At 40.2% G+C, this 52,861-nt stretch overlaps 5 protein-coding genes across 10 annotated transcripts in view; 4 read left to right on the top strand and 1 right to left on the bottom strand.

The window, feature by feature from the left end:
• Positions 1-18,240, top strand: part of nexmifb (neurite extension and migration factor b) — a 51,811-nt gene extending 33,571 nt beyond the window's left edge. For 3 of the 4 annotated variants that reach the window (XM_065958753.1, XM_020647870.2, XM_065958752.1), the window contains exons 2-3: positions 5,197-5,324; positions 10,722-18,240. In XM_065958753.1, coding sequence (XP_065814825.1) covers positions 5,246-5,324; positions 10,722-14,944 — 4,302 coding nt within the window. In that variant the 5' untranslated portion in view covers positions 5,197-5,245 and the 3' untranslated portion in view covers positions 14,945-18,240. The remainder of the gene's footprint in view (positions 1-5,196; positions 5,325-10,721) is intronic. The other variant, XR_010666859.1, reaches the window with a different exon arrangement.
• A 3,510-nt stretch (positions 18,241-21,750) lies between these two features.
• rlim (ring finger protein, LIM domain interacting) lies at positions 21,751-28,130 on the top strand. 2 transcript variants are annotated; one of them, XM_020647890.3, is made up of 4 exons: positions 21,751-21,926; positions 22,872-23,096; positions 24,227-24,331; positions 24,417-28,130. In XM_020647890.3, exons 2-4 carry the CDS (start codon positions 22,928-22,930, stop codon positions 26,129-26,131), a joined length of 1,989 nt encoding a protein of 662 aa, XP_020503546.2. In that variant the 5' UTR covers positions 21,751-21,926; positions 22,872-22,927; the 3' UTR covers positions 26,132-28,130. The 2 variants fall into 2 exon arrangements, with proteins under 2 accessions (XP_020503546.2, XP_020503545.2); XM_020647889.3 differs by having other exon boundaries at positions 22,869-23,096.
• A 579-nt stretch (positions 28,131-28,709) lies between these two features.
• Positions 28,710-30,655, top strand: glod5 (glyoxalase domain containing 5). Its single transcript, XM_020647919.3, has 4 exons — positions 28,710-28,906; positions 29,292-29,447; positions 29,796-29,951; positions 30,122-30,655. The coding sequence occupies exons 1-4, from the start codon at positions 28,850-28,852 to the stop codon at positions 30,254-30,256; spliced, it is 504 nt and encodes a 167-aa protein (XP_020503575.1). The 5' UTR covers positions 28,710-28,849; the 3' UTR covers positions 30,257-30,655.
• A 2,884-nt stretch (positions 30,656-33,539) lies between these two features.
• On the bottom strand, positions 33,540-37,612 carry irg1l (immunoresponsive gene 1, like). 2 transcript variants are annotated; one of them, XM_065959012.1, is made up of 6 exons: positions 37,448-37,612; positions 36,926-36,983; positions 36,628-36,815; positions 36,175-36,267; positions 35,532-35,737; positions 33,540-35,108 (listed from the first exon to the last, which is right to left on the bottom strand). In XM_065959012.1, the coding sequence occupies exons 1-6, from the start codon at positions 37,463-37,465 to the stop codon at positions 34,181-34,183; spliced, it is 1,491 nt and encodes a 496-aa protein (XP_065815084.1). In that variant the 5' UTR covers positions 37,466-37,612; the 3' UTR covers positions 33,540-34,180. The 2 variants fall into 2 exon arrangements, with proteins under 2 accessions (XP_065815084.1, XP_065815085.1); XM_065959013.1 differs by having other exon boundaries at positions 33,550-35,108; positions 36,926-36,980; positions 37,448-37,606.
• A 171-nt stretch (positions 37,613-37,783) lies between these two features.
• si:ch211-153b23.3 (uncharacterized) lies at positions 37,784-42,986 on the top strand. Its single transcript, XM_029280060.2, has 11 exons — positions 37,784-37,899; positions 38,863-39,048; positions 39,133-40,638; positions 40,721-40,813; positions 40,898-41,002; positions 41,121-41,230; positions 41,328-41,519; positions 41,663-41,825; positions 41,940-42,105; positions 42,289-42,383; positions 42,476-42,986. The coding sequence occupies exons 2-11, from the start codon at positions 38,892-38,894 to the stop codon at positions 42,559-42,561; spliced, it is 2,673 nt and encodes an 890-aa protein (XP_029135893.2). The 5' UTR covers positions 37,784-37,899; positions 38,863-38,891; the 3' UTR covers positions 42,562-42,986.
• The last annotated feature ends 9,875 nt before the right edge of the window (positions 42,987-52,861 follow it).

The raw sequence follows: 52,861 nt of genomic DNA, 5'->3' as shown, positions 1-52,861 counted from the left end.
GAAACACGGAATGAAGTCTTTAAAAAGAGTGGTGAAAATGTTAATTGTGACATTTTCATCTAATATGGGTTAAAATATAAATGACCACAGATGAGATCATTATAATCCACTCATCTCTGAAGCAAAGATAGCGCTCACTGCCTATTGTGTCAGTCGTAAAAAAAAAAAAAAAAAAAAACGATTTCATGGAGAACAAAGAAGGGTTGGCTGTAGAGTAAATGATGGACTCAGGTAACAGTGGTTCCGATTGTGCGGATCTGGCTCTGCAGGTTGTGCAGTGCAGATAAAAATCAAGCTCCATAATCCAGATTCATAGTAAATCTCCACCTATCTGATGCTCACAGGGCTCTTCAGCAGCCCATGATTGACGATCATTATCTGAAGATAGTATATCTCTGCTATCCCTGTGGCTCTGTCAGGGATTTTAGGTGAGAATGTTTGATCAAATACAGCAGTAAACAGCTGACGGAGGAGATGCACAGCAGCAGAAACACGTGTAGAAGGATATACATTGATGGAAACACTTAAGAGGCAGAAACCTTGAACAGAACCAGACTTGTGTTGAACAGCCATCTGCCGAGACTGTGTTTGGGTTTAGAGAGGATAGCAGGAGATGAAGGAAGAAGGAGAAGGATAGAGACAAACAGAGCAACAGCAGCAGCAGCAGCAGCGAATAAGACAGATTTATAGCTACAGTGCCGGTAATGATGCTAACAGTGCGGTATAAGCAGGAACAACAAAGGTAATAAATAGACTGATCACTTAAATAGCTTTAGCAACTATAATGATAATGAAATAGGGATGACTGATATTGGTAAATAGCAGTTGAAGTGGGGCAGCTCATTCACTTTAATATTTATGATAATGAGATAAAGAGATTGTGAGATGGAACAGCATCAAGACTCCAAATAGATAGTTTTTGTGTCTGATGGACATACAAATTAGCAGTAGCTTCTAACGTGGTCATCGTAACAGTTTTTTAAGGTGGTAATAAGGCAGTCTTTACCCCACAGTTTGTTTCACTGTCCCCAATAATACGAAAATAATGAAGTTAATCTTCTTTTGGGTTTTATCCCAATATTTCATGTAACTGTTATTTTATGTATATTGTGCTTTTGTTTGTATTCTAAACAACCGATTCTAACTACATATCTCTGAGAACATACTTGTGATCTGTAGGATGTTCAAGCAAAACATTAGTCAGACGTATAGGTGAATCCCAGTGCTTGATTTGTTATCCTTTGACAGTTCTGCCCTGTGAATGCTGGGGACCCACTTAAAGCAACACATAGTTTCGCACCCTCTCTGGTCAAGAGTTTTCTTAAATTAAGGAGTGTTTTTCCAACAAACCAGCAACTTACAAGGTGTATTTTTCATTATTACCACCATACCGTGGAGAAAAACTGATTAAAAAAGTGGCGCTCCATGTACAGTACATATTATCTGAGCATGCTTTGGGCAGTTAATTGTACCTTGCAATGAATGGGATTTCAATTTCAACCATATCTGTTTGCCTTCTGTGGGTACGCACCGTGAGGATGTGTCCGTCCCTCACAGAATCAAAGCACTGACATCAATTGTGAGGAGGTCAGTTGACCTTCGACAGGACAATGATCATGTTTGTGAGGAGGATACAGAGAGAGAGAGAAAAAGGGGGCGGGGGGGATGAGAGAGTAGAAACACAGATGAAACAGAGGCTTCTGCTAGTACACAGACAACAGCTGCACAATGAAGAATCTACAGTCCATCATTATCCATCGTTTAATAACAGAAAGGTAACTGTTATCTAATGGCAGGGCTGAAGACACAGTTAAAGGTGAATGATGGCTTTTTAAGACAGTAGAAGCCTGTCTGTGTGGAGTGCTCTTTCAAAATCAAAGAACCAGACTTCTGCAGCTTGTGGCTGTGTGTTTAACAATTCTGCCCTCTTTACAATAAAAGCACAAACTAAATTCAGAGGCTAAACCTGTCAAATAAAAATAATACTCAACAAAGCAGTCTTTTTCTGTTAAAGGAGCCTTGACTCGCTTTTTAAGTAAAAGTGTTTTGATCGAATATTTCATGCAGCATTCCGAAGTTCTGGCCTTTAAAATGGGCAAAAATGTCCTATCTGTTGTATGCCTGTTATTACAGTGTGTAGTTTGAATGTTTTTTTTTTTTGTGTTCTTGTGCCTGTTTTGTATTCGTGTTGCTCTGTTCTCGCGCCACAGAGTGCTGCAGGCTCAAAGGTATTACCACGAGTTGTGTGTGATGCACGTTACTTCGGCCTGTGTGCAGCAAGCCAGTGAACCTGCTCTGAAACTGTATACCTGTGCTGAGTAGAGGAGTCGCCATTTCAGCGCTGTCTGTTTGGATCAGTGTTCCCGGTGGCGCTCTGCCCTCTCTGAGAGCGCCACTGTTGGGGATCTATTTCTTGGCCCCTGACTCTGTCCCTCTGCGGAGACAATGGGCCCTTTGTACCTGCGTATACTGCTGCTGTGGGACCTGGCTTCCTATTTTCAGCAATTATACACGATCCCACTCCAGCCATGGCTCTTGATGCCGCTTCATTGGGGAGAAATGCAATCGAAAGGAGGTGAACCACAGAGAAACGGGGACTTGGAAATAGGCTTGCAGGAATTAGATTGTGGTGCTGATAAGTTCCATATAGAGCGAGTAAACATGTTCTTATCTTGTTATCCAGCTTGCACATTAACACATGCTGTTGGGAGGAGGGAAAGGGGAGCTTGAAAGTGTAATTCTAATCATTCTGTTTGGCTTTTTCCTATTCTCTGCTCTTGTCTTCATTTCTGTTTCTGAACGCTGACGCACATGCTAGAACAATGGAGGGGTCAGCGGCACTAGATACTCTCTTACACACAATGTTTCAGAAATAAGTGCACAGTGATTACGTGCCCTAATGTGAGGTGTTTAAAGAGTGGTTTCCTGAAGCAGAGTTAAATGATGGTGCCCTCTGTGAAGTATTAATGATGTGGCTGGATGAATCAGGTCAGCACAGACCTGTTGACGGCAGCTGCGGCACTCTTAAAGCTTGCACCCAGACATCAGGCTTAACCGCTTGGCAAATTGGACATGCTTGTTGGCTGTAGTTCCAATTTATGTGCACTCTCTATTGCAGTTAGTCTGTCTTCATTATTGAAATGGCCTCTCGTCAGGTCCTGACAGAATTGCGAAGATGGTAAGGAGGGGGGTGGGGGGGGGGTTCATACAGGAGAATCATGAATAATGTGGAAAATAAACACATTGGAGGCTTTGGCAGGAGGGGTGTTGGGAGTGTGGTAAAATGCCTGGCTTTCAATTTCTCTCTCTCTCTCTCTCTCTCTCTCTCCCTGTTCTTCTTTCTCTCCCTCTTTCTCTCTCACACGTGTGATTGTATGAGCAGCTTCTGCAGTGGATGCTGATGCTGTGAATCCTCAGCCTTGGGGCTTTGTCCAGCACACATACAATTGGGCTTAAACACGCAAACAGACGCGACCCTGCAACACATCCATATGCAGCTCTAGGCGCTGAGGTCTGACAGGACCTCTGCAGCCTGACCAGCATTCCAACTGTGTGTTTTGTCCCCGCCATTCTGTAGACTCACTGCTTAGTGGCTGGAGCCTCTGTCTAGTATAATGCTTCTGCCTCCCCGTTTTCTGGGTGCATTGATATATCTGTGCTCAGCTTGTTCAGCCAGTTCAGGATGGGATATCCAATTTCACATCTAGTTTTTTTTTTCTTTTTTCAAAGAGGATGTTTTTATTGCCAGATGTAGAATTTCAGTTTCTTAGTATGTCAAATTGATACATGATGACCTGAAAAACATCTTTTAGCTCAGTAAATGCCACGCGCACTTTAGGAGTAAGTGGGCTTTTCTGTGAGGAGTGGAACACGGTCTGGCTGGGTCTACCTACAGGGTCCTTGTACCTGCTGCACGCATGAGCCGATGTGATGGCTCATGAGATAATTACCCACTGAGCCGGTGTGAATGCAACTGTAAGCTGAAGCAGGGGTTCCCTTCAGGTAGCTCTGTTTTCCTAAGGTCAGTGAACAGCTAATGACATTTAGAAGCAATAGTATGAAAGAGGAGGCAGTTGTTTGCAGTCAGCCGCACACTACCTTTGTCTTATTGTCTGCCGTCTGTCTTAATCTCCCAGCAGCCGTTTTCACACCACGAGGAGATCATGTTATTAGATCCCCTCCCCTGGCTCATTTGTCATCCTGCAGCACTGCTCCTACAGAGGAGGACTGCAGGAGCTGTAAAGAGAAAACAATATAAACAGGCAGGAGGCCACAGAACCAAATGTTCATCATTTACAGGCCCAGAGTCTCGTGAATCGTGATTATTCTTCAAGGAATCAGGCAAAGTTAATGTGCCTTTTTTTTTCTCTTACCACACCTGTTTTCAAGAGGCTGACAAACTTCAACCTCTCCTCTCTCTCTTTACTTTAATGTATTTTCTTGTGCTACCACTGCATCCTGCTACACAAGCACTCTGTCATCTCCCAACCTCCACCATCACTCGCTACAGTTAAAAAAGTAATGTCACTTTCCCGAGTTTACTAACCCCCTCAGTCGCAACTCTTTCAACTGTCGTCTTCGAGCCAGGTTTTTTTTTTGTTTTGTTCCTGCAGCAGAGGCACATAGAAACGTAGGATTGGCTAATTACAATAAACAAATATGCTCAGAGCCGCCTATGCAAGGCTCGCATAGGTTAACAACTCTGCCATAAATTTTAAATGAAGCTTAAAATAGGATAGTGTTGCATACAGTTTCCATAGTGATCTCGGATGTGATTCTTTGTGTACTTTCTTGGCTGGTAAAGTTTGAATTAATCTTAGACACGAATCAGAAACAAAGAGAAGAAATGAGTGGTTGTTTGGTGCAGCCCCAGAGCCCCTTTTTATGTTGCTCTCGTGTTTGCAGCTTTTTCTATAATAAAAGCAATTTAATATTTTCCTTTTTGACTCCGAGGAAAACGCAGTGCGTCGAAACGTTAGTGCTTTGCACCTTAAGATTCTGCCCCTGTGTGAAGGAGTCCATTGAACTATTTTTGACATGTTCTTTTCTTTGTTGTAATGAAACCTAGTGTGCCAGTGTTAATCTTGTTCTGATTTGACCCATGGAAGTCACCCTTTAAAGATTTTATTTGTACTAACGGCTCTTTTTTTTGTCTTTTTCTGTCCTGCTTCTCTCTCTTCCTCTCTCTTTCAACAGGTGGGACAGTCAAAATGATGCGTAGGAGGTGAAGCGTTGAGCCGTATTGATGGATGTGTTAACAGAAAGCAGTCTCACATTGATTGTGAAGACTTCAGAACCAGAAAATGCAAGTGCAGAGAAAACAGGTGACTACTTTCTTTTTTTTTAAAGTTTTTTAGCTTGTTAATGTAATATTCCCTTCTTTTAAACGTGAAATGCACATATGCACACATATCATTTGTACTTTGCTTTGAATATTTAGAGATACCTGGTTGTTGATCTGAAAGCAGCAAGTTTTAATTTTCCCAAGAACAATCAAGCATTTATACGAATAAATGAAAGTAAAATGACAACTGTTCTCTCAGATATGAAACATTTCAAAAAAATAATTAGTATAAGCACATGCCATGAAACTAGTTTCTCAAATTAGCCTTCAACCCTCAGTTTTAAAGCTCTTTGACGAGATTTATGGAATGTGAAACACACAATGTCTTTTCCCTGGAATGAAAAGTGGAAAAGACTCATGAAATTAAGCTTTTAATGCAGTTGTTATCCTCTCTCCTGATGCTTCCTTAACTCAGTTTTATAACATCTACCCTTTCTTGTAAAATATAGAAATGTAGGAGTCAGTGCAATCATTCTTTTATTTACACTAGAGGGAGTATGCCTAACGCATCTTTTTCTTCTTCTGATGTATCTGTACATTGGATTTTTGTGTTTGGTTGTAACAGCAGCCTTTTTGTGATTTCCAACAGTCTGAACATTGCATTGATTGTAAGATTTCAGTGCTCTTGATTCTAAATTTGATCGTAGTTAAAGCAGGTATGTCTGCAGTGCTGTCCCTTTCATGTACACCTCATGTACATTACTTCTTTAGAACAACTGCATTTAAAATAGACAATTTCAGCCACAAATACAGACCTCTTAAACATACCTCTTAAACATCCCTGATCTTTAGACGAGATGTATCTTATTGTTTCAGCTCTGGACAGGCTCAGCGGGGTCTCACTGAACTGAATCATACAGATTATCCCTTGCACTTACCTGTTCCTTCAGAGGAAAAGTGGAAAAGGGAGAGTGTGGAGAATAAGTGTAGGAAAAAGAGCGATAGAGAAAAGGGTGAAAGCGTCTCCATTGAGCAGGAATAGGGCAGCTCTCTGAGGAGGATAGCCATGAATCATGCTGCAGTTACTCACCACTTATTATGAACATCCTGTACTAGCTGGATTGATTTCCCCCCACCATTCACAAAATGTCATATAGTGAAGATGGAGCAATAGGTAGCAAGTGGCTTCTGTGTCTGGCCTACCAGCTGGATGAGTTGACACCCCATGTGGCTGAGCCACAGAACGGCTAGCTCTGCATTTAACAAATGTGAAAGCCTTCTTATAGAGGGGATCAGGAGCAGGCAAGTTTGAAGGGAAGGAGATAGCGCACAGAAAAGGGGAGACAAGGAGATGGAAAGGGGGGATGGGAGAGAGAAATTATTTCAGAAAGCCATTAGAGGAAGGAAAAGGCCATGTCAGCTTTTTTCCTTTGAATTGTACTTAATAATGTGATATTCAAGCTATTTTATTCCCTCAGCCACAAGGACGGAGAGATTCTTTTGATTCATGTTCAACCGACTGTGGGGCTATTTTAAATGGTTATAAAACAGTCTTCAATGAAATACTGATGCCTCTATATAACACAGAGAAATAAACAAGACTGTCAGTTACAACATTGATTCCCAACCCTAGGGGTCCGAGCCCCGCCTGGGGGGCACAAGAGATTTCAGGGGGATACAAGACTTGTGCTCTGAGTTTGTCAAATTGCATTTGCACATATTAACTAAAATCACGACTACACACTTACTGGATAATTTATACAAAGGTATTTTGGTAGAAACAAGTGTGAATGTGTATTTTGTAGGGATTTTAACAAACGTTATTTTAATCTTGTGTTTATTTTTGACAGCAGTGTATCAATTTTCGTTTTGTGTGGGTTCAGCTTCTCTTAGATACATGTCGGAGGAGGGGGGGGGGTGTCAGGGGAAAAAGGTTGGGAACCAATGAGCTATAAGAGTCAACATTTATTTTAAGTTTTTCCTGTTGCCTGTCACTTGGTCAACAAAACAACTTACAGCATGCAGACAAAGAAAGCCTTTGTCAACATCATTTTCTGGAAAGTTTTGAGTTATAATTAAGCTGTTTCAAAGGAAGCAGAAGATTTGTCTTCTGAGAATACTATACTTCCACTGGATAAGCACTCATATAATCATTTTGTATTGTCCACAAAACAAAACAACATTTCTCATGGCTGTTTTAATATCGGGGACAGATGCTAGTTATATTGAAATATTGTTTAAAAAATATTGCTTTTATCCCAAATACAGTGACTGATAGTGGGTAGTAAACAAAAAGAAAGAAGCGTGCAGAGTTTGTGTTCCTGTGCATGTGTGTGTGTGTGTGTGTGTGTGTGTGTGTGTGTGTGTGTGTGTGTGTGTGTGTGTGTGTGTGTGTGTGTGTGTGTGTGTGGCATCTGACACATTAATAGATAAGGCCACAGACGCCAACTTGTCTCTCTCTCTCGCTCCTCGTGTCCATGACCATGTCCCTCAGCATGGGCTTGTCTCCCTGTGGAGCCGCCTGGCACAAAGCAGCTCGAGCTGCTCAGGTGGACGAATCCCTGAATGTCATGGCTCGAAAGATACACCAGACTCCAAGAGCTCTGAGCGCTAACTGGTCTGGTCTGGTCTGGTCTAGTTTGGCGGTGGTGGGGCTGTCTAGCATGGCAGGGCTTGGCAGGGCTGAGATCAGAAGATCACCACCTCCTGCCAGCAGCCGGGGTCCATCCATATGCTCGCTGGTGACAGTCCATGCCAGCTTGCATGAGTTGTGTCACATCCAGCATCGGTTTCTATTCAAGAACAATGCTGAAAAAAAAAAAACTACAACTGTGTGATGATGTCAGAGTGTTTTTATCAGTGTAGAAGCTGCTCTTTCTGTTAGCTACGTATTGAATCCTGGCAGCAGTAAGTATTTTTGATGTTTATCTTGTTTACATTTGCCAGCTCAGTAGCAGTAGTAACATTACGCTGGCTTATCTGTGAATATCTGTCTGCTGATCCCATTCTGACCTCTAATGTCAAACTTGATTTGTCATCTACAATCATCACTAAGAGACCCCATGTGTGTGAGTGTGTGTGTCTGTGTTTGTGTACCTGTCTGACTGACTGATCTGTGGCACATTCTGAACAGCTGAAGAGCTAATGGTCCAGCTGGAGACAGATGGCCTCTCGATAACACTATACCCCCAAGCCAATACTCACACTCTATCACTCTCATACACACACGCGCTCACATGCATCCATGCATGCACACACTCTCTCTCTCTCTCTCCTACATGCACATACAGACATTGGGGTAGGATAGATTGTTAATCCATTATAAACCCTGAGGAAACATATTTTTCAATATGAGTTTAATGTTTCACAGTCATTTTGTACAATCTTTTGGCAATATTAGGTGGCCGCTTAGGTTTCACGCATGCAGGAGAGGATAAAGGAAGTTAATTTCTCCCCCTGTTTTTATAATTTCCCTCTATCTGAGGCTTGGCTTCTATGCTGGGCTAATGAAAGAGATAAGTCATCTTTTCTTTATATTTTCCTTATCTTCAAGTCCTGCAAAATTACTTGTTAGATTTGAGGCATTGGCACTGTTTACATTCAATTCCAAATGAAACCATCCTCTCTCTCTCTTTTGGAGAAATGTGTTCTTCGTCCCTCTGGTCGGAGGTACAGGCTGCCCAGGGCTAAGAGCAACATATGCAAACTTCCGTATGTTCCTTGTGAAATGAATGCACTTAATTTTCTTTAAACCATGAGTGCACTTTCAAGCAGCACTATAGCACTTTATTTATATTGCTACCGCTCCAGTGAAATATTTAACAAACAGTGGAATTTGTTATTTTTCTTGGTTGTATCCCATCATGTTTGTGTTGCACTGTCCTATGTTGCTTTTATCTGTTGTGAAAATAAAAAGCAGGTTTTTGTGATGCATCGCTCAGCCCTAGCAGGGTCCAACAAATGGCAGAGGCTACGAGTTGACCTCGAGCTCAATGTGCTAAGGACTGTAGCTTCTGTATATGGGGCACCTGCTCTACCAACTGAGCTTTTTAACAATTCCCCATTTAAAGGATATTAGTCTAGACTCCACATATTCATGCGTCAGTATCAGTATCATACTTCTGTTTGAGGTCATTTTAGCTCAAAGACAGAAGAAAAACAATAGCAAACACCTCACTGTGATCCTCCTGCAGCCACAGACAAGATGCTACTCCTGTATAACAGTTTGTGTGAGTCCAGAGGGGCATATTTCAATTGTATGCTTGTAGTAAGCATTGCGGTTGCTCCTGAGTGTCTGCGGGCCACAGAGCCAAAGACACCTGCTCTCAGAAATGTCATTACCTTTTTAAATCACTCTCAAATTATACCAACATTCAAAGGTTTTACTCAGCATCAATGCTGCTATATTGAACAATGTTATTTAAGCAGTCTTCCTCTCAAGCATGTATTAATACCTCAATAATGATTAGGTGCATTTACTCTAAAATGGGGGATGTTGCTAGTTAACCTCTGGGAGAACATTAATTGATGTGGTTTGGTTTTTAATTTCATTTTTTTTCAGGTGTGATTTTAAGGAATAAGTGTGAAAGCAGCAGCTTGGGATTGTAGAGGGAGGCAGGTGTAGATGATATTGGTTATACAGTTTCCAACATATGGGCCTGTCGTGTCCCATGTGTACGTACCTGCCTCCGCTGCTGTCATCTAATTATGCAGAGCAAACAAAGCTATCTGCCTGCTGCTACAAGCCCGCTTCTGTGGGTTTTGATTGTTACTCATCAGATGGATGTCTTCAACTGATTAAGATATTGTCACAATCGACCTGGAGAAAATCACCAAACTGAGTTTCACTGTAGTTATTAGTGCTATTGTTAATGTTAAATTTTATGGTATCATTAGTGCTAAGTTGGATCTGCTTCCATATAGATGACATCTTAAAGGGATGGGGAGATCATGCGAGAATACTGCATTCCTTTGATCTCATACATTCAGTAGTAGGAAAAAAGAACGCTCACTTTGGTTTATTTAATAGAGGAAGTGTATTTCTGTCTGCTCTTTGTCACTTTCCATTATGCCACACTGTTTACTTCACATGAAGTAGGTGACCCATTTTGTGAACCACCTTCTTTGTTTTTTATTTGTTCTGATCATTTACAAGAAGCATTTAATGGTTCTGTTATATCTGGCTTCTCTTAACTTAACATTAGAACAGCAAGTGGTGCAGAAAAGAAGTTGTCCTTACATAATTTGCCAATACCCAAACGGTTTGAGGCTGGCATTACTAGATGACATACAGTATCAAACCCTGGGGGGTTAATTGACACTAATTGCATTTCAGACACCCAGAAGAAATGTCAGTGCAACTACAGAACAAAAACAATGTAATTTACCTTCAGATAAGTTGAAAGAGCTAAAATCTTTTCATTTTTTCCCCCTGCAGGGATATGTGAGCAGAGCGGTGATCTGAGTCTGTGCGGCCTTGTTGATGCTGCTCTCCCTCCAGCCTCATCTCCTCCTGCCGCAGAGACTTCACAGCAGGCCTGCCAAACTCACCAGAGGACCACGCCCACATCACCAACACTCTCTGTTCCCCTTGACACTGACTCCTCTTTGAGTCTAACAGCAACCCCTTGCCCCCCCACTGATGATGCGCCGACTGTAGTCCCCCAGCTTCAGCACACCCCCACTCCCACATCACTTCCCACTCAAGCTGTAAGCTCTTGGGACCCAAAAGGAGACACCCAGAAGACGTCTCTTCTGCTGCCTGTTGCACTCCCTCTGTCAACTACAATGATGGAGCCTGGCACGGTGTCTGTCCTGACGGATGAGTGTCTTCTTCAGCCTACACGCACCTGCCTCGGCTGCTTCATCGAGACCCGGGATGCTACTGACCCTAATTCCATCCAGAACCCACCCCTCGACCCAAACACCAACCATGACACAGAGACTGGGTTAAGTGTGAGGATAGGAGATGTGAGCCGAGAAGACTTCTCTGACATCAACAATATCAGCATCCAGTGCCTGAGCCATGCGGGGGAGGCAGTGAGTCATTATGGTGAACAGCTCCTCTCTGACCAGCTACTTAGCTTTCCTCTGCCGAAGGCCCCAGGTGAGGGCAAGAGAGAGGATGAAAACAAAACAACGGAGGACTGCGATGACCCTGAGGATGATGTGACAGCTAAAAACCTGTATGAGGGACTGTTATTGGACAAAGTGAGCGGAGAGGAGGTTCTGCTGGCCAATGCCAGCCAGGACTGGGGCTACTTTGAATCCTTCATCAGCGAGAGTAAAATGGAACTGCTGGACCTGTGTTCTAAGAATGAACTGTCAGTCAACCTCTTCTCTGAGGAAGATGTTGACAATCTCTTTGATGATGAAGACGATGACTCAACTTTGAGTAGTGATGTCTGTTCATTGAAGATTCGTTACGAATCTTTCCAGGACAACATGAGGGAAAAAACAAATGTGCTCCAAGAAGAGACACAGTTTAACTTCTTCCCGAGTGTCCTGGCCAACTGTGCCAAGAAAGAGGAGGGAGCAGGAGTCTTGAGGAGGAGTGTTGAGGATGCTCAGCCCAAAACTAATGAGCTAATACTGGAGACAGGACAGGAAGAAAAGGTGGGGGACTGCAGTGGTAAGAGCCCCCTTGATGGTTCCCAAGGGTCACCCATGTCAACACCCAAAGTCAACTACCTAATGGACTTCAATTCAACAGAGGAGTCAGGTGAATTCAGCGATGACAGCTCCTGCACTGGCTCCTCCTCAGACACCCTGCAGGAGGGCAGATTTAAGAAGGGCCACTCAAAGAGATTGCTCAGCCCATCTAACCCTCTCAACTATGGTTTGCGCTCCAAGAGAAAGGTTCGATACAGTGATGATTACTTATATGATGTTGATTCGCTTGAAAGTGAGAAGAATGCAGAGAAAAAAGAGAAAGTTCCTACGGGTCAAAAAGAGGAAGAGGACGTAGACTGGTGTCCTAAGAAGCGTCGGAAATCATGTCGGAAAGAGCCACCAGTGGTAATCAAGTACATCATCATCAACAGGTTCAAAGGAGAAAGACTCATGTCAGTGAAACTGGGCAGGTTGGAACCTGTGGATGCTGCTGTGAGTTTAAACACAGAAACAGTAAGCAAATATGAGAGACTGGCTCCTCTGAAGGATTTCTGGCATGAGAGGCAAAGAGAGAGACAGGAACAGCTTAAGCTGGCTGCCAGAGATAAACAACAACGCGGCGTTCATCTAAACGGACGCCATCATCGTCCTTTTAACTCTAGTCATCCAAAAAGAAAATACAAGATAGCAAACAGGCTTAAGGTTCAGAGGATTCACACTGTGGAGCAATCAGCAACAGCACAGGGCTCCCCTCTCTCTGATCAGGGCCAGAGAGGTGTCAGTAAAGAAGAGGCCACCCCCACGGTAGCAGGAATAACAGCAGCCCCAGGCCTCCCAGTGACATTAGACACAAACTCCATCATGCACACAGTCACAGCCAAGAGCCGCTCCCAGGAGAGAGAGGAGAGGGAGGGGAGGAGATTGGGAGGAAATAAAACAGTCAGGATAAGGAAATTCAAAAGCGAAGCCAGGCTGAGGAGCAAGAAAATGAAAGAGGCAGAAGGAGAGGAGGGGAGGAGCGTGACAAATGAAACGGATGCCTGTGTCGCTGCGGCACAGATTGAGGACCTTACTGCTGAGTTAGAAGAGGCAGGCATTAGCTCAACCACAGTCAAAGCCCATTTCTCTGACAATACCACCACAGCTCACACATCTGAGGAGAGATTTCCCTTTGTTTCGTCCAACTGCTCTCCTGACAAAGCTCCCTCAGAGGAGGAGGTGGAGGCGGGTGTCCCTGTCATCCCAGGGGGCTACCTGCAGACCCTGTTAGATGCTACAGACTCCTCCAGTGGAGCAACTATCCCTTATTTCCCCCAGCAGTCCTCTAGGCAGCAGTATCCACTGGGGCTATCCCTAGAGGAGAAACAGTTTTCTTCTCTGCAGCTTGCTCAGAGCTGTGTCCTCTCCCCTCCCTCCGAGTCAGAGCTACAACAATCTCCCCAGAACTGCCCCAGCTTCCCCAGTATGTGGCACCCACAGCTATGCCCAAGCCACAGCCAGAGCTTTGGGCCTGAGACCCCTGAGACTCCCATCTTACCCAACAACTTCCCAGCTACAGTGCCCTTGAATGACAACATGCCAGTGTCTAACTACAGCCAGCTGAGCCCTGAGGCTGACAGGCTGCTTTATGATAAGAGCTACCTGACTGAGTCTGGGCTGCAGCCTGGGGCAGATCTGCAAGTGTGTCAGGCTGCCTGTGTGGAAGGCCAGGTGCAATACCAGAGAGGGTCCCTGTGTACAGACAATGGCAGGCTCATCAGCTATGACTCAGTGGGTTCTCTGTCAGCCTCCTCCAGCAATTACAGCTCCCTCAGCCTCAAGTCTTGTGAGCGAGAGGGTGAGGAGGAGGGCCGAGACAACTTCTTAGCTCATTGCAGTCCTAAAGTGGTGATTCAGCAGAGTGTGGATGCCCTTACCCCACTCAGGGAGTCCTCAGACCTGCTGGACATTTCCAACTTCACACCCGACAAGTTTAGACACTCATCACTGTCAGAGCTTTCCCCACCTGAAACCCCAAATCTGTCCCCGCAAGTGGTGGGACGTGAGATGAAGATCTCGGGCAATGTTGGAGAATACCAGGATGTTAATGATATGACTATGGATTGTAATAGGGAGGCAAAGTGGAACTGTGATGTTATGCAGCAACAAGAGCACACAGCAAATACATACACAGCGGAAGACAGCCAGTTTCCACTGCACAACTTTAACAGTCAAGATGTTTTAACTATAGATAAAAAGGAACTGGGAGCTACAGAATTTGATGAACAGACCGGTGAAACTTTGGCTGGTGCAAAGAGCATTAAGTCAAAGAGGAAAGGCAATTGCAAACAAACAGCTGCAGGACAGGGCCCGAAGAAAGTCCGGGCTCCCAGAGCTGCTAAGTCAGAAAAGGTCAAAACCCCCAAACAGAACTCACGTTCCACCAAAAAGATAAAGGCCATGTTGGAGGGTAAGGCAGCAAAGAACCAAGCAGGTGGTTGTGGCACAGGTCTGACTGACAGTAGTAGCATTGGGGAGTGGTCTGGCACTGGCTGGTCAGAGAGCAACAGCCTGGTTGGAGACGACCAGAGAGAATTTGAAGAGCCCTCCAATATTCTGTCCAACATTGTCTCTGGCATGGCTGAGGTCCAAAGGTTCATGATGGCCTCCATTGAGCCACTCTGGAATCCAATGTCTGAGGCCTGCATGCCCTCTGAGGCCAATAGTCTCAACCTAAAGACCCTCAAAATCTTGGCAGGCACAGAGGCTGACCTGAAGAAAAAAGGAGCCGCGCTAACAGGGGCCGGGAGAGGCAGAAAGGCAGGGGGAAAGGGAGGGAAAAACCAGGCCAAATTTAATGCTTCTCATCCCTTATTCCCCCAGCTAGCTCTGGGCTGTAACATGTTTGACAAACCCAACTTTATTAACCCCGGCCCTGCACACAAAAAGCTCTACCGCCACAAGACCAGTGCAAAGTTCCCTCGAATTGAGACACTGAAGGGGAAGCGAGCTGAGAGGGACCCAAATAAGGACTTAGCACTGATGACCTCTTTTGAAAAACTGAGGTAATATTTTGTTATCAGCTGCTGTTGCACCCCCTTCTCACTATTCCCAACTACCTGCTCAGCACCCCTCCCAAGCATACCCACACTGACGCTATGCCAGAGCTGCATGAGTACTTCGCCCCCCCACCCCCCCCCCACCCCCGACTACTCCCACTTCCTTTTACCCCACTGCCCCCAGGAGGAAATTAATATCTGCATGAAAAAACTTCTTGTACTTTGCAAACTACCTATTGAGTGATTGTGTCAAGCTTGATTGAGATTTGAAACGACCATGGCTGCATTTTTCTTGCTTTCGTTGTTTCTGCCTTGTTTGTTCTTCTTATAGTCAGTTTTGTTTTACTTTTGTCTGAAAAAAAAAAAAGATTAAGCCTTGAAAACAGTTCTGTCGCCTTTTTGAGGAACTTTGTTTTTGTATTTTCTCAGCAGAACTAGCTCTCCCCAGATTAATGTATTTATTACCCTTTTCCCTAAAGATGTAGCTATATACACAAAGCATTGAGTGACATCTACACACCCCTCCTCCTCATCTGTTTTTGTATGCAGAATATGGATGTCCTGTTGTTGCTGTCCTTCATACACTGCCTGGCTCATTTCAAGAGGGAAACCTACAAATATTGAGCCCTATTTAAGCTCAAGACATCTTGAACACACAAGATGGGACCATTTTGTATTGATGACATATCAGACGTTGTCTTTTTTTCCCCCTCAAGGTTGGAATGACTGTCCATTTACTTTTATCAAGCATTTCTTTTTCTTCTGGAGTTAAGAGGAACTGGTTATCTAAATTTACATTTTTACGCCTTGCCAATTCATAAAAGCTCCACCCTCAGAGTATTTTTGTCAATGTTGTTGTACAGGGACATGCAATATTTGCAAAAAAAGATGATTATAATCTTAAAATCAATGTGCCAAAAGTAACAATGCTGTGTAAATGACCTCTTATATATGTGTGAATATTGGCTGTTCCTCTTTTCTATCCATTGGAGTATTGGCTGCTCGGGTTGGAGACTCCTCACAGAGATTTGCCACCACAGGAAATCTTTATTTGGGACTTTTCTCTCTTCTCTGATGAAAGGCACCAACAGCTGGCAGTGGTACGCCACCACTCACTAAACCAAATCAGAAAGACTTTGAATTCTCCTTGTTTCCCCCACTTTGTTTGCCAAATTCAATTTACCTCAACATCGCCTGGCACTGAGAAGCAACAAAAGAGAGGCAAAGGGGAGATCTGCTCTGAAGGTTACAGTAGAGGATGAAGATGAAAAACGAGAGGCTCAAATGAGCTTTCTCTGGACCAAGGAAAGGGTAGTGCAGATGTTTTAGGGTAAGCAAGGAATTTATACTGTATGTCAGTCGGGGCTGTTCCCCACTGAATAGTTGTTTTATACTGAATAATCAAGGCAGTTTATTACTCATAGAGATTCTGATGCACACATCAGCCGTGAATGGACAGGACATTTTTGCAGTTAGGCTAAATGTGAATGTGAAAGCAGTTTTCAGTAAAAATCAAATTAGTAATCTTGTAAATGAAGGAAAGCATGTCTTTGCGTTAACTCCACTTGGGAATCTTACTCATATCTTACCTTAAATGGTAATTTAAACAGTAATTATTCTTGACATCCTCATGTAATGTATTACTTAACACTGCCATCTTTTATAAGTTGCACCAATGGTGAATTTTCTTTCTGATTATTTTTATTAATTCTTCTTATTTTTTTACATGATATCAAATTTGTATTTATTTCTTCTGACTGCACTTTTATTTACACATTGACTTTTAGTGTCATCTCAGTTTGGATGGGTTAGTATTTGGTAAAAAAATATCGTCAACTAAAAATCAAGGCCAAGTAAAGGTAAAAAAAACCGTGGTGCTATCTGATCCTGCATATTCCCAGGCTATTAATGTAAATTACTTTGGGCTCATTCACTGCCTCACTCCTTAAAAATCCACCTTGAAATGAAATGAATCATACAATCATGTTTGATAGACTTTAAAATGTTTGGATTATATATACTGAATGAACTTAAGGAGAACACAGAGCCCCTCCTACAACATTTAGTCTTTCAGTTATTAAAGGAAACAATTGGCCAATAGTTTGTTTCTGTTTTGAACATGAATTTGAAGCACAGCTGTTAGATTGCTCAGAAATATGTGGACACATGGAGGCTTGACGTAAAAACAGGCCTTGTCACATTGGATACGGTAATTCTGACGCACAGGTGATGGTAATTAATTGCTTGCATATGGCAAGAATCATAATCAATCTTTCTATCTCTTTTTTTCTCTCCTCTCCGCCATGATCCTTTGTTTCTTTTCTCCAGTGTATCAGGGTTAGGACCAAGACAAGCTGCTGATGGGAAGCTCCACATGGGCTGCAAGCCCATTAAGTCTGCCTTCTCTCATTTCTGCCTATTGTCAAATTGAATGTACTTTCTGAGTTCATAGTTTTTAATTTTCTTCTCTCTTTTTTTTTTTGGTAAAAAAATGTGCCACTGTTGAGCTGCCTCATGTTAATGGTGCTAAGAAAGCAGACAATTGTTTTATTTTATTTTTTTTGATTCTGTTTGTTTACCCAGATTTAAAAAAAGAAATGCAAAGTAGATTAGGTACCTAACCCTCTTTATGAATGTATATTATAATGTTATGTTTGATGTATTCACTTCATGATTCTTTGACATTGATTGGAATTACTTTTGCTCTTTTAATTAAAAGATTACCGAGCTTTATATATACTGTCTAGAGTTGTTACAAGAAGGAATCTTAATGAACTCTTGACACTACAAAATCTTGTATATTTTTTGTGTGCCAATTTGTAACATATTTTGTAAGTGTATATTTTTCTTAGAAAGTGCTGTGAAGTATTTGTGTGTGTGAGTAACCTTTTAAGCGCCTCTGTGGGCAGTGGAAAGGATATAAAATGACGAGTTTCTGGTTTTAAAAACCAAAATATGAAAGTATCAACAGAAAACTAGAACTATTTACATTTTGTTGGGAGTTTTGTAATAAGACCATGATCTTGTTGTGAGAGTGTTGTGTTACTGTGAAAACACAAATAAGCAAAGAAAAAAAAATGAAAACTTGGAAAAAATATAATTTGTGAACAATTTGCTGTTTTATAGATTTTCATGTAAATTATTTGAGTATTATTTTGTTTTTTTTGTTTTGTTGTAACTGTTGCAAAGGTTTTAAATATTTGTGATCAAGCCTGTACGGTGACAATGTAATATTGGTAACTTGCTGAGTTTTGTAATAATGTTTATGGAGTAAATATACAAATTAAAATAAGATTTTGAATGCTGCTTTCTGAAGAGAGCTGGGTTGTGTTTTTACCTCCCACCCTTTGCTGTAGCCGGATACTTCAATAAAAACAACAACAACAAAAACCATCACTATTTACTTTTCACCAAACATACTCAGCCCATTTGAAAGTCTATTTATAAAAGGTTATCACATTCAGGTGCAGAGATGTAACATACCTGTCAAAAACATACTCTCACCCATCTGTTCACCCATTTTTTTGGCACTACTACAATAATAGTAATAGGCCGTGATTATTCAATTTGTTCTCACCACAAAGTGTGTAAGATTAGTGCAAACCATATTCAAGTAAGTCTGCCTTTGTTATATGGAAATATTCTTGGACCAAACACCTTTTTAATTTGTGCACAAGTCTGGCTCTAGCTCATGTTATTTTAATGTCATATCTAATTAGCACACAGGGTCAGGCATCGCTAGAGTGACTGCTCATCCATAACTCTGAGCTAGGCCGCTGTGGTCTGCACTGCAACTCATTCTGGCATGCTTAATTGGAGCTGGAGATACTGTCTCACACCATAAACAGATCGTGTGATGTATGCCTCCAGAATTGTCAGGTGGTATTAGCATTGTGTTTGTTCTTTAGTCACCCATAGCAGACAAGGGAGCAAGCAAATTATAAGACAGAATGTCTAATGCAACGTATCAGGTACACCTGCGGTTATTAAATGAGATCCTAGTTGTGTCACTGTGTGTTTACTGTAAAGACAACCATAGACCTTTTTATTAGCACAGGAGTTTGTTATAATGGTAATTGTTTGTGTGATTGTTGTTTTTGATCATTACTGACAGGACTACAAGGTAACATTATGAAAGAATAAGCATCCCTATTTCTGCACACTTTGTAATGAAGGCTTTGACGTCTGACCACAAGAACAGCTAACTACACAGTTATGGAAATAAATAAGTGTTTTGCTGGCACACTTGTTCTTAAGGAAACCTATCCAAACACTATCTTTCACCGGCTATTCTGATGTGTCAATCAAGTAAAAAGGATTTTTAGTATAGGTAGGCTAAATCCTTTTTGTGCTCAAACAGTAGCTTAAACCCCAAAGGCCCCCTTTAACTGTCTATATTTCATGGTATTTTAAATAATAGGAAATCACATGTTTCTGTCGATCATCCACCTGTCATAGTGAGCTGTGTACGGATCACCTAGCTGTGTAAGCTAAAAGTACATGTAAGTATGCCACCTACTGCCTAGGGGTCATGAGTGCCGTTTGTGGCATACTGCTATACAGTCCCTGCTCCACCTTTTTATTTGGTAACTTTGAGAAAAGGAACTTGTTATAGATTATTAGTAAGCTAAAATACTTCCCCAGGGGGATAATTGGTGGTATATTATTAGCTTGATCCTATTTTACCTTTTTTTGTATTTATTTTTCATGCATTTTAAGGACATCATATGCAACTGAAACAACTTTATAATCACTGCAGAACATTTCTGAATCAAATTTTAATTAACTTTGGAGGAAACAAAACTCCCATTTGGCACCATGTTGTTAATAGAGTAACTTTACATTAGTTTTACAATTAGACAAAATATGACTGAAATGTGTGTAATGCATGATTATTGGACATGTCCCCTGGGTATCAAAGGTGAAGCAGAAGTGGAAGGGAAGTTTCTTTAGGAACACTAACTTAAACTGAACTTAAACACATTTCCCACTAACAAAAATATATTTTCTCGTACTGCCATTCTTGCAGACTATATTGTGCAATGAATGACTACGGTTAGAAATGAAAGTTAAAAACAGCATATATGGCAGTATATTTTGTTATAATCTAAAGAGGAGACTGAACAATATTTGCTAACTAAACTATACTTTAATGTCTACTAACGTTTAATCTTTATTATCTTATAACAGTGACATTTGAAGATTTTTTCATTTGAATTTGCAAGACAATCCTCCACACAGTAGTGGAAAAGTTTTGGGGTAATTTAATACAATTGATAATTATATAATATATGCTACTGAATAAATACATTTTCTTATCAATTCTATTTAAATTTTGATGAACCTTGAAAGTGTTCACCCTCTGACAATGTGTTGTAAGCAGTGTAGTGGCTACTTACCAGATGACTGGGCAGGATGAGCATTTCATCAGTTGGATGGAACTGAAACAGAAGTGGCAATGAATGAAGAGTTGAGACAGTTCTTCAAGCAATACAGAGGCGTACTGTAAAACACAAATCAAACTTTTCACTTTTTCAGTGTCATTGGAAAGACATCAGATGGGCTATAAGTGTGGTTCCCAAAGTGGAGGGGTCGTGAGCCACCAAGAGGAGGCCCCGAGATTCCTTCCAAAATAACGAAAACAATTTAAAATGATTCAAAATGTAATATTTTACCCATTATTATAAATATCTAAACAAAATATTTTCAATTGAAAAAAACCTCATTAAGTGAAAAGGAAATGAAATTAATGTTTAAAATACTTAAAATGTAAGTTTTCATGAAACAAACAATGTAGGTGTCGGCTGCTCTTTACACATAAAGATGAACCCCCCTGTTAAGTTTTCTATGTCCACTCTAAAGTCTATACATGGAGATTGTATACTGCTTCAAGTCTTTATTACAATAAATTGTGATGTCAAATAATGTTATAGTGTTTAGGCTGTTTTATGTATTCTCTTTTGTTGTTTTTTGTCTTACCTGTTTGTATAAGCCTATTGCGTGTGCATGGCGGTGAGCTGTTAATGCCTTAACCACCCCCAGGGACTGTGGGTGTCCCCCATCTCTAGCACCGTAATTTTGGGGGCCGCCGGCCAAAAAGTGTATAATTAATAATAATACATTTTTTATTGCTTATTTACTTGCATTTAATATTATATTGTTTATTTGCTAATATTGTGTGTTTGATAACCTGCTGCTGTAACGCCACAATTTTAGAGTTTGGGATCAATAAAGTAAATCTAATCTAATCTAATCTAATCTAATCTAATGGATTGTGGCATATATAGTGCTAGGTAAATCTCAATGGTATGGAAGCCCATTTCCGCCAGTTAAAAAAATAAAAATGAAAATAATAAAGTCATAATAATGAGATAAGTCAAAATAATGAGATAAAAAATTTGAAATTATGAGACTTTATTATTTTTTTTACTAGCGGAAATGGGCTTCCATACAATGGACTATGAACATTTGGAAGATTTAATTGAAAGCCTTTTACAGCTTACACAATTTACAGAGCGCATGGAAGCATGCCGGTATGTCTCCAGATCTTTGTCCTTTAAAACTTGAATTCTACAGAAGGAAATAGTATTTGCATGTACAACCGCTTCGTGACGCTACAGCGGAACAGAGCAACGAGGTCCAAAACAAACATCCTTTTTCTAAAGCTCTTCTGAGACAACCCGGAGACTTCAATGCCCCGGGTGAAGACTGTCAGGCAGCCTCACTGCACGGTCTAGCCCCGCCTCCTTCGCCACGATTGGAAGATGGTCGCTGGATCCAGTTAGTCTATTTTATCGCAGTGCCTTGGAGTCTGCACTCGGGGTGGAAGTGAGTGCCGCTCAATCCGTTTCCGGGAGATTATTGTAGCCTTCCTAAAAGAAAGAAAATGGAATCCTGAAATCGCAGTTAGCAAAACACTAAAGCGGGTTTCAGACACTTTTAGAGGAACACCTGGGTTGTTTGAATACATTGTTACTGACACCATTGAACAGGTAATGTAACGTGGATGTGGTGACGGACTGTGTATTCCCTCAGATTGTCTTTATTTTCATTATGTTGCTAATTGTAGCTTGTTTGCTCTTGATCTGAACGTCACCGGCTGACGTCGGCTGTGAAGCTCTGCGGTAATGCTAACAAAACCTTCAAAACGTGGCTTATAAATCAAACAATGTACAAGGCAAATATCAAGTTCACACCTTGATCCTGTGCAGTATATGTGCGGAACAAGTAGTCCTGTACAGCTAGTGTAATTAAAGACTGTTAACAACAAGTGAAGAGGTAGCATTAGCTGAGGCTACCGAAGTGTAGTTAGTTAGCATGTTAGCTAAGTCAGGGGACAACACCTGCGGAGTTGTTTAGTTATCAAAGAGATTTTAAGTAAACCATACATACGACATCGTGCTTGAATATATTCTGTTGTTTACTAGCTCTACCACTAACTGGACAGTGTAGCTATCTGTGTTTGAAGTTGTCATAGTTAGCCACCATGGACAATGCTACAAGATAGCTTAGCTTGATGATGCCATTTTGTTTTTTTTTATCTCCACTTTGTTCAACATTCTGCTTTCATCCGAGGCAAAACCGTGATGTTGTCCCGCTTTACGTTTGCCTGCTACACGGTCACGTTTACTGATGGGGGGGGGGGGGGGCTTTTGGACAAATGCGTTGACTGGTGTGATACAAACAATAGCTAAAAGTTTGGTGCTGTTGCGATTGTAGTAAGTTAGCATGCTAACACAAGCTACATGGTGGCAGTGTGTCACTTTGAGATGTTGTTTTATTGAACATGCCATCACGGTCCTCTTTGTTTACAGAGGTGACTCAGTCAACGGGGGTCAAATCAGACATTTCATTCATATTATGAGAAGCAGAATGTATTTGTCATACGTCTTCACTGTTTTTCCTTTTTTTCCTTTTTTTTTTTTTTTCTGCAGCAGCTTGATCTTGCTGAGGATTGGAGAAGATCCGTCGACCTTCCCTCCCTTCTGAATCAATGGAGGGGTCTGACAGTTTAGATCAGAGTGGCAGTGACCAACCAGAGTCGCAGCGCACAAGTCAGCAGGACCGCCTGAGCAGGGAAGAGGCTTTCTATCAGTTTGTCAACAATCTCAGTGATGAAGACTATCGACTCATGAGAGACAACAATCTTTTGGGCACTCCAGGTAAAAAAAAAAGAAAAAAAAAAGCATTTCATCTCATCTTACAAATCTGTATTCTTATGACAGAAATCTGTGATTGTGACACGTTAGCAAATCAGTTATTATTAAATAAAAATGGCTCTGTAACGAGACCCTTTTTAATCCATATATCAAAAGTTAATTACAATGACACCAAAGCACAGTGCAAATACGCAGTTTAAAAATCTCTGTGTGCAACAATATGTTTTAAACAGTTAGCTGACAAAAAGGTGTTTATATAGATTTCAAGAAACTCACAGTAATATCTGTTAAACACCATTTAATCCACAGTGTTTTGGGGCCTACTTTATTCAAAAGTTACAAGGCTTCTAGGTCTCTTGAATAAAGCAGAGATTCAGACCAGGCCTGTATGTTTATGAAAATGCTTTCATGCTTACTCTTTTTACTCACTGAGTGTAAAACCACTATCTGTAATGTCATTTGGCTAGATTAAGTTTTATACCTATTTAATGTATTTAGGACTTAAAGTAAAAGTACTTTTTAGTATTGGTAAAATCGTTTTCCTGCCCCTTCCCAGTGTCTGCTTGCCATAAAGTATTATAATTTATATTAGAATGTAAGCCTAGGAGGCTGTCTAGGCTTTGGATTTGTTTAAATGCACAAAATGCATCAGACTCTGAACTGCTGAAGACGCCCAATCCGTTTCTGTCCCAGGATAGTGGAAGGAGGAATGTAAGTTTGGAGCGTCCTTTAGCGGGCCCCCTGCCAGGAGAGGGCATTGAATGGACTCGCATGCCCTGGTAAGTCTGGAGGTTTTCAGTATTGTCCTGTTGCTGTGTTCGAAGGAAAACAAACAGCTCTATTGGCCAATACAGCACAAACAATTACAACAGTGCTTTTCCTTTCTGACAGATGTACATCAGCTGCAAAACATATGACATCATTTTTGCTTATTCCCTTATTGGTCCTCTGCCACATTCAAAACTTCTGATCTTTTTTTTGAAGTGAAGCTCCTGACTCCCCCCAGCTACATGCACAAGGTCTTTCTTTCAGCTTGCTTTGGTGGACAGACTAGAGAAGAGGAAGTGAAGTTCGTGTCCTTTCGAGAGATGTTGGCTGATTTTTTTTTTTTTAATATAATTGTGTTGTTTCAGGAGAAGCAACAGAAGATGAGCTGTTAAGTAGACTTCAGCAACTCAAAGATGGTCCTGAGCAGCAGAACAACACCCCCACCCCTGAAAATGGAGACGATCCAGTTGGTAAGTGTGTATTATTTCAGATTGTACTGACAAATTCAGTTATGGTTTGTCACTTGTTAATGATTCTTTCTTTTGCTTATTTTAGAACCACCAGAGAACTCTGAGGATCCTGCCAGTGGGGATAGCCTCTTGGACTGGCTGAACACCGTAAGGCGCACCGGCAACACAACAAGAACTGGACATCGTGGAAACCAGTCATGGCGGGCCGTCAGCCAAACAAACCCAAACAGTGGCGATTTCCGCTTCAGCCTGGAGATAAGTGTGAACCGCAACCTGGCTGAACAGCAGGCAGCCGCCGAGGGGGAGCAGGAGTCTCCTGAGGAGTCTCAAGAAGAGTCTCCAGAGGTCCCTCAAGAGGAATCTCCAGAGGTGTCCCTAGAGGAGACACCAGAGGTCCAAGAAGTTGTGGCAAACGCTGAACCCCAAGTCGTCCCCATGGAGACCGAAGTGGTGGAAGAACCAGTTGTTGAGGAGTTGGCTGTTGTAGTAGAACCAGAGCCTGAACTAGAAGAGATTGTTTCACAAGAGGTTTTAGCAGATCCTCCCAGCTCACCTGCTGCAGCTTCCTTGCCAGAACAACCGGCACTTTCCCCTTCTCCACGCAGAGGACAAAGGAGACCCCGCAGCCGCAGTCCAGAGCCACGCAGGACTAGGGCCCGTACAGCAAGGAGCCGCTCCCCTCTTAACTTGGATCAGATGGATGGTCTCCCTAATCCTCGTAATATTCAAAGCTCTCAAGGCCAGGACGCCTTACCCATTAACCTCCCTGTCCCTCAAGTGGAGGGCAGTTCTCGGACTCGACAACATGTGCCCGCCAGGCAAAGCACTGTAGATAGTGATGTTCAGCCATCTAGGGCTAGCCCAGAAACTGTCTTGGAGACACAAAATGTCACATCTCAGGAAGGAGACGCCGCTGGGGGGGAAGGGGGTGTAGCTGGGCGTCGTCCCCCTACTATTATGCTTGACCTCCAGGTGCGTCGTGTGCGTCCAGGCGAGTATCGCCAGAGAGACAGCATTGCCAGTCGTACCCGCTCACGTTCCCAGAACTCTAACAACACATTTCTTTATGAAAGTGAGCGTGGTGGATTTCGTAGGACTTTCTCCCGCTCTGAGCGTGCTGGTGTGCGGACCTATGTCAGCACAATTCGCATCCCTATCAGAAGAATCTCTGATGCAGGTTTGGGAGAGGCAACCTCAATGGCTCTCCAGTCTATGATTCGGCAGATTATGACTGGTTTTGGTGAACTCGGCTACCTCATGGATTCAGACTCTGATTCTTCAGATTCAAATCGAGGAGTAAACACACCGGCTGATCTGGCTGAAGCTGTCAGTAACCCAGAAGTTGCTCCTGCTGCTGATGTTGATGAACCCCCTGTGGCTGCTGGAGTCAGAGCAAGGACAGCTGAGCCAGATGTGGATGAGAGTCTTGCCACCGGTCCACCTGCCTCTAGTGGCAGAGCTCGACCAAGACCACCTAATAGCCTAGAAGAGCCCAGCTCATTACCATTCCTGCGACTCGCCCACTTCTTCCTCTTAAATGATGATGATGAGGACCAGCCCCAAGGGCTGACCAAAGAGCAGATTGACAACCTCTCCATGCGCAATTTTGGTGAGAGCGATGCCTTGAAGACTTGCAGTGTCTGCATAACAGAGTATGCAGAAGGTAACAAGCTACGCAAGCTTCCCTGCTCTCATGAGTACCATGTGCACTGCATTGATCGTTGGCTGTCAGAAAACTCCACTTGCCCAATCTGCCGCAGGGCAGTCCTAGTTTCAGCCAACCGAGAGAGCGTGGTGTAGCTCATATAAGACTGCAGGCCTTTTGTCACAACCTAAGTAATGTAGTATCCCAAGTGTATAGCAGGGGTTTGAGAAAAAAATGATCTCCACTGTTCACCCTTCATACCATTTGTGAGTTTTATTATAATGAAGTCACAGGATTGATTTTGGGGTGCTCCAAACAGTTTCATAAGGACATTATCAATCTCTAACAATACATTTATTATTTCAGTACATAGTAAGACACAAGCATGCATACTGTTTGAATCAACTCATAGTGACCAAGCAGTTTGAGGCATTGTGTTTAATTATACTCTGTTAGACCGGTAACTCTTTTAAAATCCCCCAGATTAGAAATGCTGCACACCTTCAGGTAGTTCTGGCACATGTGCTTTTTGGTATTGGCTCCCTAAATGGAGTCTGATATACCAGAAGTTGGGCATTGGTACAGTTCTTAGTAACACCAGTATTAGCTGTAAATAAGCTTGTAAAAATAATTTTGATTCACAGTCTGTATCATTAAACTGGTTTGGGATTGTAAATTATGTCATATGAAGATAGAATAGTGTTGGAAATTACTGTCCGTCAGAGCATCCCAAAATTTGGTGTTAGATAAGTTGTATCAGTTTACACACCGCAATAATTGATTGATTCTGATGTCCAAAGGATGTAGAATTTAAAAAGGCTCGGCATTTACATTGTGACTAAAAGAAACTGATATTTTGGTGTGGCATATTCCATGAGCTCTGAGTTTTTGTTTGAAATAAAATGTACAGGTATACTGGAAAGATGAATCCCACTAGGGAACTTTTGCAAAATGAAAATTTGTTTTAGAATCATATAACAGCTCTTTTTCTTGATAAATGAAATATGATTTAGTATTAATACCAGGAATTAGGGATATCTCTATAATGGTTGCAGACATTGGATTTATAACAGGTCCTTGGCATGTGAATTTTCCCACCTGAAAAAGACTATACTAACAGGCATGAATTCAGAAATTTGAAAACAGTTGTTTTTGCTTTTCCCACTTGTAAAAGAACATTTACTTTTTCATGTAAAACAATGAGCTCACAATCACTTTGTCTTTTAATCTATTTGTACTGCTTCTTTGTTTTACTAGGTACATATTGGTTCTCTTATATAACTGATTTATGAATTCAGTTCCCTAAGCTTGTAATGCAGAGAGTAAAATGACCCTTTGTGACCTAAAATGAAATGTTGACTTGCTTCTCAAGAATTCTCTTGTCGGCCCACCCTAATGGACAAATGACAACTTAAGTTATCAACCCAGAGTTCCAGGTGTCAGACATTTACCAAATTTCACGCCATCCTCCCGTCATAGAACGGCTCGAGTGGGAAGTTAAGATGCTCGCCTTTTGTAACCCCCCCCCCTCCTGCCTCGAGCAGATGCTCCATATCAGTGTGCAATACATGCTAAGTGAAACTAGGGAAATACAAAACAAGATATAAATATATGTTATTGTTAAAACTGTTCTTAAAGACTCAAATCTTAAAATGAAGATGTATTACCTTTTTAAAATATGTTTAAGTTTATTTTATTTAGAAGTTCTGTAGGTTTTAATAGCACTGTTGATGAACAGGAACACTGGCTGAAGGACGAAAGGGCATCACTACCAATGCCCTCCTGTCATGTTTCTTATCACTGTCTGATGTCTTTGCCACAATTATGACCTCCCTTTGTGGGACATAACAGTTTGAATGCAAGACATTATCATTGTTGAATACCATAATAAACATGTATATGAAATGTATGTTCCCTTTAAGGCCATGCTTAAGTCTCGGCCTTCTTCTGTGACCCACCCAGTGCAGTATGTTAACTGGGTGTTAAATGAAACTAACCGCTGAATTAAACAAGTTGTTGTGCTTCAAAATGCAGATATGTATTCTGTACAGTCACTGTGCTGTTGGGTTATTTTTTCTACATCCAGGTGCACACATAACGAATTATTACTTCTATCTTATATATTAAAATAGTATTATTATGCCTTTATCCCAAGTTTGCGTTGATCTGACTGTTTATTGATTTTTTTTTTCTGTCCACATAATGACGTATTCAAATGTTTTACGTATAACAAAGTCTTATTTAAGTGCATGATGACCTGATGGTGTGAAATGCAAGCTCGGGTGGTTTCCCTTTCAATCAGTGATGATGCTAATAAACATCCCACCCATATAGTTTTATAAGATATCACGTTATTATACATAACATGTACTTCATTTATGATGATGAATTGGTAGCACCCCTGCTGGTAAGAAATAGACATATTGATTCCCAGTGATCAGATAAATAACCTCTATTATTATTTACCCACCATAGACATGTTCTTGTGCTGGAACAAAAAATATAGACACTGTTTTAATACACGTCGCCATCCACTAGCTAGTTCTTAAATGCATAAACCATGTGTTTCCTTCTTGTCTTACACATTGCAGTGTATTACATAAAAAGGGAATAACAAGTTAATGAACCACGGACTAGTATCCAAACACACAGGCAGTAGCGGTGTATTGGATTTTATTTACGCCCAAGCAAGTCGGGGATTATTTCATGTTCACCAAAGTTTAATGTAATATGTAATGTATCCTTCTGTGCCACCTTGATCTTTGTTTGATGTACATGCCTGTGTGCGTGTGTATAGTATTGCAGTGAGGTCTGTTCAAAGGCTACGGAGCTGGACAAACAAGGAAGTGCCGACGTGACAGACGACGGTGAGGATGGCGCTGCGTGCAGTTGGGACTCGTTTGCGGCAGGTTCACGTTAACCGCTTCAAGGTAAAGTCAGTCTATATATAAGTAACTTAAATGTCTGAAGCCTTTAGAGTCAGCGTTTCTTTCAGAATAACTTAAGAGTTACCTCGAGTAAAGACGTACTGTTACAATCACTTCCAACACGGCCTAGTGTCAGATCTAACAGGCTAAAAGTACAGCAGAAACACCGAAGGAAATACGCCAGCTCGTTGCTCGGCTACAATAAAAGTTTTACTTGCGGCACAATTTCAAGAGTTTCACCTTTTTAAGGCTCTCATGCCAACTTTTCAACACATGGTGGCGCTGTTGACTCTGAATGAAATTACAATGTCTGCGTTTCATGTCGCTGTCAGCAGGTTTCAGGCTGTTATTTTTTATTACTACAATGTATTTGTCTTTTCATTTGTAGGTTGTCTCCATCCAAACACTTGTGGATGTGAAATTGAAAAGAACCTGTCCGGTTGAAATAAGTCACCTGGACCACTTGGTTCTGACTGTGAAAAGTGTGCCAGACACGGTCAACTTTTATACCTCTGTCCTTGGCATGGAGGTCATCACTTTCAAGGTATGCAAGGTGCATTGTACATTATATTAATAATAATAGGCTAATTATTATTATTATTAAAAGGCTATTATTATTGTTGTTGTTGTTTTTGTTAAAAGTATAAAGGCTAGATTTAGTGCTAATAATAATCACTTTGTTTACTACTTATAGTTTGTTAAATATTTGTATTACCCATTTATGTTATATTATTTTCAAAGGGCCCAGGAGTAATTGAATACTGCGGTGCCTTTAGTTACAGAGACCATCCACTAGATGGCAGGCTTTCATTGTATATCAGATGATCGCACCACATGTGGAAGCTTTTAGTCACATTTTAACACCCACACATGCTCTCTCTGCATTCTCCAGGGAAACCGTAAGGCTTTGGGTTTTGGGCAGCAGAAGTTTAACCTTCATCAGCTGGGTCAGGAGTTTGAACCAAAAGCCAAGTATCCAACCTCAGGCTCTGCAGACCTTTGCCTCATCACCAAAACCCCTTTGGCTACAGTAGCTGAACATCTGAAGGTCCTTTACCCACTTCCTACACCTATTTTGTCTTTAATTTCAATGTCAGTTCAAAACTTGTAAGGCACTGATCTTTAAAGAACCTATTGACCTCTATGAACTCTGTATGTCTCATTTTGTTGCCAGAGCAATGCTGAGTGTGGGTTTTTGTCATCTGGGCTCCTCTGCAGGTCTGTGGAGTCGAAATAGAGGAGGGTCCAGTGGAAAGGACCGGGGCTGTGGGAACCATCACCTCTTTATACTTAAGAGATCCAGACCACAATCTCATTGAAGTGTCAAACTATACCAATTCATCATCAGACTGATCTTATCAAGACTTCTTTAGCCTTGTTTTTGGCAACAGTTGCTCTTGTTTTGTCCGGTGGTCCCATTCCACAATGTAATAATGTGTTCAGACCATATTAACTGTAAGCACTCGCATTATTTTCATCCTGGGACTGATAACATCAGTTGGCTGGACAGAGAAGCTCTTTCTGTGCAGTTTTGCTGACCAGTGGTTGCTATTTCAGTAATGCATGAACAGGCTTTTGTAGCACCCTACATTCAGGATGGAACGTGAAAAATACACACTTTAAGATGTCAAGCCAACTTCATAGTTACTAGTGAAGTACCTTGTCTTTTGTTTTTTTAAGGTAAACTGAACACTTACACAATCAGTGTTTATTAAGTCTCTATTTTATGAATAAAGACTTTCAATAACTCTAGAGTATTTTATTTAATGCCTTCATTTATTTGTATTATTGCCTAAGCTGTTATTTGTTAAAGTTTCTTTTAGCTCCATGGAAGTTATTTTATAGAATATTAGGCTAACACCCATAGATAATAAAATTATATTTTTCCTTTCCTATTTATAATATAATTCCTCTCCAGACACACCTTTTCCACATTGAGGTAATTGTTTTGTACAATATGCTGTATACAGCACACAGAAGCAAGTCAGATAAGACTTAATCTGTACTTCCATCACTAAATGCAAGGAAATACAACTCAACTCTCTAATGTGATTCGATCAAACATTCCTGTATTTAGTTCTACCTTCACAAATGGTACGTTTAGTTCTGATTGACACTCTCAAAGCATTATTAATTTAACTTTTTTTAAGACAGTTTTTTTTGCTCATTCAAAATAAATACATTGCAAAAGTTTGAATTTATGGCAATAAATGAAGAAAAACATTTCATATAAGCAATGCTTCTTACTCAGCATGCATTTTACCCTTTGGATAGAGGTGTATGTGTAACAGACATGCTCTCTCACCATGTTAGTGCAGTCAGCTAGCTATCAGCTACCCAACAGATGGACATAGAAACTGTGAGGTAAAGATAACATGCACTCTTTAATATTGGTTTATCCCATTTCATTATTGAAAATTGAGCGTGTTATTGCACATCACATGTTTTTCTCAAATAATGCATGCAGGTCTATTTCTTATAACTTCCTGTTCTAAACACATAGCTACAAACATTCCTGAGCATTGCCTATCACTATACCATAATGAAGATGTCAAAACAAGATGTTTTAGTGCCTTCAGTCTAAAATTATCAATATTCATTTTTTCAGAGGAGCAAAAATGAGCCGTAGATGCTTTTTACCATCCTCTGTGAATTCCCACCAACTCAACATCAAAGCTTAGGTATGCCATTGTTTGTCATGTGCTCATACGTCAGTGTAAAGATTCCACTATCAGTCTCTGTTTGCTGACTGTAATCCTTAACACTGGAACTTACCCATAGATAACAGCCTGCATTGTAGTATTGGAAAGTCCATCTATGTCACAGCAGTATATGGAGGGCTCTAGCTGTATTAAGTTTCACTACCATTGTGATTTTCTATTCACTGGTGAAAAGGGTTAGGGTTAGGTAGGTAGAAAACGGTACACAGTACAAAAGTCTGCTCCTTATTATACACTTTTACATCATGGGGATATTTTTAGCTGCTTTTGTCTGTTTTGCTGTGTTTACCATCATCTTTCCTTTCAAGAAACACCTCAATGCAGGAACTGCAGGAAAAAAAGTCCAGAAATGGCAATGACGTGTGTTGACTAATTGTGTTACCAATCTGTTTCTTTCTATTTGAAAGAGATTGATTCGTCTTTGAGAAAGATTTAAATGGATTTCTACTCAATGACAAAATTATTTTTCTTTTTTTTCTCATTTTATTCTTAAGGTTCAGACTTTTAGATTGACAGAAAATTGTACTAACAATCCTTAAAATGATCCCGAAGAGGTGCACTGATTGACCGGCTGGTCACAGAAATGGGAACCCAGACAGATTTGAATCCTCTTTGGCCCTGATCAGTGACTGCCTGGTCTTCTCAAATATATATGATTATGTGCCAATCTTAGATTTACACGAGCTGCACAGTTCATGCCATGCTGACAGTGAATAGAAACACAGTGAGGTGCCCATCAGCAGAGCAATGCATTGACTTACTGGAGGATGAACATAACCTTACTTGTGCAAACAAGATGATCACAAGTGTGCACAAGATAATATTCTTTGGTTTTTGGGACATCACTGGCTCTGTAATCGACAGTTCCTGTCCATCAGATAATTTTCCCACTTACCACATATTGTTTATTGGATAAAACATCATCAGGCATTATCAGCGTAATTGCCCTGGTACTTTTTAAAGACTGTCTAAACACTTTGTTTATTATATATGACATAGGTAAATGTGAACCAGAGTAACAACTTTAAAATTATATTCGTCTCATGAACCCCCCCCCCCCCCCCCCCCAAAATGTATTCAGATGATCCCTTATTGTGATTAAACACAACACTTATGTTGACTTAGTTTTCTCTATTGTATTTATTCAGAACTGTTTCCATTGGCAATAAGCAATAATTGAAACTTGATCTGCATTAAAACTACTTTTTCTTATCAATTGACAACCCTTAAATCTAGATGTGCTCCAGGTTACTCTTAATCAGCGACATAAAAGTAAAAAATCACCCCAAACAGGGATCTTACGCCCTGCTCTTGTAATTTAACAGACCTAAAGTAGCTGCAACCGGACCTGTAGATCTTTGTGTACATCTTCTCCATTTAAATCTCTGGCCATTGATGTTTATCTTGATTTTTTAAAGTGAAACAGCTTATTGTTTTTATCCCAAACTTTGCAGGACTGTCTGTTGACTTTGTTTCTCTATTTCCAGAGAGACCCAGACTGCTTTAATAACATATTAAATGGTACCTTCTTAGAAACTTTATTAACTGTTCTTTTAAAATGCACTTCTTTTTTGATTGAAAAACAAACTCTGTCCTACTTCAAACTTGCGGAGTCTGGTTTCTGATGCTACATTAAGCAGAACAGTTACATGTTACAGGCCCCGACAGCTGTCTTTTTCCTCCTGGGCAGACTCTTACCAAACATTAACTTAAGACCACAGGCTGGAATGAGGAAAGGAGCTTCCTTTTCCCAGCAGTGCTTCACATCCACATTGCCACCTCTTGTTTACCCCTCTCCAAATTCTCACTTGAGAGCATAAGCATCTCATTGAAGCGTTGTATGCATAACAGTTACTATTTAACTTATTTTGCCCTGGAAATGTCGTGCTTGTCTCATCTTAAGGACACACCAAAGTTTGTCCTTCATGGAAAACTGTCTGCAAACCTCCACTCAGTTTTACACACACGCAGTTATCAGCAGAGATCAATCTAATGATAGAATAACGCTGTCCTTTGTGATTTTATTTGTCACTTGTTCAAAAAATATATATCCAGGGAAACCTTGCAGTGCAACACGTTATGTTGCTGTCATTTTAAGCATGTTGAAGCACTTGTTTAAGCACACACAGGAAAGGATGGGAGTTATTGCAAATACAGTGGAAAAACAGTGTTTTTAAGTAGTTTTATTCAAACAAACCAAAAATACAATAAGAAATTCTACATATGAGTAACAAAATAAAGGTTAACATTATTCAGAAACAAAAAAAAATACAAATTTAAAAACCTTTTAATAATCCATATCTTGGAGCAGAGGAAACAGTCTAATGTTTATAATTATGACAACAGCAATGTGTCTGACGTTCAGATTTAACTCTCCTTCATTTTCCTTCACAGGTTGTCATTTTACAATTCTTAAATTAAATCAAATATAATAATTAAGTAAGTCAATTCAGCACTACATAGATTCATTAAATAATTTGAATTACATTAGATTTTTACATTTTTACATTTACAATAATGCATTTTTTGTTGTTGCTTTGGTGTGTGTCTGCAGGGTTCATTGCAGCTGTGAGAGAAGGGCCCTGCAGTCCCCGAGTCTGTCCAGTTCCTCCACCTCTTCAATCAGCCTCTCCACCTTCTCTGATGGAAGAACCGAACCTGCGTTGTTTCTGAACTTCTTCCTCAGGCTTTCATTGGTCAGAGGGTTGCGCCAGTGACCATAGAAGGTGTCACAACGTCCCTTCAGAACGTCTCCACCAACAAGTGTCACTTGTACTTCGCCATACATGCGGTTAAAGTTAGCTGGGTTGTCTTGGGGATGCACCATGCGAACACGGCTCAGCAAAGCGTGAAGGTCAGGGCGACTGATGGCAGAGGGTGTGAAGGACTCAACAGTCACCTCTCCATCCAGGAGCGCAGTGCAGGCATTGAACTGGAAGGAGTGGCGTGCCTCATGTTCAGAGTCAGGGAAAGGCCTATTGATGTACTTTGATTTGGGAACTCTGAGCAGGATATCTTGGACCTGAGCTGGAGAAATAGTGCCAGGACCAAACCCAACAAGGAGCTTATGGACTGAGGCTGCAGCATCCGCCACCCAGTGCATCCCCAAATGGGCGGGAAAGCGCTTGAAACCCATGTCCTGCTCCTCTAATAGGAACATTAGGCCATCATTATTGGGGGACTCTAACGACTGCGGCTCATAATCTTCATAAAAGGCGTTGAAGCCAGCAACCCCAGAGACAGCATCCAGGACCAGAGGACTTGCCTCAAGACCTCTAGAGGCCAAAAGAGCAGCCTCCAGCCCTAAACGTGATGCATTACCTATGTGAAGGGGTTTGGACTGAGTGGCAGCATTAGCCATTGGCGCGCCTGATAGAGAAGCGGCTATTGCCAGGGCATGACTGCATTGAAAGTGATCCAAAGATAGGAGGTTTGCGCAGGCAGCTGCACTTCCCATGGTCCCCACCACACTGGGAGGGTGAAACCTGGTGGTTGAAGAAACAGAAAGGCTTTGGTCAGGGTGTTATGGAAAATTTCCCGCTTGTAAATAAATGAGGATATTTCAGCATCAGAAAAACAAGCAAATAACGTGGCAGGTCATTTTACCTGTGATTGCTAATTGCCACATACACCTTTCACAGCTCATTGACACCACTAAGCAGCTGCACATTACACTGCAGCAGCCTCCTTTTAAACTTCTGTACACTGCAGAGATCATCAGGGTCAAACATAGGATTCTTTAGACCCTGTGAACTGTGGACACTAGTTCTATTTATAGAATATAAATGTAACTATCCACTGAGGAACTGGTTTTATATCAGTCAAGTTATAACCCGATGAGACCAAATTAAGTGTAAAAAAACCTACAGCAATATTATAAGCCATTTATTACCAATATGGGTGCTCACCTTTTTGGGATGTTGTGGGCCTCATTAGAGAACCTCATCAGTCGGCCCTGGATCTCAATGCCGACGTTGAATGCCAGCAGGAAGTCCAGACCGCTAGGTTTGCTGTTAGCAGGCATCATGTCGCTTAGTGCTAACACAGCAGGAAGGACGGCTCCTGAGGGGTGAGTGGCAGGGTGCCATGTATCATCAAAGTCCATGGAGTGAGTCTGCAGAATAAAAAAAAACACATATTTTCAATGACCAACTTGTAGAGACCAACACATAGTTCATTTGATATATAAAAAAAACTTTCATTTGACTTTTAATAGAATTTCAATGAATCCAGTAAGAACATGCCCTTTCATTAAATAAAACAGGATCTCGCTACACCCATCTAATGTTTTTGTGACATGGAAAATTCCTCTTCCCCTTTTTCTATATACCAGGCTGAAAAAGCAGCTTGCAAAAATGAGTCAAGAAATGTTTGCAGACTTATTGCTGAATATATCTGCGGAAGAGTAATGTGAGGTCAATTCACTATTTTCATCCACGTCTCCTGTGCAGTCAGCTGCCCAGACAGTACCAAAGCTGAGAACAAAATATCTTTATTCATGGGTGTACTGGGGACTATCATGACCAATCTTTTCCACTAAAACAAACTCACCGCCACTCCGTTAACAAAAGCTGCCAGTGTCGGCGAGAGCCTCGTCCCCCTGCGTCCATACACAGAGCTGATGTCATCAGGAGCGTACATGTGCTGGAAGGGACCAAGACAGAGACAGGTAAACAACAAGGCCTTGTCAGATGATGGTTTACATGACAGTCACATGTTTTTTTTGTTAATATAAAATATACTTTAATTTAAAAAATCTTTGGAATATCACCTTTTAGTTGAAAAAGACACATATTTTGAGGTTACCAAACAAATTAAAAAAACGTGCCTGTTCCCGAGTAAGGCTCTTCATGATGAAACTTAGAATTAAAATAACTACATTTTTTTCACCTATCTCATCACTCTGCACACAGCTGAGTTACTCATGAGTAAATGTAAGGTCAAGCAATTGCTTTCATCAGTCTAATTGCATCATATCAGATAAGACCTTTCCTTGCGCCTCACCTGGCAGTGCTGCAGGGCCAGCTCAAACACGTCTGTTGTGCTGCCAAGCAGGCCAACTCCAATGCTGTCCAGCACCATCCTTTTGCTGCGGTGGAGAAGCAGAGAGGACAGGTGCTGGGGCTTCACTTCACTGATGAACTTCCCAAAGCTGGCTGTGACTGTTTCCTCTGGGGCTGGACGCTTTAAAACTGCAGGGGGAAAAAGAAAGTAAGGAGTGATTGAAGAAGAAATCTTCAGAGAGAAACATGTCTCCTTTGTTTTAGAAAATGATTGAGTTAAGTTGCAAAGTTTAGTGTACCTTCTGCTGCAGACTGATGCAGACTTCTGAGAGTGAATACTGGTCTGATGGATTTCTGCTGGACAAAAAGTGCAGAATATGTTCAAAACTGTAAAAACACATAGTGTTCTATATCACATTACTACATATTAGTTTTTTTTTTATGGAATCACAAATCCACTTCAGGTTTTTAACACACAGTGCTAGACTTGTGTGTTTTTGTCAGTCTCATGTATCATTAATCTACTCTGTACTTCTTTTGAAAGAGCTTTTGTGCTGCTGAGGAGACGCTGTAACAGGTGGTACAGTGTGTGTCATGTGTCGAACATTTGCTAAGACAAGAGAGTGCTTTAATATCCCCCACCATTAACTCACAAAAAACAGAAACTTTATTATAGTTTAAAAAAAAAAAAATAGAAATCAAGGCATGACAAGCTATTTACCTGTGTAAAAAAATAGCAAGATGTATGTCCTTGCAAATCATTTAATATTATTTTATTCACATTTTAATTTTAACTAAAAACCAAAAAGTGAAATCTTTACCTGTATTTTGGAGATCATGGCTTCAATCTCTTGTTTCTCCTCTTGTTTCTCTTTCTTCTTGATGCAGCTGGCTTGCAGTCAACAGCTTCTGATGGATGCTGATACTTTTCAGGTGAGAGTGTACCTGCCTTATATAGTCCAGGACTCAAAAAGGCTCCCAAGACTAACCTGGGAGGAACAAGGAACCAGAAATAACCTCAACCAAAAAATGTATCAGCTGAAGTTGAGGAATTTCCATGATGGTTATTGTCTTCATTGTCATAAACTACATCACCATCCTCAGAGGAGGAGGGGGAAAAGGAGCAGTGATGTCACCTCTTAGGTTGAAGGTAAATGGGGAAATGTTATTTCCCAACTCCTCCTACAACATCTACTCAAGCCTTATTTATGTGAAACCTTCAACCCTGCTTTAGAACATCTCAACACTTCACCTGTATGAGCATCTTCACCAGGTAAGACTTTTAGCTTTGATATTAGTTAGCAATAAGACTTTATTACATGTACATTTTGAATTGTTACAGTAAAAATGTATTTTGAACAGTTGTTTTCACATCTTTTGGAGTTGACTGATTATTTTAATGTAGTCATCAAATACTCACTTAGGCTTAAATATTCCTGTCATTACAGCAGCAAAGTTAAAAACAGCCTCCCTTTGTCTCTCTTCTTACGACTGTCATGCAGCTACAGTAGGTCAGCCCACTAATGACTGGGCAGGGCCACAGACTCTCAGCTTACTGTAAATGTTCAGGAAAGAGACAGACAAAAGCCTGAATATATTTGAACCCGTGAAGTGTTGAAACAAAACAAAACGTTTCGGAAATAAAAATATCTGTAGTGTACATGTGATATATTACAAACATAGCCTACTAGGTGTTTATATACAACAAGGATTAGGGCCATGTTAAAAAAAATATAATTGTTTTAAATTTCAAGATTAAACTCGTAAATTTACGAGAATAAAGTCGCAAATTTCCGACTTTAATCTCGTAAATGTACAACTTTAATTTCGAAATAAAAAATAAAAAAATTTATGTGGCCCCAATCCTCCGTCGTACTTATACATTCAAGACTAAATAAAAAAATAAGAAATTTCGCCATTTTATATGTATATGTATATGTGCTTTTTGAGTTACATATAAACCATAAATACACAGCTCAATCAGCAGCGTCGGTTCAGCAGACTCCCCTCTGCATGACTCATTTGAACGTCTTTTCATTCATACATTCATTTGGGCTTCTTGTAAACCTCGGGTGCGTGGCTCCATCTTCTTCACCATCTTCTACACTCTTATCTTCTTTTGGCGCGGTGGTAATATTTGAATTAATCATAGACTGCTACCGCTAAAGACACTGAAGTGAATCCTCTTAACACATTATCATAACAGTTGTTTGAGTGATTTGTTTATGTGTTTTAGTGAAACTGAAGTTTGACACAAAAGACACAATGGCAACACCAGATGGTTTCCCAGCCAGTTTCTATGGAGAACCAGGAGTGTTGGGAATGTTGTCCAATGGGATCAGTGCATTCCTCGTACTTCTGCAAAACTTCAATACAGCGCATACAGGCAATGAACCAGTAGGAGTAGAGAACATACTTGCAGGTAAAACTTGTATCCAAAAATCAGCAAAATATTACATATAATAAAAATGTCTTAATGATTTGAATTCCATTTCTGATCCATTAGGTGTTCATCTCATCCTGATTGGTGGCATTTGTCAACTGGTGGCTGGACTGCTCTCCTTTAGAAAATATGACCACTTGAGTGGAACCGCCTTCATTGGCTACGCTGCTCTTTGGGGCAGTTATGGAGCCACCAGAATCTACTTTGGTGCATTTACCAAAACTACAACAATATCATCCATGATGATTAACAATTTGTCCCTGTCCAATGACACAATGTTCAACATGTATTCTAATACCACCACAGAGATCCCTCTTAGCCATTTAAGCCAGTCTATTAAAGAGTCAGCCATCGCGGGTCTGGTCCCATATATCCTCCTTTCATCTGTCCTTGCCTTCTGCTCTGCCACTGTCAACTACATTATGCCTTTTGTTTTTGGTGCCATCACTTTCACCTTGGTTTTTGAAGCAATCAGTCTGGTATCTAGCTCTTGGGCTCTTGTGGTATCTGGTGTTTTGGAGTTGCTCATTTTGCTTTTTGCCATCTATGGTTCAGCTGCACTACTCCTAAAAGGTCTGACTCAACGTCTTATACTCAGAGGCTTCGGAACCCCCCTCTTTAACGTTCTCCTGCTTGGGACCCCTAGTTCAGCAAGTGCAAAGAGCATTGGCCAAGAGATGAAGAAAAACACCAAATATGCCGAGCCCATGGCTTTGGGTTTCTTCTGTGACACTGTTTCCGCATTCATTTTTGCTTTCTACAGCTTCGGTTACATGAAGTCCTTTGGTGTGGGAGCTGCGTGGGTCTCAATCATCTCAGTCGCTCAGCTGTTCTCCAGCTACTACGCTCATCTACGCCAAGACTGCTACCACACCACTAAGTTTGGTCTACATGCCACATACTGGCTGATCAAGGCTTGGGATGAGTTTGTGGTATCTGTTCTGCTTGATGGGGACAGCAAAGTAGTCTCAGGGAGGGAAACGATGGTGGGAAATTGGTTCTTTGTGATGGCAGGTTTGGTGCTTTGCATGGGAAGTCTGACCACAGATGTCTTTGAGCTGATCCACAACATGTTGTTTGTCCTGCTCACAGTCTCGACAATCCCCCAGATCCCCCTCGAGGGATACTATATCTTCTTTGGCGTAGCTTCCTCTTTGTTCACTGCAGCCTCCCTGTATGGTACCTTCTCCCGTCTTATCAACACCATAGCAGAGAAGTCTCTGATCCCTGTAGGACCACAGCCTGTCTCCACTGACCGGTTCAAGAAGGCATTGGGTTGCATCAAAGCCAAGACGAGGGACCTCAATGTTCTCCCCAAAGAAGACCAGGCTTCAGATGCCTTATTTTACATTTTAAATGGGGTTGCAGCTCTATCAGCTCTTCATGCAAGTTCATCGAGAAATAATCCTACTTTTCTCCACCTGACCGTACCCTGGGTCCTCATCTCTGGAGCCATCATGCAAGTCTACGTCAGCCGGCTGCAGGTCACAGGAGGGGGCCGCTTTGGTTCAGTCATCTCATCAATATATGTGGCTGTATGGGCAACCTGGACCTGGTTTAGGTTTGCAGGTATGTTGATACTAATCTTATTAAATTGAGACTTTTACAGACTTAAATACACAAAAATCTGATCAGAGTTTTTCTCCTTTAGGTAACCTGCTTCAGCATTCCCCAGAAACAGCCTATGCATTTACAGCCGGAGCCATCGCTCTGCTGGTCATTAATGCTTTCCTCGTGCTGATTGGTAAGATAGACAACAGCATTATTTTGAACAAAATATTCGATCAATAAGTTTGTAAACTTCTTCAATTCTTCTTTCTTGAGACAGCTGCCTATAGGAACCTGGTTTTGCTGTTTCTAACAGCGGTGATGGAGATCGTCCTGGTGTGTTTCCTGCTTTCTACACTGCAACGACTACCATATGAGCTAGAGAGTAGGTTTAGACAATGATCCACATTTTTCATTTATTGAATCTAAACTCTGACTCAATGTAAATAAACATGAGATCTTTACAATTTCAATTTAACATGTACCAAATCTCTTCTTCACAGTGGCCATGCTTGCACTATTTTCAATTATTTGTATATATGGAGCTCTGGCTTCACTGCTGAACTGCATCTTCTCCCAGAGACTGCTGCCTATGGGTCCTCTGCTAATCAAGGTAGCATTTTTAGAGACTTCTCTTGCACTCCTGTCCCAATTCTATATTCATCTGTTATTTCTTTGAATAACTTTCCTCCCTCTGTGCCCTTACTCAGGAGGATGTGAAGCAGGTTTTTTCCGCAGAGCTGCCCTGTCCTGTGGCTAACTCTCGACTCACTAGCGGTCTCTTGAAGATTGCTGGCCTCCTGGAAGAGGGAGGAGTGTGTGGTATTCCAACTGACACTGTGTATGCACTTGCTGCCTCTTGCAAGAATCCTCAAGCTATAGAAAAAATCTACAACATTAAAGTAAGAATAAATAATAATAAAATAATAAACCAGTAGATGATATTATTTAAAAATGTGAAAGGACATCAATCATTAAATCCACTTTCACCATTGTGTTTATGTGATGTGAGAGTCATCAACCTGCTATCCATTAAATGATCCAGGACAGACCAGCAGAGAAGCCCATCTGTATTTGCATCTCTAATGTGGAGCAGCTGGTGGCAGCCAAGCCTCCCTTCAGTCCTCTGCTGTGGCAGTTTATGAGGAATGTTTATCCAGGAGGCATCAGCTGCATCGTCAGTAAAGGAGACTGGCTCTTCAGACTGGGTAAACTGTTCTCAGCTGTATACATGCTGAGATACTTAGTTCAATTAAAGTATTTCATTTTATTTTAAGTATTTATCCATGATCAGTAGTGACCTTTTGATTCCTCTTGTGCAGGAGTTGGACCAGCTTATGACCGAGTAGGCACCCAAGATAGCATCATGATCCGTGTCCCTGATCACACTGTGACTGGTCACCTGTGTGACATCACCGGACCCCTTGCTATTACCTCAGCCAATCCCAGCGGAGAGCCTGACAGCACTCACCACAGCATGGTCATCAGGTGGGTGCCTTTAAAAAAAAAAAAAAAATCCTCTTAACCTTCTACTACACAACACCACAAAACAAATTAGGCAGGAGAGAGGTTTACAAACTGTCACTGTGCAGCAGAATGAACTGACTAAACGTTATTGTGTTTTTGACACATGCATCATTTTACTAATACACCCTCTTTTTTTGGCCACAGTCGACTGGGACACAAGATCCAGGGGATTCTGTGTGATGGAGATTCAAATGAAGTTGTTGCTTCCACTGTGGTCAACTGCCTGAAGATTGATGAAGGTAGAACACCACAATATTTAGAATAAATCTTCTCTTTTTTGTATGTTTTAAAAGGTAAATTGTTACTCAAGCTTGTCATCTTCTTTCCACAGGGACCATCACCATTGTGAGGGAAGGCTGTGTCCCTGCAGTAAAAGTGCGACAGATCTTTGACAGAGTGAAAGCCACTATGCTTTAAAAAACAGCTTTTCCAGCTCCTCCATTTCCTATTAATAATCTCACAGAAGCTCTATGAACAATATGAGAAAGACAGAGTGAAAGGTAGAATGAGATGGTTGTAAATATCCATAACTGTGGATGTCTTCTCAAGTGTAATACAAATTAAACATTTGTTTCTTAGTTGCTTAGCTGTATCATTCAGGCAAAAAAATAAAAATCAACTGTATGAACTTTGATGTTTAGTTTTGTTTATATGAAATAATATTTGAATATCCTCATGGACTGTTATTGCATATACATGTAAAAAACCAAGACATTGTATGCAGACATGAATTTCAGATTATTTCTTCAACCAAAGGATGTACATTTCTCACCCTGTATATGTATTTAAACTGTACATTATCTGTTGAAGAAAATCTAAAATAAAAAATATATTTTTTTACAGATGTTGTGTAACCTTTGTGTCCTTTAAGGGAATCCCAGTTTATAAGTAGAGAAATGCTCTGTCAGTTAAAAACATGCTTTAATATGACCTAACCCTAACTGTAACAGTAAATATAAAAACACTTTAATGAATATAATGCACAGTTTAGGATGTGTGAAGCTGTACTTTATTATAGCTGCTGTTACCTGTGATGAACTGCTCAACAACAACTACATTACTCTCCCAAGGACCAATTCATAATTAAGGTTATGGGGCGACTTTGGCTCAATGGTGGAGTCGGTCCTTTAACAGAAATGTGGTGGTTTGATCCTCAGCTCCTGCATTCACATGACGAAGTGTACTTGGCCAAGACACTAAACCCTAAATTGTTCCTGTTGCTATGTCAGCAGCATATGAATGTGTATGAATAGAGTTAATACTGAGGGACACTTTACAGCAACCTCTGACATCAGAGTGTGAATGGGTAAGTGTGACGAGTGGTATAAAAAGCCCTTTGAGTAGTCAGAGGACTAGAAAAGCGCTTTACAATCTCATGCACATTTACCATTTCACTCAAGACACTTAACAAAAAGTGTAGGTCTAGACTGTATGTGTTACATTACTTACAAAGACCCAACATTAAGCCACCATGAGCCATATTTAGAGAGTGTACAGTAGATACCGCAATGCAGGGCAGCATTCTGGCAGCGTAGTTCCAGAGGGGTTAAACAGCACTACAGTATATACTATAAAAGTACCATAAAAGTTAACATGATCTCTTTGTGTTCGCAGATGTACTATGCTGACCTCAATCATCTTTTGCCCTCAATAAATGATAAAGCTTTATTCCTTATAATGTGAATCAACAGTCAGGTATGCGTTACAATCCTGGGAGAGGTTAGAATCTTGATGTTTTGATGTGGGTGTGAATAACAGAAATTCTCAAAATAGTAAGTCTTTCAAAAAGGAAGCTTGGGGCGCTGGTTGCTCAGTGGTTAGTGGGCGCTCAATGTATGGAGGCTATGGTCTTCCAAGTGGGCGGCCCAGGTTCAAATCCAGTGGCTCCATGTCATTACCCACTCTCTCTCTCCTTGATTTCCAGCTCCATCCACTGTCCTATCTCTCTATTAAAGGCACAAAAAGCCCAAAAATAAATGTTTAAAAAAGAAGCTTAATTTTCAGGAAAATATGTTGGATTCAGGATCACAGTGCTAAAGATAATATTGTATAATTCTCTCGCACCCTCTGGATGCAGACATGTGCAAACTTGGTGGGTGGTTTGCAAACAAAGCTAAGAAGCTTAATCCCCAGGAATTTATTTACACGGAAACAATCTATATGTCCCTTTGAAAAGCCTTAAGAAATATATGCTTAAAAAAAAATACTTTTTTTAAATTTAAGGCTAAAACTCAATATCTTTCTTCCAGCATAGCAGAAAATGTTTCAACTTTATGATGGAGCACAATATTCAGAAATGTCTAATAACTTTTTGTAATCTCAGTGTTATTTATTTTACACAAACAAAACTTCAAACGTGTAATTTAGATATTTTCCCTCAAAAATCGCTGTATAAGTATTTGAAAGATGATGATAGGTTTATGTGTATTGACAAGTATCCTTACGGTATATTAAGTAAACCAAGAAAGAACAATAAACATATTGTGTGATACGTAGATGACCAGTATCACAACATAGGCCACTCTCAAGCTCAGCACCCTCAATCAATGAGTGACTTAACCTATGTTCAATGATTTATTTATACAACAGGTCACTGTGGCAATTCTAAAAAATATTCACATTAGAGGCCATGTAAAAGATGTAGCAAGAAAAGGTTGAACAGTCACACAATGGAGCAGGAAGTATTTTCAGAAGAAATAAAAAATCCTTAAACAAAAGCATTTACTGTCTTAGACTCAGGAAACAACAATGACTTCATTTAAGCTATCAATGAAAGGCATTTGAAAAAGTGATACATGACCCGATACTGAATGTATTTATTCTGGCATCACGTTCTCATCTAATACAGATTTGCAGAGATGCACCTGTTCTCTATGTGTGTGAGTTACCCTAACCCACGCTCCATCATTCAATTGTTCCCGTTGCTATGTCAGCAGCATATGAATGTGTATGAATAGAGTTAATACTGAGGGACACTTTACAGCAACCTCTGACATCAGAGTGTGAATGGCTAAGTGTGACGAGTGGTATAAAAAGCCCTTTGAGTAGTCAGAAGACTAGAAAAGTGCTTTACAATCTCATGTACATTTACCATTTCACTCAAGACACTTAACAAAAAGTGTACGTCTAGACTGTATGTGTTACATTACTTACAAAGACCCAACATTAAGCCACCATGAGCCATATTTAGAGAGTGTACAGTAGATACCACAATGCAGGGCAGCATTCTGGCAGCGTAGTTCCAGAGGGGTTAAACAGCACTACAGTATATACTATAAAAGTACCATAAAAGTTAACATGATCTCTTTGTGTTCGCAGATGTACTATGCTGACCTCAATCATCTTTTGCCCTCAATAAATGATAAAGCTTTATTCCTTATAATGTGAATCAACAGTCAGGTATGCGTTACAATCCTGGGAGAGGTTAGAATCTTGATGTTTTGATGTGGGTGTGAATAACAGAAATTCTCAAAATAGTAAGTCTTTCAAAAAGGAAGCTTGGGGCGCTGGTTGCTCAGTGGTTAGTGTGCGCTCAATGTATGGAGGCTATGGTCTTCCAAGTGGGCGGCCCAGGTTCAAATCCAGTGGCTCCATGTCATTACCCACTCTCTCTCTCCTTGATTTCCAGCTCTATCCACTGTCCTATCTCTCTATTAAAGGCACAAAAAGCCCAAAAATAAATGTTTAAAAAAGAAGCTTAATTTTCAGGAAAATATGTTGGATTCAGGATCACAGTGCTAAAGATAATATTGTATAATTCTCTTGCACCCTCTGGATGCAGACATGTGCAAACTTGGTGGGTGGTTTGCAAACAAAGCTAAGAAGCTTAATCCCCGGGAATTTATTTACACGGAAACAATCTATATGTCCCTTAAGAAATATATGCTTAAAAAAAATACTTTTTTTAAATTTAAGGCTAAAACTCAATATCTTTCTTCCAGCATAGCAGAAAATGTTTCAACTTTATGATGGAGCACAATATTCAGAAATGTCTAATAACTTTTTGTAATCCCAGTGTTATTTATTTTACACAAACAAAACTTCAAACGTGTAATTTAGATATTTTCCCTCAAAAATCACTGTATAAGTATTTGAAAGATGATGATAGGTTTATGTGTATTGACAAGTATCCTTACGGTATATTAAGTAAACCAAGAAAGAACAATAAACATATTGTGTGATACGTAGATGACCAGTATCACAACATAGGCCACTCTCAAGCTCAGCACTTTGAACGAAATGCTAACGAAACCGTGCTGGGTACATGCTAACAATGAAAACCTGCCAACTTATTTTTAATTGTTAGCATGCTAAATTTTTTCAGTTAGCATGTTATTACTTTTCTAGGTATTAGTTTTAAAGGCAGGTGGAGGTCCAACCAACAGACTCACATTTAAATCCAAATAGAGTCCACATTTCAGAGCAAATGAAGATGCTGATGATAAATACAGATAGAAATAAATTCAGCAGAGAAGGCTAAGGGGTAGCAATAAGAGAGAAAACAGAGATGAAACACATTTTATGAATTTGGAACAATTGACGTTTAAAAGAACCTGTTAACTGTCAGCCCAGAAAACCTTTCAAAAAAGGCTCCTAGAGTTTGGCTGTATCTTTAGACTTGTTTCTGGTAAGATATTATTTAATGTGATTACAAAATGATTTCTCCTTGGCTTTGAGTTTTATTTATAGTAACAGGAAGAAAGATAAAGTGGAAGTGGCAGGAAGTGTTTTCAGAAAGACAATACATCAAAAGCAAATACTGTCATAGAGTCATGAAACAACTGAAAGGTATTTGAAAAAACTGAAGATGTGATTCATTCTGGTAACGCATTCTCAGACACATAACTGTTGATTATCTAATACAGTTACAGAGAGCCATTTGTTTTCTACATGTGTGTACGAGTGACCCTAAGCCTCACTCCATCTCTAATTTGAGTCAGTTAAAGTAATACAAATTGAATTTCCACTCAAATCTCATCAATGAGCATATTTCTGTCCATCTTATAGTCAGCCTCTGAGCAGCACAGACAGAACTCTTTACCTTCAATCTCACCTGAGCTAAGTGTTCCTCATCTTGAAAATCAGGCTATGGAGCCATTATGAAACCAATCAATTATCTTTCCAGTCCTTTACTTTTCACCTTATCTGCATGATGAATACTTATTGATCACAATAACTATTATGCTGATCGCAATTGAAGCTCAACAGTCACTCTCCTGTGACAGAGAAGTCCTCGGATACTTTGTTGGATGATCATACACGTGGTTTGTAAAAACAGATTTTAGTGTGTCCATGAAGAGAGGACCAGTCAGCAGTTCAGTCTAAACTTAATCGGATTGAACATCATTACGGGTTTTCATTAAGACAAGCGTGATTATTTATATGACATTTACAAGTGAGGGTGGTTTTGAACATGATAGAAAATAAGAATTATGAATGAAACTGATCAACCTTTAAATGGGCCTTTCTAGAGGCATTCAATTGTTGATAAATTACTTATAAAGAAAACCAAACAGCATGAACAGAAGTCAGGAGCGTCAAAGCCCTGTCAAAATGTTTATATTGTTGTCATGGAGACAACAAGATACCCTTGGAGTGAAACACATCAGGAAACAGTTTGAAAATGCAAGAAAAGGTTGAACAGTCACACAATGGAGCAGGAAGTATTTTCAGAAGAAATAACAAATCCTTAATCAAAAGCATTTACTGTCTTAGACTCAGGAAACAACAATGACTTCATTTAAGCTATCAATGAAAGGCATTTGAAAAAGTTATACATGACCCGATACTGAATGTATTTATTCTGGCATCACTTTCTCAGTTACATAACTGTTTATTCTCTAATACATATGCAGAGATCCACCTGTTTTCTTCGTATCTGTGTGTGGGTGACACTAACCCTCGCTCCATCTTTAATTGAGTCAGTCACTGTGATAAACTTTGTATTTTTTCTCATCAATAAGGCATATTAGTACAGACGGCTCCCTGATTTACTCTCAATCTCACCTGAGCAAAGTTCACCTCAGCTTGAAATTCATAGTTACACAGAGGCAGGCTTTGAGGCCATTATGAAACCAAGTGTAAAACATGTTCTTTCCAATCCTTCACTTTACAACTTATCAACAAGATGAATACTGAAAACAATAAGTATTGTAACTGGTAGACCAATCTTGGACAGTTTCATCAGCACAAAGGTGAAAAATGCAATTGTATAATGAGGCTATATAATGTAGCCTATATAAATGGTAAATAAAACTGGTCCGAGAATTGAACCTTGGGGAGCTCCCTTTGTAATAAGATTGAAGATTAAAAGATCAATAAGGAATTAACATGATGATTTATTCTTCAATACTTAAAATGTCATTTAGTCACTCAATAAAAAAACATGATTATCAATTGTTTAATTTTTCTCATGCACTTCTTGAAGGACAGGCCTTTGTGGTTTCACGTTATGTAATGTCAGGAATCTCAAATGATGGACTTTTTAAGAGTAAGATAAACTGACATTAAACATTTACATTGCCAGATTTTTTATTAATGAATACATTTAAATATCCCCTTTTAAAACTAAAAGACAAAATACAAAACAAATAGAATACTAAATGTTATATAAAGTCTGGGTTTCTGTTGTAGACAGCTTATAGGTGTTTCTAATTGTTCTTGTGAACTAGAGCAGTTATTTATAAATTATGAGCGATTATCTTTACTTTTGATTGAAATGAAACCCTTTTCATATTTCTTTCAGATAATTTTTTAATGTTTTTTTTGTTGTGCAATACACATTAAAGAGCATTTAGGAATTACTCAGTCTGTACAACATCATTAACGTCATCATTTTGGTTATAATGTTCATCATGCCCTCAATCAATGAGTGACTTAACCTATGTTCAATGATTTATTTATACAACAGGTCACTGTGGCAATTCTAAAAAATCTTCACATTAGAGGCCATGTAGCATTGAATAATTGATCTATTAGCTATTACCTTTTCTTAGTGTTTAATCATCCATATTCTTATGTCCCTAGTATCATTTCCGATTCAAGTTGTTTGTGCATTAAGGGGTTAATCATTTGCTTTTTACTTTCCTTTACAGTAACAGAAGAAGTCAGGAAGTATTTTGTACTTGTAAGTGTTACGGTTCGGTGTGTAAAACAACGAGTAGAGGTGGACCCAAGTGCAGAATAAACTAAAAGTCTCTAATAAACAAAAAGGCAAACAAAAACTACTTCTAAGATTCAACAAAAAACACAAGGATCAAAAACAGGTAGCCACAGAGGCGCACGAGCAAAAACTGACAGACCAAGGAACAACATACCACAACATACAATGAACTGACACAGGAAGGAAGAAACACAGAGGCTAAATAGACACAGGGGTCATCAAACACAGGTGAGACTAACAAGACACAGGTGAGGACAATCAGGGCAATCACACTGGGAAACACACAGGCAGGAATACAAGAAACACAGAGGACAACTACCAACTAAATCATGAAACACTAAAAACACACAGAACTCAAGAATGAACAAAACACACTTGAACAAGAAGAAACACTAAACACTGAAAAACAAAACTAAAAAAAGACCAAATCATAACAGTAAGGTTATTATATTGTTCTTGGTATTGGCTCTTTTTCCAGTCCCTTTCCTGGAAGAGGTGGGGTTTTGTAGTGTTATTATGGTGCTGAAGGTTATGTTACATAGCCTACATCCCTTTATTCCCTCAACTGTGTAAAGTTGGTGGGCGGTTTGCAAACAAAGCGCTATCCACTGGAATTTCATTACGTACCTTTATATGAACATAAAGAGATGTCACTTGAAAAGACACAAAAATATCTGTCCCACAAGGCTCTCGATAGCTTGGACTACAGACTAATACGTTTTTCCAAAAAGTATTAATTTTAATTTACAAGATCGTACTCTGGAACTTGTTCTAAAAGAGAAGAAAGATTATTCCCCCAGACTTCACTTTAAATCACTTTGATTTAGGCGGAAATGTCTGTGACCTTGTCCTATTTAAAGTAAGATTTCAATACCTGTTTTTACTAAAGGTAATGACATTCCTGCACTGCAAGTATATCCATACCCATCAACAGTACAAACTCATCACACACTCCCGGTCTTCACCTCCACAGCCAGAGGCCGTCTTCCACACACTTCTATCCGCCCTAGGAGCTCTCAAAGGCAGACAAACTCATCACACACTCCTGCTCTCAGCCAGTGCCTGCCGACACTGTCGTTTGTAGGATGGAGAATGAATACAGACACACAGACTCCTTCACAGACTTTCACATGTGTATAACCACTTACCACCTCTGTAAACATTATGCTGGTAAATATCCAGTGTTTCGCAGCTGATGATGATGCTCGTTTGTGTACGTACGAGGACGTATGACGAGCACTCGAGGGAGAGTGAGCAACAGGTTACTGGTGTAGTTTGCCTAACAGCCATGCGGTATCGCTACGAATGCAGTATTTTTGAACGTTACATATAGCCCCTTTAAGATGTCAATTCAAGGCATTTGAAAAAGTCTCGCCACTGAATGTATTTATTCTGGCATCACGTTCTCAGTTACATAACTGTAGATTATCTAATACAGATTTGCAGAGATGCACCTGTTCTCTATGTGTGTGAGTTACCCTAACCCACGCTCCATCATTCATTTGAGTCAGTCACTGTGATAAACTTTGTATTTTTTCTTTTTTTTACTACAATGAGCATATTTGTACTATGGAGAATTAGGGCCACCTAAACATTTTTTTTTTTAAATCTAAAATTTCAAGATTAAACTCATACATGTACTATTTTAATCTTTAATTCAGAATCTTAATTCTTCTAATTCACGAGTCTAATCTCAAAATTTTAGATTTTTTTTTTATTTTACATGGCCCTAATCCTCGTTGTATATTAGTACAGACGGCACCCTGATTTACTCTCAATCTCACCTGAGCAAAGTCCACAAGACCTTGAAATTCATAGTTATACTGAGGCAGGCTTTGGGGCCATTATGAAACCAACTGTAAAACATGTTCTTTCCAATCCTTCACTTTACAACTTATCAACATGATGAATACTGATAACAGTAAGTGTTATGTTGAGCTCAAAGCCCAAATGTAATTTTCCCATGACAGAGAAGTCACAGGAAAATGTGTTGAATGAGCTTACTTGTGTTTAATGAACTTCAAACATATTTGACTGCTGTCAGTTTGTCCAGTCAGTAAGAGCAACCCTCCTTCCAGTCATCTCCAGTCCATCTCATCAGAGACCAGGTTCAGCTCTCTTACTTCATGGCCACAAACAGTGTCTTGGCTCCATTGTGGGGGGGGGGGGGTTACTCGATCCTGTTCACAGCTTACTACCCCTTTTAAATACATGAAGACATCATCTGGGGTCTAATCGCCAATGACATGGAACATTTCTTGTGCTTTCTAAACTTGTAAAATATATAATAAATAAGAATTCACTTTTAATGAAGTCTCTCCTGATTTAAATGAAATTATTGTCTGGTTACAACCGGACACGGAATACTGACATTGTTAATCACAAAAGAGGCTCACAACATGACATCACAGACGTCATGAATAAAAACATGTTAATATCACTTCAGAAAAAAAAAGAATTACACTTAGGGATATCTTTATTTGGTTTCATGTAATTAAACATCATGGTTTGTATTTTCAAAGCCATGCACACTGGCACAGGTTTTTTTAATAACTGTCTAATCTGATTGTTTTTTTATAACTCTGTGAGGAATGAACATTACTTAAAGCAATTTAAAAGCAGTTCCACTTGCAGTGGTTTCTCAACTTTTTCTGCTGGGCACCACTTTCATTGACTCATTTATATTAAAGGCCCCCTAACCCTCACAAAATACACAGTGACTCATGAAAATACATCCATGAACACTAAAACACACTTTAAAACACATCATTTGCTTACAAGCTACATCTTTAAGAGTGTTTGAAACATTGTTGAAACAAAAGAATAGCAATTTTAGTGTGACAAATACTGAAAAAAAAACAACAAGACCTGTTCACAGATGAAAAAATTGAAACTGACACTAACATATTTACATATAACAACAAAAATGTAGCATAACACAGTTTCTCAAAAATGACTGATCTGACTATTCCAAGGCATCTGAACTTGTTGGGCTTCATGCTGTCAGGAGCAGCTGATGAATACTACGCACTGTGGTCTCTCTTCAGGTGAAGCATAGGGGAAGCTATAACTGGTCATATTTTCTTCTTTTTTTTTAACCTTTACTTAACCAGATAAAGAACCCATTGAGATCAGGATCTCTTTCACAAGGGTGACCTGGCCAAGAGGTCAGCAGCACATGTCAAAAGAAAAGTTACAATTAAGTGACAGTATAGCTTAACAATATAGTGTTTTCAATAAAAAGAAAGTGTGGGAGCTGTGACACAACAATAAAACAACAATTTAAGATTTTTAAAACACAGGCACTGTTCAATGGTCCCACGCTGTCTGTCCCTCAAGATATAACAGAAAGCTCCAAGTGGAATAAGTTCAGGGAGTTTTAATTCAGTCCGTAGAGTATTCCATGCCGAGGGGGCAGCAAAGCTGAAAGCTCTTTTTTCCTAATTCAGTCCTTACCCGAGGAGCAGATAGAACAAGTGCAGTACAAGAATGCAGGGCATAGCGACTGCTTGTTCTCCGTAATAAAGCACAAATATAAAGGAATCAAGCCTAAAA

The sequence above is a fragment of the Labrus bergylta genome, chromosome 9 (genome assembly GCF_963930695.1).
Source record: "Labrus bergylta chromosome 9, fLabBer1.1, whole genome shotgun sequence".
Taxonomy (NCBI): Eukaryota; Metazoa; Chordata; class Actinopteri; order Labriformes; family Labridae; genus Labrus; species Labrus bergylta.
This window is presented reverse-complemented; position numbering and strand designations above follow the sequence as displayed.

What these genes read in the sequence shown, in the direction of transcription:
- rlim (XM_020647890.3), top strand. Translation starts at nt 22,928, where the DNA reads ATGGAGGGGTCTGACAGTTTAGATCAGAGTGGCAGTGACCAACCAGAG. An exon ending in CAATCTTTTGGGCACTCCAG is followed by an intron (nt 23,097 to 24,226) that starts GTAAAAAAAAAA and finishes GTGTTGTTTCAG; the next exon opens with GAGAAGCAACAGAAGATGAG. An exon ending in AAATGGAGACGATCCAGTTG is followed by an intron (nt 24,332 to 24,416) that starts GTAAGTGTGTAT and finishes TGCTTATTTTAG; the next exon opens with AACCACCAGAGAACTCTGAG.
- glod5 (XM_020647919.3), top strand. Translation starts at nt 28,850, where the DNA reads ATGGCGCTGCGTGCAGTTGGGACTCGTTTGCGGCAGGTTCACGTTAAC. An exon ending in TTCACGTTAACCGCTTCAAG is followed by an intron (nt 28,907 to 29,291) that starts GTAAAGTCAGTC and finishes TTTCATTTGTAG; the next exon opens with GTTGTCTCCATCCAAACACT. An exon ending in TGGAGGTCATCACTTTCAAG is followed by an intron (nt 29,448 to 29,795) that starts GTATGCAAGGTG and finishes TGCATTCTCCAG; the next exon opens with GGAAACCGTAAGGCTTTGGG.
- irg1l (XM_065959012.1), bottom strand. An exon ending in GCATCAGTCTGCAGCAGAAG is followed by an intron (nt 36,816 to 36,925) that starts GTACACTAAACT and finishes TTCCCCCTGCAG; the next exon opens with TTTTAAAGCGTCCAGCCCCA. An exon ending in TGGCCCTGCAGCACTGCCAG is followed by an intron (nt 36,268 to 36,627) that starts GTGAGGCGCAAG and finishes GGTCCCTTCCAG; the next exon opens with CACATGTACGCTCCTGATGA.
- si:ch211-153b23.3 (XM_029280060.2), top strand. Translation starts at nt 38,892, where the DNA reads ATGGCAACACCAGATGGTTTCCCAGCCAGTTTCTATGGAGAACCAGGA. An exon ending in GACCTGGTTTAGGTTTGCAG is followed by an intron (nt 40,639 to 40,720) that starts GTATGTTGATAC and finishes TTTCTCCTTTAG; the next exon opens with GTAACCTGCTTCAGCATTCC. An exon ending in CACCACAGCATGGTCATCAG is followed by an intron (nt 42,106 to 42,288) that starts GTGGGTGCCTTT and finishes TTTTGGCCACAG; the next exon opens with TCGACTGGGACACAAGATCC.